This window comes from Phaseolus vulgaris, chromosome 1 (assembly GCF_000499845.2).
Source record: "Phaseolus vulgaris cultivar G19833 chromosome 1, P. vulgaris v2.0, whole genome shotgun sequence".
In the NCBI taxonomy this organism is placed as follows: Eukaryota; Viridiplantae; Streptophyta; class Magnoliopsida; order Fabales; family Fabaceae; genus Phaseolus; species Phaseolus vulgaris.
The window spans coordinates 6842392-6914480 of NC_023759.2; the positions used below are offsets into that span (position 1 = coordinate 6842392).

General features: G+C 28.7%; 6 protein-coding genes across 6 annotated transcripts; 3 read left to right on the plus strand and 3 right to left on the minus strand.

Annotated features, from left to right (window-relative positions):
• Nucleotides 1–11816: 11816 nt before the first annotated feature.
• LOC137815382 (uncharacterized) lies at nt 11817–12658 on the plus strand. Its single transcript, XM_068618523.1, has 4 exons — nt 11817–11918; nt 11996–12121; nt 12196–12433; nt 12561–12658. Exons 1-4 carry the CDS (start codon nt 11817–11819, stop codon nt 12656–12658), a joined length of 564 nt encoding a protein of 187 aa, XP_068474624.1.
• A 6158-nt stretch (nt 12659–18816) lies between these two features.
• LOC137813409 (uncharacterized) lies at nt 18817–21903 on the plus strand. Its single transcript, XM_068615634.1, has 2 exons — nt 18817–18937; nt 20446–21903. The coding sequence occupies exon 2, from the start codon at nt 20494–20496 to the stop codon at nt 21679–21681; it is 1188 nt and encodes a 395-aa protein (XP_068471735.1). The 5' UTR covers nt 18817–18937; nt 20446–20493; the 3' UTR covers nt 21682–21903.
• A 6477-nt stretch (nt 21904–28380) lies between these two features.
• On the minus strand, nt 28381–37878 carry LOC137813410 (pentatricopeptide repeat-containing protein At5g10690). Its single transcript, XM_068615635.1, has 12 exons — nt 37507–37878; nt 37236–37418; nt 35637–35769; nt 35277–35374; nt 34989–35150; nt 34830–34898; nt 34410–34545; nt 32008–32240; nt 31246–31323; nt 30824–30892; nt 30504–30680; nt 28381–28781 (listed from the first exon to the last, which is right to left on the minus strand). The coding sequence occupies exons 1-12, from the start codon at nt 37702–37704 to the stop codon at nt 28524–28526; spliced, it is 1794 nt and encodes a 597-aa protein (XP_068471736.1). The 5' UTR covers nt 37705–37878; the 3' UTR covers nt 28381–28523.
• Nucleotides 37879–39760: 1882 nt separating this feature from the next.
• Nucleotides 39761–40315, minus strand: LOC137815424 (uncharacterized). The gene has a single exon (XM_068618559.1). It carries the CDS (start codon nt 40086–40088, stop codon nt 39888–39890), a length of 201 nt encoding a protein of 66 aa, XP_068474660.1. The 5' UTR covers nt 40089–40315; the 3' UTR covers nt 39761–39887.
• Nucleotides 40316–50274: 9959 nt separating this feature from the next.
• LOC137815383 (uncharacterized) lies at nt 50275–53182 on the minus strand. The gene is made up of 4 exons (XM_068618525.1): nt 52378–53182; nt 51793–52094; nt 50517–51543; nt 50275–50459 (listed from the first exon to the last, which is right to left on the minus strand). The coding sequence occupies exons 1-4, from the start codon at nt 53180–53182 to the stop codon at nt 50275–50277; spliced, it is 2319 nt and encodes a 772-aa protein (XP_068474626.1).
• Nucleotides 53183–61619: 8437 nt separating this feature from the next.
• LOC137813412 (protein OXIDATIVE STRESS 3 LIKE 4-like) lies at nt 61620–62976 on the plus strand. Its single transcript, XM_068615638.1, has 2 exons — nt 61620–62187; nt 62385–62976. The coding sequence occupies exons 1-2, from the start codon at nt 61916–61918 to the stop codon at nt 62836–62838; spliced, it is 726 nt and encodes a 241-aa protein (XP_068471739.1). The 5' UTR covers nt 61620–61915; the 3' UTR covers nt 62839–62976.
• Nucleotides 62977–72089: the final 9113 nt, after the last annotated feature.

Here is a 72089-nt window from a genome sequence, read left to right on the forward strand (position 1 = left end):
GACCCAACAAGGTAGGCTCATTAAAATAATATAAATAGTGCACATTCCAAGAAGTAGGTACGTCATTTTTTACTGTACTCTGACACCTAAATACCGAACTCCCTTGACTGACTTGAGCGTCGGAGTACCCCCCCCCCCCCTATTCGGCATTCTTCAAAAGACCGTGTGATCGAGTAGCTGAGACCGAAGGAGTAGCGAGAAGCTTAGAAGAGGAGGTTGAAGCATAGAACGACCGTCTGATAGGAAGGAGGAAGACGAAGCTCATCAATAGTTCTCTAAGTCTCGTCTCCCTAACATGAACATATTAAAACATAACTCAACTTTCCTTCTTATGTTTTTCATTCTACAACATTGTTAGTTCATCCCGTATGCTTATTTCTACTAACATCGACAGTTTATATGAAATGAAATAATTATTTATGTAAATGATTTAGAGTTATTTGAGTTTTTTATTGTTTCTTCCTTAATTTCCACTAATATGTAAAGTTCGTATGAAATGAAATAATGAATGTGGACTTCCATTAAGAATCTCAGTAATCAAAAGACTTGTATACATGAAAAAATAATTTCATGAAATTTGCATAAAAAAGTATTCACTTGCTTAAGAGGTAACAAATCAATTTTTTAGAGATTAAATTGAGTATTTAGTTAATCCAATGGTGATTGAATCAACTATTGGATTTATGATTTACAAATTCAACAAAGAAAAAAACTAGTGTATTTTTCTTATTATTAATTATTGTACATATGAAGTTTAATTACATAATTGTGTTTTTATAGTTTTTTTATTATTTAGTCTATGTAAGTTTATTGGAGTACTACAATATTGTTTATCTCCTTTTTTAATGATAGAACTATATATTAAATTTTTGACAAAGTTATGCATTATTTCTTTTTCTTAAAATAAAATTTTGTATGTTAGCATATAATTAGATCCAAACTGAACCAACCTATTATTCATTATGGTGGTTTGGTTATTTCTTCCCAATTCCGATTTAAACTTATAAACACATATGGGTTATACGGTGGCAAAACACGTCAGTTCGTTACATTTTGGTCTAATCCGTTGTTAGTTTGTCAAAAGTTGTATGGAGCGGGCTGGCCCACTAAGGATGTGTGGGCTAGAAATAGTAACTCACATCATTATAAGGCGGAGTTGGCCAGTCACTTTTTAATTTTTTGTATTTTTTATATTTATTTACTTGGTTATAATAATTGATATCACTTTTTGAACAACAAATATACAAGAAAAAGCAATAAAATTAAATCAAATTTTAATATTCTAATGAAAGAAGGTTTAATACCTAATAAAATAAAGTAAATATCAACAATACTTAAATCAAATTATGTATAAAGAAATTAATGTAAAAAAAGTTTTATATAAAACATTGATCACCACCAATTTTTATTCCAAAAACACGAGATCCCTCTTTAAAAGTGTAAAAAATAAGGTCATCCTGTTTGTGGCCCACTGGGTTGGCGAGGTTGGCAATCGGGCTAACACGGGTTGGTTGGTTCAAAAAGTGAACCCGCCCCACTAAATGATGGTGGACTGGTGTGCCGGCCCACCAAACCCAACTTGTTTTGTCATCCCTAGTTAGTATTAGGTTACACCAAATTTTAATGGTTTGATTAAGTTTGATAGATTAAATAAGTTTATTTAAACAAATATTGTTTAAAAATTTAGATACTTTTCTGATTTTAAAAAGAATATAATATTACATTATTATTTATAGTTAAGTGAACTTGTTAGCTTATTTATATAAGTGACCTTTACCAATTGTTATACTATTAATACTATTCTAAAATTATTTTATGTTTCATTTTATATATATATATATATATATATATATATATATATATTACTAAAAATTATTAAATAAAAATCAATTGTAGAGAAAAAAAATTATTTGTTACTATATTGATTAAATTAGATATTATTTTATAGACTAAAAAATTATAAACTATTATTTTGGTATATAAAGTAGTTTCTAAATTAGTATCTAATTAGTTAATTGGTATCTAATTAGCTACCAAATTTTTAACTACTAATTTTAAAATATAATACAGTTAGTAGCTAATGAAATACTAATTTAGAAATTAATTTGTAAATTTTATTAATAATAGAAACTACTTTAGATACCAATAATATTTTTAATTTTTAAAATAATATCTAATTTAATTAATATAGAGACTAATTATTTTTTATTTAATAATTTTTTTTAGTGATATATATATATATATATATATATAAAAGTTGATGTAATATATACCTTTAAAATAATATAAAGTATAAGTTTTGGTCACCTTGTTATGTTATTTTGACATAAGTAATTATGATTGTATAAACTTATAGTTTAATGTTCGGATAAAAATAAATATTTTTTATATGAATATTTTTTTATTGATAATATAACAATTGGTAAAAAATATATCAATATAATTTGATCCTTTTTATATTCTTGTTTAATTTTAATAAATTTTAACATAAATAATGATAATAATATAAAATTATAATTCAAGATTGGATTTTTAAAATTCATTTTATATATAAAGTTATTAATTCTATAATTCAAAACAAAATCTTTTATCTTCTTAGATCATCTTATAAAGTTAAAACTAGCACACATTTTATTTATAATTTTAATTAAGTGAAAAAATAATTATTAGTTTATTATTAAAAGAAATAATAGTTTGAAAGTCTATCTTTATATATGGTTCAACAAATTAATCCTCTATATTATGGATATATTTCAACAAATTAATTATCTATCTTATGGATAAACTAAAAGTAATAGGTTAGTTTGTTAGATTTAAGTTCAACAGATTTTTTATATAATTTTGATTTTGTATTTAAACAATAAAGTGCTGAAATATAATTATTTATGAGTATCAATTCATATCAAATGCAAGTGTTTAATTTAGTCCAACAAACATAAGTTGTGTGGCTAAACATACATAATTTTTGTTTGTTGTATACTTCGTATAATAGACGCAAATATTGTTTATGCTCTTCAATTGATAAGTTTTTTATCAAACAAAGGCAACAAGTTGTGTGGTTAAACATACATAAGCATTGTTTGTTGTATACATTGTATAATAGATGCAAACATTGTTTGTGCTCTTCATTTTATTAGCTTTTGACCAAACATATGCAAAGAAGTATATTTAGTCTAATAAGCTTTTGTTTGGACAAACAATATGTATACTTTGTTTGAAAGACAAAAGCCTTAAGCATTTTATGGTACACGTAAAACTAATAAATACTTATTTTATGCTTGTAGAGAATGTACGTTGTAACACCCCTAGTTAGATAATTTAAAGGTTGTATCATATAGGTAATATATATGTATATATATTTGCATGCATACATACATATAATTATCAAAAGAATATTCCTCTTTGTAGGGATTTTTAAATATATACATATATCAAAACAAAACATCAAAAGAAAAGGCGAAAACTCCATCTACTTGTTGTGGAGTCTTATCACCTGCAACATTATATGTTCCCATGTAACATACAATTATCATAGATTTTAAAACAACCACAAACAAGAAAGTAAGACAAGTTAGAGATTAAAAAAACTTTCAGTATAACTTTAGATTCAATTAATAAAATCACAAATAAATGAATCATCACATTTCATCCATTCCACTATACTAAACATCCAAGTATCAACAAGTATCTCATGTTCAATATCTCTCAAGCTAGAAATCCACTAACATACATCCATAAACACTTGACTCTACATTTCGTTCATTGAATTCGAACCCAAAGATCTTCACCTATCATACTACCTTCAAGGTGTTATCTCTCTACACAACTATATGGACATATGAATTTAGTTAACTCGTATAATAAAGTAAATCCATATGACTTTCCTTACCATTAATCCTTCAAGCCACATATTAAGTTATATGAACCTCCTTCAAGTTTCACCACCTGATAATCTTTATGATTCCAATATACCAGTAGAGTTGAGATACTTCATTCTACATAAATCCCTAATTCAATGCACATATTAACAATCTCAACACAGTACACGATTTTTACTTTAGGCAAATTGAACTAAGTCATATGTATATAACCATTGCCTAAACATGGAAAATGCAAAGATTTTACAAATGCAGTTTAAGAACTACTAAAGACTACGTTTATAAAATCATACCATATTTTTAAATGTGCATGTAGATAAAGTGTGAGCTAAATAATAAAATCGTGACCTAAAAATTGCCACAAACATATAAATATGGCCTACAAGTAAAAAGACAACATTTTACAAATGTGTCTTATGAATCACTATAGACCACGTTTTTTAGGTTATGGATGTTTAAGCCACAATTTTGTGTCAATAACCTTAAAAAAGAATAAACCATATTTAAAAAGTGTGACCTAAAATAATAAAAATGTGGCTTTTAATGTTTTTGTATTTTAAACCATTTTTAATTAAAGTTACTTGTAATATAAGCAACAATTATTAAAATGTAGTTACTTTAGTCCATAATTTTTAAAATTGTAGACATTTTAAACCAATTTAATTCATCATTGGATAAAATTAAAATACTAAAAAAAAAATCTCCTTTCGGATTCTAAATGTACAATACATTTTTCTTTGTTTTTCATTATTCTATACATTCCCAAATTTAAATCACAAGTTTCCACTAGTTTACAAATTGAAATCCAAACCAAATTTTAGTGAAATATTTTTAAGAATAACTAATTTTTTACCGTTTTTATGTTTTGGTGTAAAACCTATTTCATTTTTTCTTATTCCTCTCTCTCTATAACAATAACTGGAGAGCTCAGGATCATTTTAACTTTTAATAAAAACATAAAAACAAAGGTTTATCGGCTTTGAAAATTATTTATTATTGAATTTTTGTTATATTTGAATAATTTTCTTTAGGTCTCTAGATTTTGAGTGATTATCTTGCTTGAGCTGAAACTTTTCTCGAGAGAAAGGAACTAAAGGTAAGGAAAGCTATTCTTGAATATCTTTTTGATGATGATTTTAAATAGGATTTGATGTAGCTATGATAATTTGGTAAAATAATTATTATGTTTCTGTTCGAGATTTTGATTTGAAAGTAGAATTGAAATATCAAATTGATTACTTGTTGAATTGAAGTTTTCTCTATTGATTGGCTTTCAAAGTAAATATATTCTTTGATAGTAGTTTTCAATGAGACATGATAGTGTTTTTGTAATAAGACTGTTATTTTGAGTTTAAGTTGGGTGCAATTTGGAGTTTTGAGAATAAATGATTAATTTGGAGTACTTTGAACTAAAAACTCTTGTTGAGATGTTCATGTAGTGGTTAGATTATACATGTTAAGGTATGAAGTTTCTTAAACTAAGTTTTGAATATGGTTTAGATGACTAAAGTTTGATTTTTCTTTTTGAAATTGATTTTCTGATATTTATACTCAAGCAAAAATAGAAAAACTTAACCTTTGCTCTCAGTACTATTTTCACTCAAACAAAATATTTTTTTTCTCAAGTAAAAATATTAAGAAATGAACTTTAAGCCTAACTCAACCCCATAAAACCGGCTCATGGGGTGAGGTTTGCACCCAATTATATACAATGAATTGTCCTCATCTCAAGTTGACGTGGGATCTCCAACAAAAAATAAAGTAGAAATTTAATCTTTACTCTTGACCCTATTTTTGTTCAAAAGAATAAATTTGCGCTTAAGCGAATGAATTTTCGCTGAAGAAAATAATTTTTTTCCCTCTTTTTCTTTTTTGTTTCTTTTAATTAATTTAACATGAATGTTAAATATAAATGTAAATAAAATACTTCACTGTATATTTAATTCATTGATAGTTTTGTTTAAAAGAATTATTTAGGTTGAAAAAGCTTTTTTTGAGAATGATACAAAATGTATGAATTTGGGGTCACACACAAGCACACACACATGCACACCCACACACACACACAACAAAATTTAAAAAAATAAAAGAAATAATATATTAAAAAGACTAAAACAAACATCACTACAAGAAAATCATGAAATAGAAACTAATTTTAGAGACAAAAAATAATTAGTTGTTATAGTGACTGAATTAGAGACCATTTTATAGACTAGAAAATTTTTTGGTTTCTAAATTAGTTTCTATTATTGTTAAATAGTTTCTAAATTGGTATCTAATTAGCTACCAAGGTTTTAACTACAAATTATGTAGATTTTAAATTTGGTAGCAAAAACTTTGGTAGCTAATTAGATACCAATTTAGAAATCATTTAGCAATAATAGAAACTAATTTAGAAACCAATTTTTTTTTAGTTTCTAAAATGGTCTCTAATTTAGTCACTATAGCAATTAATTATTTTTTTAAAAAAATTGATTTCTATTTCATGAATTCCTTATAGTGCATAAACAAAACCAAATTTTTTTATAACTCGAGAAAATTTAAAAGCATAATAAATAATTGTTTATTTTGGAGAGACTATAAGAGATATATAGAACTAAGAAAGAGACAAAATGGCCCGAAAAAGATAAAGGAGAGAGGCTATATTTTTTATTTAATGTAATCTAATAAGTTTAAAAAAATATTTGGTAGATAATTTATTATTCAAAATTTATTAAGTAGATATATTCTATCCTATCTTATAATAAATGTAAGTTGTATGGAGTGCAGATGAGATAAACGATGGATATAATGTTGTCACCTTCGAAAATTAGTAGACATACTTATCACAAAACACATTTTTTTTAAATTATATATACATTTACTACTTTATTATAAACATATATCATGTAATTTTTATTAAAAATATTAATTTAATTTATAAAGAAGTTAATTTTATCACGTGAACCATCATTTCTAAAGAAAGACAATATGTTTTTATTAAACTTATGGGAGTAATTAAGCTTAGGCACTTCTATACACTTCAGATCTACTACATAAACTTTAATATAATCAATTAATTATCAGGTAAAATATATTTTTAATTTAAAAAAAAAACAATTGAAGCTTGATTGTAGACATTGTAAGAAGATTGCCTTTTTAATTTTATATTACATTCAACTAAATAGAAAGCAATTTTAATTTTAATTTAATTTTAAAATTATTAAATAAAAACTAATTTTAAAGATAAAAATAATTAATTAAATTATATCCTATTTAAAAAAAAATTATTTGTATCTAAAATAATTTCTGTAATTAATAAATAATTTTAAATTAATATCTAATTAGTTATCAATTTTAAAATATAAAGTAGTTGATAGTTAAAATTTCTGTAATTAATTTAAAAATTAGTTTATAAATTTTACTTTTACTAAGAACGATTAATTATTTGTATACATTTTTCATTTTTGATGAAAGTTGTGAATTAAGTGCATGATAAGCAATGATCGAATGATTATTTAGTCTTCACAAATAAGGATTTGTATATAAAATCTCATGGCTTTTTATGACTAGTGTCAAATTTCTTTGAAATCATAAAAAAAAAAGTGATTGTTACCAATTAATTTTCTTAAGAAAGTTTCCCTAACGTCTAGAAGAAATTGGTTGAAAGTGCTTAAAGCCTATGTAGCAATTGTGTTAAGTTAAGTTAGTGTTTTATTGAAGTCCTAACATATGCTAATGACGTTTATGTACCCCACAATGAGTTTTTAGTCTAATTAATATGTATTTTGAAGTTTGAAAATGCATCAATCAATAGTATGATTACGTAAGATATGGAGGTTTAGAAATATAATTTTAAACGGATAAAGAAGGAATCTTTTAAATAGTTTGGAATAGTTTTTTTTTAATTGTATCATTTTATGTCTTTTATATTATTTTAAAAAAAATTAAATTAATAAGTCATTCCTTCTACTAATATTGTATATTTTTGTGATGAGCACATAAATGAAACTAGTTTTTTTTTATTAAATTTTATAAATATTTGAATAAAAATGATTTTGATTGTAATTTCTATATTAAAATTTACTTTAATTGTAAAATTTAAGATTTAATTCTCCTTTTTTTTATATAAATTAATAATGTTCTAAATAGGTTTAATTGAAATTTCTAAGAGTCAGTCAACAACAAAAAGGTATAAGGACCTAAAAAATCATTATAGAATAGAAATGGTATAATTAAAATGACATCTGAGTATTTTATTATTAAAGTGAAAAATATATATAAAGATGATCAACAAAAGACGAAGGTGCAAAAAGAAAATAGAACAATAGTATCATTAGGATCCAAATTTTGAAGTCCAATTGGAGCTCATAATTTTGGACCAAGAAGAGATATGAAAAAGACATAATTTTCTATCAACTTAAAGATTTTTCTAGATTTATTTTTATTTTTGAATTTCAAATTTGTCTTTTTTTTATTATTTTCATACTCTACTTGGAGGGTTCTAGATGTAACATTTACATTTCATTCTACACACTCATTTAAGTGTCATTTGGATTTTAGGGTAACTTTCAACTTTTGAATAAATGAAATATTGAGTTTGAGACACTTGTGATAGTGATAATCTACTTTGAATCTTATCTTGCGCTATTAGAAGTCAAGTCGATATTTTATATCGAGCTTATCTTGGAGATGAAGAACCTTCTTCAACCTCCAATGGTGCACCAAAGCCTTTTCTATCTCCTAAGTCTTTTCCACCTTTTCCTTTTTCAATTGTTGTCTTGTTTACTAGTTTTTATTATAGAATAAAAATTAGTTACTATATTTACTAAATTAGATATTACCTTAGGAACTAAAACAATTAATTGTTTCTAAATTAGTTTCTATTATTGATAAATAGTTTCTAAATTGATATTTAATTCGCTACCAAGGTTTTAACTACCAATTATTTATATTCAAAATTTGGTAGCAAAAACCTTGGTAGTTAATTAGATACCAATTTAAAAACTATTTATCAATAATAGAAACTAATTTAAACCAATAATTTTTTTAGTTTCTAAAATTGTATTTAGTTTAGTCAATATAACAACTAATTATTTTTAATCTTTAAAATTGGTTTCTATTTAATGATTTTTTTTAGTGATTAATTACTTTCTAATGCTTTTAATATATATATTAAAATAATTGTTATAGTTTATATATATAGAATGAGGGCGTTGTAGTTTATATATTTTTGTTAGTAGTTAATTATATTTCAAAAGTACCAATTTCTCAATTAATTAAATTTAAAAAAATATATATATATTTGATGAGATAGTAGGGAGACTAAAGCACTTGAAAGAGCTGATTGAGAGCAGGACATAAAGCTAATCTTTCCATTTGTGATCAAAATGGAAATAATTTGGTTACATTAATGCCAATCTTCTTCATATCATCACCAAATGGAAAAGTTTAAGCTATCAAATCAAATATATATAATGCTAATTGGGTCCACTTCATAATTCAACTAACACTTAATTTTGTTTATACATTTTTTAATTATCATGCCTTAATTACTTTAACATGTTTTGTAGACCCACCCGTGTGAGTTTATTTTATACAAATATTTGGATGTGTGTCCAAAATGTGTATTTTTTTTCAATGATTTTTTTAGAGTCAAGGATTAACCACTAAAATAGTGATACCTGTTTAACAACTTGTATTTTTAATTATGTTTCTTAAAAAATATACATTAACAACCAATTTGATGTGATTGTTTTTAAAAATATAATAAAAAATAAATTTATAAATAAATAATATAAAAATTATTAAAATAATAATATTAATAATTTTTAAGTGGATGTAAAAAAAAAAGTAGAGTTCATGTTTTTTTTATTTATAGTATACTTGTGATTAAATTCACATCATATATTCAAGGATTGAATATCAGTTATGTAACACCATGTTGGTATGTGATTTGTTTTTTCTTAAAAATTAATGAGAATTATATTAATTTGGTTTATACAATTATTTATGAAAGATTAAAAGTTTAAATGACATCTATATTTTTCTTATAATTTTGACTATTTAAAATTATCTAACATTTTATATTTACAGTTTTCATTTCTAGTAATGATAAAGAGTATATATATATGGAGGGACAGTGAGGTATATAATAATTTGTATATCAAAATAAATATATAATACAAATATATGGTGATAGTAAACATTTAATATATATATATATATATATCATTATAAAAAAATTATTAAATCAAAATTAATTTTATAGATGAAAAATAATTAATTATTTTATTAATTGAATTAGATATATTAAAAAATAAAAATATTATTAATATTTAAAATTAATTTTTATTATTGATAAATAATTTTTAAATTAATATTTAATTGATTATAAGAGATTTAATTATCAATTTTAAAATCTAAATAATTGTAACTAAAATTTTAATAGTTAATTAGATATTAATTTAAAAATTATTATTAATAATAAAAATTAATTTAAATATTAATAATTTCTTTTACTTTAAAATAATATTTAATTTAGTTAGTATAATAATAAATTATTTTTAATTTAAAAATTAATTTTTATTTAATAATTTTTAATATATATATATATATATATATATATATATATATATATATATATATATCAATAAGAGGTTGTATATTTGAATCTTAATACAATACAATTTTCAAGAAATCATTATATGTGATTTAGTTTGAATGATGGCAGTGTCAGTGTATTCGTTGGAAATTGGTCTCACCAAACAATTCTCTTTTCTTTATTCTTCTTGCTCTCACATGAAAAAATCTTCTCTCTTTTCTTTGAGTCAACATCTTCTCAGTAAATATTTGCATATATTTTAAATTAATTGTGTGTATAATAAACCCGACATCCACTTTACAATTATATTAAAAATAATAATGTGCATTTAAAGGATAAATTACATTCCACTTTTTTGAGATTTTATTAAAAAATATTTTGAACCAAGTCAAACCAATCGTGATCAAGTTTTAAAACTAAATTTTGAGTTTTTTTTTTCACTTAAATAGAGAGGGTACGCAAATAGAATATCGGTTGAATTTGTATTAAAAACACAAGGTTTAAAGTTTGTACGAAGTAAGTTTTTTAAGACTTAATGTTATTAAGAAAAATCGAATTATATATATATATATATTTATTATTATTATTAATTTATTTTATAAAACTTAATTCCTCTAATACTAATTAATTTAATATTGAAATAAAATTTGGACTAAGTTATTAATATACTTTAAATCCTTTTTTTAACTATATTTATGTATTTAAATTAATTTTATAAAATACAATATTTTCCCTTTCTTTTTCGGTGTGGGGCTGTGATTTCAATTGGCGACCAACTTGATTGAACCAATTTTTATAAGAGTTATAGGTTACATTTTTATTTCTCAACCTATTTGACCTTTTCATTTTACAAAATTTTTATAGTAATTTTTTATTGTTCAGCCTAAAGTTTGAGATTTAATAGTTTTATTTATATATTGAGATAAGACATGTTGCTTTCTTATGTTTTGCAATTTTAATCTATAACTAACTTCATTTATATATATTTTTTCCATTATTTTTTTAAGGATAAATTTTGCAAAGAAAACAATCTTCATAAAGGTTTATATCAACCATTTTTGTTTATCATAAGATTCATTATCACAATTATTTTACACGTCTTTCATCACCTATTCTTAATCTTACTCTTTAGAAATCTCTAATAACGATGTTCTTAACTATATGAGGTTAAATGCTTCCTTTATTTGCTTGGTTTCCAAGTCTAAAAACCCACAACTGCTTAGCGATTTCAAACCCATTTCTCTGGTTGGGTGCTTGTACAAGATTATATCAAAGTTGCTTTCTTTTAGGTTGAAAAAGTGTTAGGTAAGGTCATTGATTATAGACAATCAGCTTTTCTCGAAGGAAGGGGTTTAATGGATAGTGTTCTCGTTGCAAACGAGGTGCTTGAGGAGGCTAAAAGGACAAAGAAGATTAGCGTTATTTTTAAGGAAGACTACGAGAAGGCTTACATCTCTGTGAAGTGGGACTTGAATCTGCTTCTGTATTTGTTCTTGTTAATGGGAGCCCGACTAAGGAATTTTTTCCATTGAAGGGTTTGAGACAAGGTGACCCTCTCGTCCCCTTTTTATTTCTTATAGTGGCAAAAGGTCTATCAATAGTCTCTAGGAATGTTGTCGAGCTTGAAGCGGTAGAAAGTCTGGAGATCGGGTGTGAGAAGGTTAGAGTTAATATGCTTTAATATATCGTCTATTTTTTTGCCATGCGAATTCTAAAAGTGTGTTTGGCATTAAGGCAATGTTAAATTGTTTTGAGCTGACATCGGGTTTGAAAGTGAATTACCTGAAAAGCAAAATTGGTTGGGTGGGAGTAGATTCGTTCGTTATCCAGGATTTTGCGGTTATTCTTAAATTTGATGTAATGAAAGTTCCTTTCAAATACTTGGGGTTGCCTGGTGGGGAGTGTCATAGGAGGGAAACATTTTGGGATGGTGTGGTGGATGGAATCAAATCTAGATTGGGAAGATGGAAAGGTAGAAATTTATATATGGCTGGAAGGATTTGTCTTCTCAAGTTTGTTCTCTCATCTATTCTGTTGTTCTATATGTCAATGTTTTCGTTGCCTGGAGTTGTGAGGAAAAAGATTGTGTGTATTCATAGGAACTTCCTTTGAGGGTGGGGATCAGAAGGGAGGAAGATTGCTTGGGTTTCTTGGGAAAAAGTTTATGAGCCTCGGGAAGGTGGCAGGCTTGGAGTAGTTAATATTAAGGGTTTCAATTCGGCTTTTGAGTAAATGGGTTTGGCAGTTGGGATCTAATGAGGGTGGTCTGTGGAAGGAGGTTTTAGAGTCTAAATATAGAGGCTGGAGAAAGCTAAAAGAGGACATGTCAACTTACAATGCTTCCCTTTAGTGGAAAGATTTGAAGAAGATTTGGAAGTTGGAGATATGGGGTAGTAATTTCAAAGATTGCTTTACGTGAGAAGTTGGTAATGGGAAGAGCATCAAGTTCTGGGAGGACCGGTGGGTAGGTAACGATATCTTGAAGATTAAGTTTCCAAGGCTCTTTTCTCTTTGTATTGAGAAAGAAGTGTTGTTGAAACGTTGTGGGTTTCGGGAAAACAGTGTTTGGGAGTAGTCTTTGACGTGGAGAAGAAGTCTTTTTTATTAGGAGAAGGACCAGGTTAGAAAATTTCTCGAGGTAGTGCAAAACTCGTGCTCCATCTTGAAAAAAACTGATAAGTAGGTTTGGAAAGACAATAAAACTCAAGAGTTCTCTGTTAATTTGGCTTATGAGATTCTAATAGGTGTTTCTGAGGGGGGATTGGTCGAGGTTGTTTAAATTGTTTTGGAGGATTAAGGCTTTGTCTTCAACTCGTGTTACCCCTTGGAGGGTGCTGAAAAATAAGATTGTCACTAAGGTTAATTTACATAGATGTGAGATTGCGTCGGAAGCGTTCTCTGTTGCTTTTGCAGGGAAAAAGAGGAGTTATAGAAATAAGATTATATTTAAAGGTGGAGTGTTGGATTTCTCTAAGATCTTTTCTTAAGCTCAATTGAAGGTTTGGTCTTGGATTACATCTAAATCCCCTTCTGCTTATTTCTCTTATTAGTGTCTTGGTCCTCTAGTTTGTCTTTTTTCGCTTTAGCTTGTTTGCAATTGTGGTTTTTGACAAGATTGGTTGAGTGGTTGTTCGGAAGGTGTTGTGTTGTATGATTATCTTAATTTTTTGTATATGGGTTGAATCACTTTTTGATGAATTTTTTAAAAAGTACATAAAGAAAAGGAATTTTTTTTGGTAAGTTAAAACTAAATTATGTGTAACTAATGGTAGAGTTTCCCTAGTTTAATTTCTTCAAAATAGGTTTTTTAATTTATACATAAACTAATTTTAGTTTATGAAGTAAATTATTTAACTTTTTTTTTCATTATTTTATTCTTTTAAAAGTGGCTACGGGTAAATTCACCAAAACAGATATTTTACCTCTTAGTCTTGCACACTGTTTTACTAAACTTAAATGTAACATTTAATTTGATGAATTGTCGTAATTTCTAAGAAAGAATATATTTTGAGTTATTTTCAAAACGTTACCTTAAAATATAATGAAGAGATTAATTTAATTCGTAGATCAGTTTCTCAAAAACTTGTATGCATAAGAATATTTTCCATTTATTATGTTTTGGTATAAAATGGTTATACAACTTTAAAACTTTATTATTATTACTTTTGTAGTTCTTATTATTCTTATGGTCAATGGAGCAACTAAGTGCATCACACATTCAACCATATATAAATAAATTAAACAACATAATAATTAATGGACAAAGTGTCTATGCCCACTATGCTAGTGCTGTCCACAACATAGATTTTGGTCGGACCTTAATTACCACGTATTTACTTGAAATTATTTTTAAATAATTTCCTATTTCTCTCAAGAAATTCTTTTGAATTGTTAAAATATATATTTTCAAAAAGTAAATAAATAAATAAACTCTTAACTTATTTGCTAGTGGCTTAAAACTCCCTTTACAGAGCAGAATCATTGCTTCACTTGTCTGGATGTGGTTGGTGTGTATGATATTTAATTTTGATATTTTTTAAACATGATTTTAATTCGAATGATTATTCAACACTTAAAGTGATAATTAATATTATGAGATTTTAAACACATAGATAATATTTTTTTTCTCAAAATAATAACTAGTTTTTTCTTCTTCTCAATAGCATATGCTAACATTGTTTATTACACATATTGAGGGCACATAAGAATTAAAAACAAATATAATTCATTTTGATATTTCTAAGAAAGGTAGGGTACAACCAATATATAGTTAGAATAGTGAAATAGAACTATTCAACACATATTATGGGCACTTAAAGTGATAATTAATATTATAGTTTTTTTTTTTTACTTTTTTCTCTAAGTTGTTGAACACTACAAGAAAAATATGACATAAAAATCAATTTTAGAGACAAAAAAAATTAGTTGTTATAGTAACTAAATTAGAGACTAAATTAGTTTTTATTATTGTTAAATGGTTTCTAAATTGATATTTAATTTACTCACTATAGCAACTAATTATTTTTTGTCACTAAAAATTAGTTTCTATTTCATGATTGTCTTGTAGTGAGAATTATTTCTTATAATTTCTCCGAATAAATTCGAAACCAGTAAAGAGATGATAAATAAAGAGTAATTATAATTTATCCAAATTTCTCTTAAAGTAAGTCTCTTTAGTTCTAAAAATTTCTCCATCTTATTTTTTCTATCCTTTCTTGTGAGTGTCATGGGACTTTACTCGTTTAATTAGATGAGAAAATTAATAATTCAGCTCATTATTCATTCAATTTTGTGTTGGTGATATGCACGGTTTTTTTCCTAGGTTACTATAGAGTCTTTAGGTGGGTTGGAGATTCATTTATATCATAGGTTTGTTTTGCTTGGTGGACAAATAACTTTTAGGTAAGGGGAGTTTATAGATTAGTTGATTTTGGTAGTATGAATAATCACAAATTGGTGATGAATAACTAGATGAAGATGTGATATGAACAAATTAGTATAAAACACATTTGAAACTTAGTAAAATGAATTTTAAAGAGCTTAAGACTTGTTTAGGAGTATTGAATTTTAAAAGTGAATTTAACTAGACCATTGTAAAGTTGCTTTGGGTTATTTTTTTAACCGTTGAGTAGTCATGAATTCTTTGAGTTGTTATACATGCATATTGGAGTGCCAAGTTTTAGAGTAGCTTTATGTTATTCTTTAGTGTTGAACAACCATAAATTATTTGAGTTATTGTACATGCATATTGTAGTGCCAAATAAGTTTAAATTGAGGTTCAAGATTTTTTATAGAAGGGTTAGATTTGGTTACTTTGAGATGATAAGCATTGTGACTAATTATGAAAAAAAGTTCTGATTTTGTATAGTTCACTTAGAGGATGAGATTCATCTCAATAGATTCAATCTAGAGACTAAGAAATTGTTCCAAACATATTTCACTAAAAGCATGCTAAACCACTTAATAAATTAGGGAAATTATCTAAGAATAAGGTTGTTAATTCATAATCAGACGATCTCATGAAACTGCTATTGTTTTCAAATCTTATTTGACATTTCTAAATCATAAAACATATTATTTTTAAATAAGATTATTAGTAAAATGATTTTGGAAAGTTTTTATATGAACAATGTTTTACTATAAAGTCTTCAAAAAATAGAACATAGATATTTTCTATATCAAAGAGTTTTTCGAAATATGTTTAGTGAAATGATATCTAGGTTAAATTTTACAATGTTTTGATTTTATATTAACTTGAAAAGAATTTGAAAATACATTCACAGTATGTTTAGTGAAATGATATCTAGGTTAAATTTTGCAATGTTATGATTTTGTATTAACTTGAAAAGAAATTGAAAATACATTCACGGTGTAAAATATGAGAAAAGAAAGAAAGTCTCGATAGTTAGGAGATATTATAAAAATTTTGTTTAAGTGATACCCATGATTTATTTTGTACATTAAAATATTCACTAATACTTATTTTGTTCTCGGATTTTATCAAAAGGACTTCAAGACGTGAATAAAGATGAAAGACAAGATTTTCATTCTAAGTAGTGTCTAACGGGAACATGAGAGAGAAAATGAACTAAAATCCAATTGATTATATATGAAGTAGTGTAATAATATCTTGAACGAAGATATACAATGCATATATGAAAAAATCCAAGTCTATAATGTTCATATTGTTACATAGTGGACTTTAAGCCTAACTCAATCTCATAAAACCGGCTCTGATACCATGTTACAGAGTGGACTTTAAGCCTAACTCAATCCCATAAAACCGGCTCATAGGGTTGAGGTTTGCACCCACTTATATACAATGAAAGGCTCTAATCTCTAGTCGATGTGGGATCTCCAACACACCCCTCTCACGCTGAGACTACCAACTCGTGCGTGGGACAATATGGATGGTTCGATAGTGGCCCGATAGCGGGTGGCACGATAGGCCCAACACAAACACTCGCTAGGATAGGCTCGAAATGACTCTGATACCATATTACAGTAAATGAAGATGAATATTCCTTGTATGATGTGATGCTTTAATGTAGCGTACGTAATCGCACGTAATCGTAATGAAGAAAGAGAGGTTTTGATGAACCCTAATTGTAGAGAAAAATAAATATAAAAGAAACTTTTATTCACTTGTATATTAGAGAGTAAAATACTTGGTGTATATATAAGAAAAAGATTAAGACCTAGCTGAAACAGAAAAGTAAAGTTGGGTCAAACAAACAAAGCCCAATAATTTAAAATAGAAAATTAAATATATTAACAAATATCTAAAATGAATACATATATTAGAATTTTTCAGTTTAAAAGTAAACTCAACATTGAAAAAAAAGAAAAAGTTATTAGAAATCAAAAGTATTTTTCTTGAATTATGAGAGAAAGAACCAAGGAAATTAAATAAGAATGAAACTAAACTTAAAAACTAGGAAAAAGGAAATACTTTGAAAATAAAGTGCTACAAGTGTAACAAGTTTTCAAGGCTAAAGAAAAACAATAAATATAAACATAAAGAATTAACAAGCCTTTGATAATGGCGAGAAATAAAAAAGGAATTAATAATAAATAAATAATTATCAATAATTCATAAGGAAATTATATAAGCTACATAGGAAGCTGGTAAGCAAAGATTCTACACTTCTTTAACTTACTTTTTTATATAACTAAATTATACTAACTTTCATGAATCATTTGAAGACTTGTATTAACATTCTCATTAATGTACTTTTTCAAATAATCAAAACAAAATTAATTGATTCGTTCTTCAATTTTAAGACTCATTGAGAACACTTTTAAATTGGATCTCTATTCAGCCTTAAACATTGATCGATTTCAATCTTGAAACACAATTTTTTTTGTTAAGAAAAACCTTTTTAACTAATGTAAGAATCTTATTTTATTGAATTATTTAATTCACATACATGAAAACTACAAAACATAATTGGTTAAGCTGAAACAAAAAAAGGAATCATGAATATGATGATTTAGTATGAGAAATAATTATTACGAATAATCGAAAAGAATATGATATTATATTTTTTTAATTTTTTACTAATCGTTAGTCTATTTTAAGGAATTTTCAATACAAAAATATTAAAAAAGTCTTCTTATACGAATTTATTTTATTTTAAGTATATTATACATCATTCTTAGTAATCTATTACAAGTTCTTTTTATAATTTTTTATAATATTTTAGAACTTAATAAAGTAATTTGACTACATAATTAAATATTTTTTATTTTTAAAATACTTATATTCATGTACTTAAGTCTTAAATTTAATTTCACATTATATATTAACAACCTTGCACCATATTATAATTAAAAATATATATTTTGTTGGAAAATTTTGAAATTACATTGAAACAAACTGATATTTTTTTTTCAATTTGTAATTGTCAAATAAACATTTCCTTCCCTCATACAAATTACATATAAATTAAAAGAGTTCAAAATTATGCTAAAAAACAGGAAATATTCAGCATTTTAAAAGGACTGATTCATCTAAATTTAAAAAGTAAAATTATAAAAAGAAAATGTTTAAACAAAGGCAAAAAGTAATGTTAAAATTAAGAGAAATGGTTAAAGATATAATCCAATAATTTTTTTTAAAAAAAACTATATTTTTTCTCTCTTATTTTGTTTTGAATGTGAAGAACACAAGAGGAAAATGTCAACCATGCATCCCTAATGTCTAGCACATCCAACCTGGTTTGATAAAAATAAAAAAAAAAACCAAAATATTTGTTTTGATTCCATGGCCTGCAATACAGCTTTTTTGAGTTGTGCTTAATTTTAGCTTCCTTTATCATCTTATTATAAACCCTTTTTTAATTTTTCTCTTCCATTCAACCCTTTTTCTCCTTTTCTATTCTTCATCTTCTTTCTCATATTTTCTCCTTCCAAGCCAACTTTTCTTTGCTTTTTTGCCACAAATTCACTCTTCCATGAACTTTCTTCTATTAAGGTATGTTCTTTAAACGATTTCCCTTATGATCCCTTTTATATGCTTTTGCTTTTGCTTTTAATTTCACTTCTTTCAATTTTTATGTGTTTCATTATATATTTGTATCAAGTTTTCTTATCATTGTGTCACATGCTTTTCACTTTCAATCCATCTTTTTATGACAAAAGGGACATTGATTTTTGGTTTTTTAAAGAGTTTATTGGTGATGATCATAACCATTTGTCTAGTACTTTAGGTCATTTTAATGCTTCTTTTTTGTTCTATGTTTTCTTTTGGTATGTGTCTTTTTTCCTACAACTCATTCAAACAAAAAGTTTCTGATAAATTGGATGCTTTCTTACAATTATTGAGTTTATATGCTATTGTCCATTTTTATTTGGGGGAACTTTTTTTTTTTTTTTGTTATACATAGAGAAAGAAATAAAGTGAAATGAAACCAATGTAATGCACCTAAGTTTACCTTATTTCTCCAACGTGTCTTTAAATAAATATTGAGTGTCTTAAAAAATGAATATATTATTTTTAAGAAACTTTTCATTTTAGCCTTAAAATTATTAGCATTGTTCACTTTATTTTAAATTAGAAAAATTGTTGTTCACTTCAATCTCTTTTGATTAAGTAAAAGACTATAACTTTATTCTATGTTTGTGGTTTGTTATTGATTTCCAATCAAAATTAAAGTTATATTTCAGTAATTCATGTAATAAATATTTTCATTAAGGATTAAGAAGTTTATCTAGTGGTGTGTATGAACGACACATAATTAATTTTTGTCCCATAAAATTATGGTAATGCTTAATACTATGAAAAAATAATTTTATTATTATTTTATCTTTATCATGAAAATTTAATTGATAACTCTTTATCATAAAACTATCAAACACAAAATTATGCTAATGCTTAATACTATGAAAAAAAAATATTTATTATTTTATCTTTATCTTCAAAATTTATTTTTTTATGATAAAACTATCAAACACATTACTATATAAAATTCTAACTCTAATTCTAATTCGACAACAAAGCAACCTATAAGTTTAAGAAAACTATATGTAAAACTTAGCTTAAGTAAAATTAGGAATTAAATTAAGAACTTATAATTTGGGTAGCTTAAGTAAAATTAGGAATTAAATTAAGTACTTATAATTTGGGGAACTAACCTTTTGTTAGATAGAGATAAAATTTATTTTATTTGTTGATATGGTTATGTAGTGATATGTGTTGATGATAATTTGATAACTCTCCATATTAAATTTCAACTTGAATAGAAAATAATTTTTTACTGAAATATAATTTCGTAAGAAAGGATTAAACAATTTTAAAATAGTTGTAAACTGATATCTTATGTATGATGTCTTTCTGTGTATTGATTAAATAACATTTTATTTATTTATTTAAAAATAACTTTATAAAATAGTAAATCCATTATTATTTCTCCCCATAACTTAAAAGAGCTAAGAGATTAGTTAGCTAACCTTAAAAGCTTTTTTTTTTTTTACATTTTGTAGGTTCATTCAAGAGGTTTTTAGCTGAGAAACACCTAAATATATATATAGATGGCAACAAAAGCAAAGGAAAGTTCTGTTGTTGGAAGGGAGAAGAAGGCCACATCTTCAAATCCTCACATCACAACCACCAAAAGGACCACCAAACCCTCCACAACATCATCATCATCAACAACAACAACTAGCTCCATTAAGAAACCTAACACAACCACTTCAGACAAAAACATCCCCAACTATCTCAAACCCACTTTAACCTCAATCCATGAATCCCCCTCTTCTAAACACCCCAAAACTAACTCTCCCAACAACAACACTTCTGATATCAGAAGAAGATCTTTGGAAAAACCACTTTCTCCTTCCAACATCAGAAGACCTGTCCCACGTAGGACTTCCATTGCCCCACTTGCTAAAACCACTATCCCTTCCAAACCCATTTCAGATAAGACCTCAAAGCCCCCAAGTGATGCAAAAACTAGGCCCCCGCTCACAAAGAAAACCACCCCTTCTACTATTCCCTCTACCACCACTAGGAAGGTAGTAGCCAATAGGGTTCATGGTTCTGTTAAGCCAACAAGGACCACTCCTAAGCAAACTAAAAGGGCTTCAAGAGTTGAAACTGAGCAAGTTAAGGAAGTTACAAGCCAAGAAGTTGAAGTGATAAAGGTGGAGGACGAAGAACACAGTGTGCATGAGGTTCAACATGTGTCTGAAACCTCACCTGATGTTGAATATGAACGTGAGATTGAACATGTTATGGGGCTTGATGATTCTGAACCATCTCATTATCAAGTTGTTGATGATGAGAGGGTCATTTCCACAGTGTCAGAAGCAGAAGAAGAGAAGGCAAAAGATGAGGAACATGAAGTAGAGGAAGATATAGAAAGCAACAAAGATGGAGACAGCAATAAAACTGAAAGTGAAGGGGAAGTTGTTGGCAATGACAAAGATGAAGGTGGGGTGAGTGGAACGGAAGATCACAACAAAAGTGAGAACAACAGCAATGGAAAAGAGGCAGTGGAGGAAGAAAAGGAGGCAGTTGAAAATGGAGAAGAGGTGAAGGTTGAGACAACACCATTAAAGCAGAAGTTAGAAGAAAGGAAACATGGGAAGATGGAGGCTCAGATATCGAATGATGTGATTGGAGAAACTACAAACAAGCTCATGGAGGCAAGGAAGAACAAAGTGAGGGCAATGGCTGGAGCATTTCAAACTGTAATTGATCACCAAACCACAAAATGAATCATGTAATAATTATATGTATTTGATGGGAGAAACTTCTTTGTTTACACTTTGAATGCATGTATAGGGAACAAAGAAGAAGTAGAAAAAGAAACCAAAACCAGATCAGGAGTATTCTGATATGTGTACATGGCTTCCTCTTGCAAAAGTTGAAAGCAAGTGATGCCTTCAAGCTTTGTTAATTTTTATGAATATAGTTGATTTGTTTATTGGATTGCATCTTCATTACCATTTGTAATTAAAACCATTGTTAAATGCATATATTATTATGTCTTTGTTATTTGGGGATTGTGGTAGATATAGTTGGTTAGGTAACTATTTATGCACTACATTTCTATGTGAGATTGTGTATTTTTGAAACAAAGTAATTGTTGAAAGAAAATAGAAGAGAAAGAAACCCTCACATATTTAACATTTTTTTATTGAAGTTGTGCAATTTCATTTGAACATTATCCAAATGGATAAAATTAAAATATTTTTTTTCACGAATTAGAAATCTTGCTTCTAATGGGTCAAAATATCTCTCAATGTTAAAATCTTAGAAGCACATTTTTTTTGTAAAGAACATGGATCCAAGCATATTTCTCTTTTTTTAATTTTTTTAAATTTACTTTTTACATTTCTTTTTATAACACTTTAATTATTAATTTTTTAATAAAATTGTGTGTGTAAATACATTTTTAATGAACGAAATGGATGAATCAATTAAAAAGAATAAAAAAATCTTATTATCAAAATCAAGATTACAGGAGAAATTGTCCATACAAGTAATGGACTTTTTTACTACAAATTTTTATATATTTATATGTATATATTTTTTATATTTTTATTCAAAATTTTAGTCTACTTATTATTTTTTATTTTCTAAATTATTTTAAATTAACATTATTAATTCACGTAATCAATAACACTATTAAAAATATAAACTAAAAATATTTAAAATTAAAAACCGTAAGTAATTTTTTAATTTGTTGAAACAATAGTAAATAAATTTTTTAAATAAATAAAAAACCACTAAATTCATTAAAAAAATAGAGTTTTAACAAAATAGATTTTTAACAAAAAAAAATTAATGAAAACTTATTTACATGCATGATTCCATTAAAAAAATTAATAATCAAAGTGTTTTAAAAATAAAATGTAAAAAAAAAAAAAAAAAAAACGTGCTTGCACGTACCAAAAATTATGCTTTTAAGCACGATATCAATAAAAAAAATTAAAATATACCTTAAAATATAGTTTCAATATTAAAATTATTTCAATCCACACTTATACTTAAGAGTATGATTTCTTAGTTTTTGAAATATTTTTTTCAAAAATATAATTTACTCATACTACTTTTTAGATGTGTCCATATTAATATTCAAACAAAATTGCACTACTCTTCTAAAAAACTCTCCACTTCAACAACATATTAAATTAGTGTTCATATTAACAATGATGCATTATATTATAATTAGAAAAAAAAATTGCTAAAGTATAATCTCACATCAAGAGATCAAAGAATTTTTAAATTACATTATGCTACGACACACAGTTATAAATTAATGTCTTTTAGTTATCAAAAGTAATATTTTCCCTAATAAAACTCTCGTAATTTCACGCTTAAAGACAGTTGCAAACTATAAAGATGCACACACTTTTTAATACACAAAAAGCCCAATTAACACCTTTTAAAAATATATTTTTCTGGTTTTTTTCTTATTTGATATTAAATAATAAAATAATATATTATTAGTCACATAATTGTTTCAGCACTCTTACATGTATTATTCAATTTCAACTAACACAATTAGGGAGAATTAGGGATATGAAATACACTGGGTTTGATTCAGAATTTCAAATTTATTTAAGAAATTTGAATAGTTTTCTTTAAATTGTTTTACCTTTAAAGATTTTATCTAGATAAGAAAATGTAAATATTAATTATCATCAAATCAAATAAAAATATTTTAATAATTCAAAAATATTAATTAGTGATAACTATCACCGGTCAAGATTATTTTTTGAACAAAAATTGTTAATATTTTTTTTAATTAATGTCAATATTGATTAATTTTATTTTTTAGATAATGTGAATCATAATTATTTTTTTTGATATCAATAAGATTTTTTTTTTCAATATTGTTGGTTCATATATTTTTGGCAAACTTTTTTTTATGGGAATGAAGAGCCACCAAATTCAAAGTTGACGTAATCATTAAAATGGAGCATTCAATTACAAAAGTTCTTGAATAAGAAATATAAAACAGATATCTCAATGAATATGAAAATCTAAATAGATCAAAACCAAAGTCTTATGAAAAAAATAGTTTCAAAAATCTATGTGTTACACTAGTTTGTTTGGATATTAGAATAAAATTAACTTAGTATAAAATAGTTAACTTTATCTAGGAGTTTTACATATCCATTTAGAATGGATAGGATGTGGCTATTTATCGTATATAAGAAAACCAAAATCTCTAAGGATCTTTTCCAACCTCTATGGTTGTGTACATTTGATGAAGTAATCACCATCATATCTTCTCCCTTTTCCATTCATCATATGCACCTATTTTCCATGCTTGTGCATTCTACTTATTCTGTTTTCAAATGTGTTATTGTTAAGTTTTCATCCCTTCTCTTTCTATTCGTTAATATTGTCAATAGTATCTAAAAAACCATAAAGAAAACTCTTGGTCATTGATCATCAGTTTAGCCTTTGAGTCTTCAAAGTATTTTATTCCTTTATCAAGTCTAGAATCTTAGTTTTTTAAAACTATTGGAATCACTTAAAAAATCACCTACAATTCAAGATATTATCAAAGCAAGACAAGTAAGTTAATAAGATTAAAAATATATATTTAATCAATAATTTCAGTTAAGGTCCAATTAAAACCAATTGGGTAAATTCCAATTAAAGCAGTTGATTTATTGTCAATTACAATCTAAAGTTAAGATTAAGTGTTCTAAGTGTAAGTAAAAATGTGTTCATCAGTCATCTTGTCCACACCCCTGGACACACCCTTGTGTTTTTCCAAGAAAATCAAAATGTCTTCAAACTTGCCCAACTATAGGTCTCAGCCAAACCACATTTTCCTACTTAAATCACCTCCAAAATTCACCAAACCTAGATCAATACTTTCCTCTACCATTCTCCAACAAACCCCACCAATTGGTTATCAAAAAACACCAAAATAGATAATCAAGAATATCATCCACCTAAATCATAGCTTTTGCACCTTTACCTTATTATTTTCCAATAAACCCTCTAAGGATATAACCAAAACTCACCATATCTTTGTTTAAATCATTATTAAATTGCTTCATCTATCATTGGCGAGATTCTCGTTCATTTGCTTTATCATAATCTCGTTAGACACTAAGAATGAAAACTTTGTCTTTCATCTTTATTCGTGTCTTTATGTCCCTTTGATATTATCTGGGAATAATATTAGTATCAATGAACATAATAATCAACAATTTAATACACGGATATCATTGAAACAAAATCTTATAATATATGTAAATTATTAAGACTTTCTTTTCTCAAATTTTTCATCTTTAATGCACTTTCAAATTCTTTCCAAGTTAATATTAAATCAGAACATTGTAGCATAATTGCATTTAACCTATATATTATTTCACTAAACATATTTTGAAAAACCCTTTGATATAGAAAATATTCATGCTCTGTTTTTCGAATCTTTACAATAAAATACTACTCATACAAAAATTTTCCAATACAGTCTTAAATTTAATGATATTTGCAAAACTATATTTGAAAACATTTAAAACTAATATGAAAGATGTTTTTTGTTTACTAAACATTTAAGCATAAGGTAATGCAAACCCGATTTTGAATCCTTGTTCGGTTTGGAGTTTATAATTTTGAACTATTTTTATGGATGCAATGCAGAAGCTATATGGAGGTATAAGTCAAATTAGAAAGGTGAATTTGAGGTGTGGAAGTGGAGGTTTAGAAGAGGTGAGGCCAACTTCTAAAGATTCCTAGGTTAGACACACAAATTGGTGCTAACATAGAGTGAACTTGAGTCAAGTGAAACAACATTTTGACATAAATTTCTTACTCAATTCAAGTTAAAAGTTACAAGAGAGGTGCACTCCTATTTATAGGAGAGTTGGATATCTAAAATAAGAATTCTAACCTAAAAACTCTTCATTGGCAAGGTGACAAGTGGCATCACATGTTTCATGCTCATGATCCTCTCAAATGAGAGGTTGACAAATGTGACCTCTTAATTGGTGGGGATCCTCTCCATTGAGGAAGACCCATGTGGACGCTCATGTTTCTCATTGCACGCCCATGCTTCCCATGCTAACTGGTGAGTCACCTCGTAATATGACTCACTATTCTATTAGCCCAAATACAAGGCCCAAAAATCAAACCAAAGTCCAATACATGACCCAAATAAAATCTTAAACTTTATATAATTATTTAAACTAAAGTCTGACCCAAAAAGATAATGACTTGGTCTTGCTGAAACCAGCTGAGTTCTAGTCTTATTGTAGTTCTCTGACACATAATATTATTTCATGGTTTGGAGGTCTTCTCTAAAATACTTTGTACATTTCCTTATCCAAGAGTTGTCCACTTTATTGGGCCTACAAAAGATAGACAAAAGTCCAATTAGGACCATATGTGCTAATAAGTCATTAACAAAGCTCTAAGTTTTCATCCTCCTTATTATATAGGTCTTGTGGTTAGACGGGTTTCCATCATAAGGTATTTGAGATTTTTGGATTTCTCTTTATTACATTCTCAAATACGAAACTTTCCAAAATCATTTAACCAATAATCTTATTTGAAAATATTGTTTTCTATGATTTAGAAATATCAAATAAGATTTGGAAACATAAAAACAGTGTCATAAAACATTCTAAGAATGTAATGATTAAGTATGAACATTTCCCTAACGCAGTGATTCGTTTGACGAATAGAAGATACTTGTATTGTCTAATGGCTTGTAAGAAAATGGTTTGATATTTTTTTACCTTGTGTTATTCAAGGAGTTCGTCTGATGAGATCTTTTTGTGTGACCAAGAGCGCTAATATCGTTTGACGAGTCCATCATATGTGGGGTAGGCCCGTGAGACTGTTTGATGAGAACTATGAGATCATCTTATACGTTTTCTTCACATTTTATCTTCTTATGTGCACAATGTTCTCTATTCCCAATGTTCTCTTTCAATATTTTAGCCACTTAGAATATGTCTATAACATAGACATGAAGGTTGGATCATCTGATGACGGTTATACAGTTATATAACTATAAATTTTATACAACTATACTAAAAAATTGAAAGAATCTTTTGATAATTGGCCTTTATTTTTATGTGTTTCATTTTCAAATTTATATTGTGTTTTCAATTCCTAAACTCTCAAATTAAATTTATAAAGAAAAAAAATTATATATCAAATAATATACATAAATCCTTTGAGAATAAACCTAGATTGTGTTTTAAAGAAAATTTAGTTGCTTTGATATCAAAAACGAGAAAAAACAAGACACACAAGAAAAAATATATTAATGGTTATATTTTACACTTCTCATAAATGACAAATAGGCCTCCACCCTAACGAGGAACTAATGAAAAAAAAAACTTTCTTTAAAATTTTATCTTTGTTCCTATAAATCAAGTGGTTATTTAGCATTTGGAACTTATTTAACATTTGTTCCTATAAAATTATTTTATTCTTCCACGAGTAACACATCATTCTTCTTCCATTCATAAGTCTTCTTAACCTTTTCTTTATTTTTCTTCCATTCATAAGTGTTCTTAACCTTTTTCTTTATTTCAACCATCCATAACTAGTTCTATTCTTGTTTAAGTTGATATGTCGTTATTATTTTAATACGAAATTGTGATTGAAATCATCAACTCTAAGTTAATCATGAAAGTATGTCATAATATTAACACTCGAGTAGATTCAACTCTTATTAATAATCCATGTTTATATGCCATATACTTTCTATTCTTATGTGCATCCTATCATCACCAACAACCACATTGACATTTATACTAGCCTCCTTAATTCTCTTCCACTTCTCATAGTGGTTACGTAACCCTATTGTGCTACAGTTGAATGTTGTATCAACAAGAAAATACAAAACTGATTCCAAATGAAATATGCACAGCATACCTATAAATTAGATTAAGATGCAAATCAAATCTTTATAAATGAATGGAGTTATAAAAAAAGAAAGAGCTACCATTAGATTAATGTATGAAAAGAAACTCATCTTGAACACTAGTAAGCGAAATGACAATGCCGATAGTATATTATTTAATGACTGGTAAGTCTTAAAAATTTCCCCACACAGTAATATAATCTTTTAGATTGAATTCTTCTTTTGTACTTAAATCAAATTGTTAGGATGTACCAAATCCTAACAATCTGCCATTAAAACTACAGAGAAAGCTATAAGAGATCAAAATAAGAATAGCATTCTCTCATCGATAAATCTATACAATGTGAACCTTACATTAAATAACAACCTTAAATGAATAACAAACAATCCTAAAAGTATCATTGTCTAATATTTTAGGAAACTAAAATTAAAATGAATAGCATTATAAAATACTACTTTAATATTCTAATATTTTATCCCAATCCAGTAAAGTCCTTCACCCTAATGCCCTTTCCAAATGCATAATAGGCTGAGGTTACTGCTTACCTGAATCCGCTTTACCCACTTAAGAAACAACCCGTCACATAAATCATATATAGGAAACCATACAGGGAAAAACATTACGAGGCAATTTCAGTTCGTATGTACTTGTACTACTAGGAAAAACTTATTAAAATCAACATTTTGGTAAAGCTAAACATGTTATATTTACCTTTCACACCTTTCACAAAGGTCTGTCCATTTTACTCGAGATACCGGCTTGATAAACCTACTTAATTGTTCTGGTGTAAAAACTCCAACTGCTCTAGAGCTATATGGAGGAGTAGCATATGAGTTTGTGTAATTTACAATGATAACCATCGGGTATCGCTTCTCTAAAATTAAATCAACTACATGACCAACAGATGTTGAACTTGTAACACTGGGAGGAGGGCTTCTCATTATTGTTGAAAGTGGTGCATCCAACTGCATCGTAAATTCATCAAATATAATCAATATAAGCAGCAGACACAAACTCAGATGTAATGAACAGGTATGATTTAATTTGTATTGATGTCCATGTAGTGTGTTCATGTTACACATGTGCATATAGAAGCACATAAAAAGGGAACCAAAACGTAAAATGATACGAGTTGTGTAGTCAAGAGTGAATTTTGGGTAACAATAGATCAAAGCTGAAATGGATGAAATCATAACACTAACAATAATAATTATGGCCATATAAAATGATGAATACACAGTTAAGATGAACCGTAACATACACAATGTAGAAAAGAAATTATAACAAAATATCAAAGTTTACATCTTCCTAATAATATTATACCTGTTTTTTATTTTGTTTCATTATAGGGTTAAAATGTTGAATTACTATGATATTTCTAGGCATTTTTAATACTTTTTTTCTTCCAAATTTGAGTCAAAATTACAAGGTCTCTTTGAGTTTACTTAAACTCTCGATTTGACAACATTAAATGTTTCAACTCATCACAAGTATCCCTTATATTTATGGGAGGAAAATAGAGGTTAATAAAAACTAATTAATGTTTACATTTCCAAGCAAATTTGAAACTTCAAACTTCATTTTCCGAAGTTGAAAATGCAAGTCACCGGTCAAAATTAAAGTTCGCGACCTTGGAATGTTCTCCATTATTTCATCATTATTATTAAGATTGCATGATTTTGTGCCTCGTCAATTTAGGAACATCACTTCTGAATGGCAAAATAGACGTCGAAGGTGAGCTTGGTCAGAAAATGAATGGGCAAGGCCCAAAAGGGGTGGATCAGGTAAAAATTGAGTGAGATTGGCCACAAAAAATATTACATCTGTTTAAAAATAAACAAAATCAATAATAGGAAAGTAGTAGGAAAGAATGAAAAGAAGTCTATATAAAGGAAAGAAGAATAACTTAGGAAGAAGGTAAAAGAAGAGATAATGCAGTAAGGCACTTCCCGTAAATAATAACAAGAATAAAAGAATTGAATGTCACTTCAAATAATTTTCCTTTGCTACACCTTTGATAAAAAATTATAAGTGATAGTTCATACATATAAGCATATCCTATAAGGTTGTTATTATTCATCTGACTAGTTAAACAAAATCAGAAAATATATTATCAAAACGAAAACTATATATTTTTATTTTAAAAGTATCATTTATTTTCGTAAATTGTTAAATACTATTGATTTTAACTAATGTTCTGTTTTTGTGCGTGTAAATGTTTAACTTTATAGCTTTTAAGACTTTTTTAAACCGTTATAGTATTTTATTTGCAGCTACTAATATTTTAAAATGTAGTTTTTAACCCATTTCAAACTATTTTTATTTGCTGCAATTGTTGTTTTTAAAACTTGGTTTATAAACCATTTAAAACTGTTCCGTGTTGAGATGCGAAACATTAGTAGAAAAAGAGAAGCCTTAAAAAACAGAAGCCCGTTTTATAGGAATAGACACTGAACAGATACTAAAAGTGTCTACAAGTATCTGTATCCCGTGCGTGTCGAACACGAATACGTTAGCTCAAACGTCATGTCCGTGCATCAGTCTTTACACAAATTTATTAACTTCTCTCCATGTAAAATGACTACTTCGATTAAAGATTGTAGGATTTTGCACGTATATCTTAGTATAACACCGTTTAATGAAATAGTAATCTCGCAAATAAGATATTCCAAGCAAACTAAAAATACCTGGTTGCAGTCTTCACGGTGTAGCAGCCCTATACAACTACCCCACTCATCTACAACAGGAACAACTGCTTCATCAAAGAAACGCATAACCACCTTCCTTAGCTTTATGGTACCTTGTAGTGGCCGTGTTGCATCAAATCGTATCATATAGTTCTCAATTGGTTCATAAGGTGAAACCTAAACAAAGAGAATCCACAATTAGACAAAAATAAAAGTTCTTCGTGCATAAACACTACCAAAAATAAAATGCAGTGTAGATCGTGCGAAATTATGAACATACATGCAGAGATATAGATGTCAATGCAAAATATGATCAGTACCTGAGGAAGTAAGTAGGGACTGAACAAAGACTTTGAGAATCCCAACATGGCCTCAATACGATAAGCTACCTATATTACAAAAGCATGGCCACAAGGTTAAGAACCTGAATCACTAACAGCATTAACATTTAAGAAAAAAGTTTCATAGAAATTAATATCCTACTAAGAAATTGTTTTCTTCCTGATAACATTTGACCATTGTACTACATATGATCCATAGTAATATTAAACATATCAAAGAGACATGGTGATAGACCAAAAGCTTGCAATGAGCTACAACTTTGCTGAAGTAATATTATTTGCATCTAAAAAGGACATCACAGAAATATACTACGATGAGAAAACACAAGACATACAAATCAAGGTTAGGACTATTAATGTCTAATGGTGGGATCTATTCAAAAAGGCATTATATTACATACCATGCCCCCACGACTTGTCCAGGATAAGCCCTTCCATCTTGAAACAATCTCAGCAAGTGTTTTAATGGCAACATTAATCTGGCGAAGAAACACAGATGCAGATAACATAAAAAGTCTAAAAATTATTAACTTCCCAAAGCCAATCAAAATGTTGAAAACTAAAATAAAAGGTAAGTGAAAGAAATTTCTTTCTACAAAGAAAAGTGAAGCAACAAATGAAGACTAATGTTAGAAACCAACTTCAACAGCATGCAATCAAATGTTCAAGAATAAACCTATAAAAACTAACTTCACATACAAGAAAAACCAATGTGAGGTGTCAAAATATGCAAGAATTTAATTTCTTTGAGCACTTTAGAGTCTTTTGTTGATCATATATGAAAGGAAAAACTGAAGAATAGACTATATATCTTGCAAGGCAGAACAGTGGTGGGTACAATTGAGCATGAAAGGGATGAGCTTATCAAGAGAGGCTTACTTGGTGGAAATCAGAATGGAAAGCTAGATTCAAGCATCATGCTTATGGAAAACCGGAGTTCCAAACACACTAAACACTGTTTACTAGACATGACTTTATTAGCTGTCCACTTGCATCCATACAATGACTTGTACTACAAGTTGGATCGATCAAATCCACTTCCTTTTTAAAGGTTCTCTCTCAAGATCCTTTCACTTAATATATCAAAAAAAGCATAAATAACATCAAGGAGAGAAAAGCCTTTTCCACCTCAATGTCAACGGCAACTAGTAAAGGGGAAATACCTGGCCAGCATTCAGTGCTGCTTCCATTAGAAGGTGATCAGCCTCTTCTTGAGCTGCTAATAATATGGTTCCTGATGAATCTGGCCAAATCCGTTTATGTAAAACTTTAACTACATCATAATCTCCTAGAGAAGCGAAGGCCCGCATCATGGAAAGATAGAGGTGAGGCTTTGGCCTCAACTCTGGATTCAAACCAGCCTGTTTCAATATTTCTCCAAAAATACAAAGAGCACCTAAATGCCAAAAGATGATTTAATTAGATGACGAACAAAATGCAAATTTATCAATTATTTAATAAAAAAAAAGAACTGGTGATAGATTCAACCAGTGTAGGAGAAAGAAAGAATGAAGACATCGAACAAAATTGACCCAAAAACTATTATTAAGAGCAAAAGCTATGACAGTCAAGAAGTTCGAGTACAGGGGGTGATATCCAAGAGAACCCCAAATCCTCCCAATAGAACTGTCTCTTCCCTAACTACTAGTTCAGCCCACCTATTTATAATATCTCAATTACATTTAGAATTAGTTACCCCTTATACTTATTATCTTGCCTTAAACATAGCTTCTTAACCACTGGACACATTATAAATGGGCACAAGCAGAGTATCATTTTGTTTGAATGAAGGAAAGAAATAAGAGAAATATGGTGAGAATATGTATTATTTGGATGGATAGAAATCAGAAATTTCTTTGTGCTTGGCTTGGATAAGCGGAAGAGTAAATAGAAAGAAACAGAGGATAAGGAAACAGTTTTGCCCTTATGTAGGGAAGAATGGGAGAATGGCTGATAAAAATGCAAAGAGTAGAAAGGGGAACACAAAAATTAAAACTGCAATGTATTATTTTACCCAAAAATCAAGAAATTGGGAAAAATTGACCCAAAAACTGTTATTAAGAACAAAAGCTATGACAGTCAAGAAATCCGAGTACATGGGTTGATATTCGAGAGAACCACAAACCCTCCTAATAGAACTGTATCCAAACTTTGTTTAGATGAGTGGAAGAGTGAATAGAAAGAAACATAGGATACGCATAATGTTTTGTCCTTATGTAGGGAAGAATGGGAGAAATGGATGATAAAAATGTAGTGTTGTAAGGGGAACACAAAAGGAAAGAAATGAGAAATCTCTACACGGAGGAGAATAAAATGTGTTGCATACACTTTTGGCCACCTTTGTTGCATCACAAGTGACTACCCCTCCAAATGGGTACTCATTCCTACACTTAATGGAGTTTTCTTAATCGAGTAGTTCTCTTTCTCCTTAGTTTCAGTTTTCTCAAAACTGGCTACTCCTTATGATATGCCACCTCAACCCCCAATCTAAGAGCATCTGAGAACATCTCAAACATGTCTCGTATGTCAAGCTCTTTTCTAGACCTCATCTGGGAGACAGTTGAACGCTGGCAATGACTTTAGGTGGAAGTCATGAACTATAAGAAGATCAAGATTTCCTCTAGAAATGAATGTGACCTCAGCTTTGTAGCTGGAAATAAATCAAACTCAAACAAAGAACTCCAACTCACTTCACTTGAGCAAGGGCAATGAACGTTTGGTTGAAACTCTAATAATAACGACAGTGCATAGTTGGAAACCTCCTGTCTAACAAACTCAACTGCTTTCTTCATAGCCCATTCCAAATCCTTAGAGGAATAGGCCAGGTCCCTACAAAACTCCAAATTCCTCCCAGCTTTTACTCACTACCTCACCACACTTTCCAAGAAGACACTCATATCCCCCAGAACTCAAACTCAACTAGGCACACCTCACCCACTTACCCTGACACGAACCCTTTACACAACCCCCAACCAGCTCAACCACCCACTTTAAAACCCACTAAATAACTCCCTAACCCCACCCCAATCCCACATGGTCTTCTCTTAACACCCCAACATAACGCAATCTTTGAGGAAAAAGATTCTTGTGATCTGATGGGTACGAGCCTAACGCCATAAAGCCCAATAGTCAGGCCCAAATGCGAACAACAACCCGGTTGGCTCAAAGGGCTCCAAACCTAGGCGTTTATCTCTTTCATTATGTCTCTTCTTTTTTAGTCTATGCCAATTTGTAATGAAAGAATTCTAGAAGCTTCTTAGCATATGGTCTTTAGACAACTGTATTGTGACTAGGAGCCCATGATCTCATTCCACTCTATTTATGTTTTCTTATGAAATGAAATGAGCAAAGAAGAATTTTATCACTTAGCCTAGCTTCAATTCACAAGACAAGGAGAATCAATTAATTAAATGGGCATAATTTCAATTACTAGGACACTTTAGGATTAGGAATATCTTACTCTGCTTGTAAATAGTAAAGGAACTATCATAAACATTTATTTGTTTACTCATTCCTGAAAACTATTACTATGCCACTAAAGAAACTATAACTGATGAAAGCATACCCTTAACTGAGCCACATGTTAGAAAAGCATCAACTATTGCAGTGTAAGCAGTTCTATCGATGTATAATTCCCAACGAGATTTCATTTCCAGAACTATTTTCAGAACTGAAGCAAGATCCTTTGCCTTCCCAAAACCCTGCATTAAAGAGAGAGAGAGATGCCGTAGAGCCCTCCCACACCCAGATCAGCAATAGGATTTATGATAGGCCAAACTAAAACAAATACTTTATGCGTATCAGCTATATGACTACTTATAAGTGAACATTAATATCAATTAAAATAAGATACCTGGAAGTAACTAAAACAACTACAGACACTACCCATGAAAAACTTCTTCAGAATAAAGCAAAACTTGAACTGATCAACTTACAGTTGTATATTTATAACAAATAGCAAGTGATCAAATTAGAGAAATCTCACCTTAAGCAATGTCGTATATGTAACAATATCTGGAAACATATCATCATTGACAAATTTCTGCGCTTTGCCCTGTAAATATCAAAGATTGAAAATTCAGAACATTTTCATATTTCTCTACCAAAGGAAGATTGAAATTAAATTTCAAATCATCACAATTACCTTCATTTCCTCAAAAAATTGCATTGCAGTATCCAACTTTTCACTCTCAACACATGCTAAAATTAGTGTGTTATATGTGAGCCGGTCCGGCATTATACCTTGACGTAGAATTTCATTCAGCATGTTTATTGCAGTGTGTGGATAGCCTGAGTTTATGTAGCCCTAAATTTTGGAAAAAGGAAACATTCAAGATTAAATTCCATTATGACTACTACTTGCAATCCCCACCAAATATGCTATTCATAATGATGCTTTTTTTTCTTTCAATATTACATATTAGATCATAACCTTAATTAGTATGTTGTATACTGAGACTGAAAATTTGCCATCTTCTCGAAACACAAAACCATAACGGGCAAGGAGACCATGTGCACGACGCAAGTCTCCTGCACTATAGCATTGCAAGTAAAACATCACCAGTCAACATAGTTTTAAAAATATCTTGATAGTCTCAAGCCAAAACCAAACAAACAGCACTCAAAAATTGAAAAACAACAAATTTCAATCAAGGGTGCCATCTTATATAGTTAGCTATTACATACAGTTGCACAAGTATGATGCAATACTGTAATGAAAACTAAAAACACCAAAAGCAAAATTTCATGCACAAAAATATCACAACATCTCAAACCAGACTGTCTGACTAACCTGCTTTGATTAAGGCATTTAGCAGACCATATATCAATGGAGCTGACAAGTTTGGACTTCCCATAGCAGTGCCATTTTCCACAGTTTCAAGCATTTCAAAAGCCTCATCGACTCTTCGTGCCTCACCTAACCCCTTTTTGTTGCATTTAAATTGAAACTCCAATCAAGCTCAGAAAGAACAGATAATAATTAAAGAGCATGCAACATTGAATTGTTAAATTGAAAAACAGAGACTATCAGTGAGACTATAAGGATACATTTGGACGGGTTCAGAGGGAAATGAAAGAGGCAACAAACTTTTCATTTTCAAAATGAATTATAAAATAATTATAAAACTAAGGTATAAATGAAAGAACCCTTTTATTAAAAGATTAAAAAATATCCTCACAGAGAGAATATTTAATTAAGGGCTTGAACCATGTGTCCATGAACATGTGATGAGAATGCAGTAAATAGACTGTATTACACCAAAATGAACCAAACCAGATTGCATCTGTGATTTCAGAATGCTAAGCCTTTTTATCTATGTTTCTCTCTCAGAGTGATTGCACCCACTGTCGATTGTACTCCAAACGTCAAGGTTCAACCTCTGCATACCCACTTAGACAAACACACATTTTGCATTTTTGTCATTTATTTGGCTCTCTTGGAGAAAAGTACTTTAGTTGGCTTTAGGTACTAATAGAGTTTGTTATGATTTGGTCTCAATTTATATGACCCTTAACTTGTTATTTACCAGAAAAGATTTCAAGGATAAACTTTATTTTTTCATCTCTGAAATTCTAAACTATTGTAGAGTGACTCATCTCTGGCCTTAGCTTTGGATTTGTCTCATTGAAGTATACAAACAGTTTACCGTACCAATATATCACATAAACGTGAAGGACTAGGCAGAATCTATTACTCACTAACTCTTTTGAGTGAAAATCTGAGGTCAGGGTCCTTAAAGGCTATTTTTTTGTTGCATAAGATTACTGGAATTCTGGGTTAAAACGTGTAATGAGCATAGGTCACACAAAGCCTGTCTCCTAAAAATTATTTTAGATGTGATTCAGAGTTTGGGAGAAATCAACTAAACTTTTCCCTAATATCAAGTTTTGTTGAAAGGTTCGCTTCATGCCCTTTAGAAATGTTTTGAAACTTTTCTCTAAATTTGGACTCATTATTTATTTATTATATTCAATTTTGTCCCTTAATTCTTTAAGATCAATGTCCGTTTGTACCTTCGGTCTAAATTGTCTCGGCCAGTGATGATGTCACTGAAAAAACTATAACCGCAGCGATTTCAATGACAGTTTAAAGAAACAAATTGGATCAATCTAAAAAATACGAGATAAAATTTAACCATTTATTAATAATGAGACGAAATTGAACACAAATAGAAAATCTCAACCAAATACTTGAGATACCTTTATTTCATCTAATGTTGAACACAACATATTTACCCGGTATATCATTCAAATACTTGACCATTTATAGTTTTCTACAACCAGAATACTTAAGTATAACTAACAGCGTCCTAACCATAAACAAATATAGCAATGCAAATTTCGCAAAGAAAGAAGGAAACGTCAAAAAATATGAAAACTAATATAATACCTTCAAAAGTGTGGCATAGGTGACAGTATCCACACCACAACCATCGCCCTTTTTCATCTCTACGAATATCCTAATCGCTGAATCGATATCACCGCAACGGACACAAGCCTCCATCACCGCGTTCATCACAATCGTATTCAGCTTCCCGAACTGCCTTTTCGCAACCTCGATCTCATCCAAAATCTGAACCAAAGCATTTCACAAAAGCAAATTAAATAAAATTTAAAAAAAAAAAAAAAAACAATCCGCATTATTCCTTTTGGGAATTAACCTGCCGAAGCTGTTTCCGTCGGGTGAGTTGAACAATGCGCGAAGTGAGATGCCGGAGATTGGCGTCGCTCGGAGTTGCGGTGGTTACTAAACGACGGCGTGCCGGAGCGGAAGAGGAACGGACACGCGAGGAATGGAGTTTGTTGGAGTGGAGTGTGGCGGTGAAGGGAGAGAAAATGTTAATGTGAAATTGAAGCATTTTGGAGGGTTATTGTTATGGTTAGGCTAAGGCTTTGCCATGAAATTGGAATGTGGAAACGGAACAAACAACTCTCTAATCTGTAATCTGCAATAGTGAACTCAGGGAGTAGCTTTGGAAGGGCGTGTGGTCGACATTATGTTGGGTCCACTGGGATTTTCGGCTTTCTAATCCTGTAGGTATTTTCTTCCTTCACCCCATAATCTCTAACCGTAACCTATAAATTTTAAAATAACCATTTTGTCCTTTGTAAAATTGACTTCCGATTTAGATATGACAATGCGGGGTAGGCCATGTGAGCTGATGCATAGCTTGCTACCAAAACACACGTGATAGACTCATTAATCTAGCACACTGACCCGCTTATGCCTGTCCCGCATAACTCACCGTCTGCATGGGTCAATAGCGAGGCGGACGGGTTGACCCGCGTAAAAAATTATTATTATTTTTAAAAAAAATCATATCTCACTCATTCATTATTGTTGTAGTGCAACTTTTATTTTATTTAAAAAAATTGAATTTAATGTACTAAAAAATGAAATCATCTAAAAGAATTAATATTAAGAATCACACTGGATCTAATTTTAATACTATGATACATTTACATAGAGAAAAAAATATATGTAAAAAAAATAATTATTTTTAATCAAACTTTCTAACAATCCTTATACTTAAATTTATATTTTTATTTTAATAGAATGAATTTAAATATTAAATATTGATAAAATTTTATTTTCTAGAAATAAAAATTTAAAATTAATAAAATTTTAATTTATTTTTTAAAATATTTATCTTATGTGAGACGAATTAATGAAATGAGCCCGTATTTCTTACGGGTTAATTTTAACTTACTTGTTCTAGAAATTTTTCAAAAAACGTTTTCTAAAATACATTATAAAACTATGAAACAAATTATTCAGAACATATATGCCTTCGTAAACAAGTTTTTAAGCTTTCTAAAGTGTAAATGATAACTTTTGTAACGAGTTTTCTAGAACAATTATTTTTCTCTTTTACTTTCTCTTTTTCAGAAATGCGCGATGGAAAACTGAGGTGTAACGGCCAGCGTAACCGACAGCGATGGCGACAATCACAGTAACAATGATGGTGACGATATAGAGATGCAGTTAGTAATTATGAAGATGTTACCATGTTATAGGCCATACTTAATGTGGCCCAATGAATAGAGACAATATTATGGGTAGGTCCTTCTAGTAAAAGCAAACATGATCCAGATTTCGATAAGATTACATCTATCCCAATATATTTTTTAGTAACTGCTTCTTTCATTTTTATAAATTATTATTGTATGTTTACTTCATAATATATAAATGGTTAATTTTGATAAATTTATAATTTATACTGGAATTTCTTATTATAACTGTATTATAACTGTTTTCTATTATTTAATTCTAAATTTTTTATTTTATTCATATTATTATTTTATTTATTATTTTATTTTGATTATTTTTGCAATTTTAACGGTTAACAAACACAATTTTTTAGTTTTAAAAATTTATATTTTTAATATAATTGTGTAAATAATAAAATTATTTATTTAAATTTTAATATTAAACATAAATATATAAATTTTAAAAAAAAACTGTGAATACACAGCGTACACTATCAACAAAGTTAAAGTCTCAGGTTTTACAAATTCTTAATTTAAAATTCTGATTGAAAAATCTATAATTGAAAAAAATCATTTCAGATTTACCAATCCGTATAGAAATTTGGCTTTCGAATTCAGCAATCCAGAAATCAATAATTTATACAAATTTTACTTTCGAAATACCTCTTCATTCCGAATGAAACATGATTCATTTGAATCCGTAATACACTCCAGATCACAAATTCAAATAAGAGTGAAGGTCACTTACAAAATTATGGGATGCTGGAAGAAAAATGTAAGGATGAAAAAAAAAAAAAAAAAAAACTGCCAACCAAATTTTAGCCTCACTTGAAGGCCTAACAAGTCCCAAGAATCCCTTTTCATTGAAAAAAAAATAACATATATGATATGGGCATTGTAAAGGAATGATGAGAAGAAAATGGAGAAGAAGAACACCTCATTTGGCCAAACATATAAAAAAAAGGTATGAAAATGGCTTTCTTTCTCCCTAGTAGTAGTAACTATAACACGTGTGTTTAGAGAAACTTTTACAAAATGATTGAATCACTTATTACAACACTTCTAATCTTCTTGTGCACATGGTACAACAGTATTTTGTTTTGGTCTTAAAACATAAGGGTAGAAAACAGAACCTCCACTGGCTCTCTATGTCAATGGCCTCAACCATCCCTCCACAATAAGGGCATGCCCCTGGTGCCCTATTCCTCCCCAACACCTTTTCTTCCTTGTCGCATACAAAAACCAAACACATCACACTTGCGCGAAGTACTAAGAACAATCCAAGGTAGTGTTTGCTTTGAGGGTTTTTAGAGTGAGAATATGTTTTGTGTGTTTTAGATTGTGGAGTTTTGCTTATATAGAATGGGGCAAAAGAGAATAAGTGAAGGGTGTTGGTGTGTGTAGAAGAATGGAGAATGTTCTATAATGACAAAGAAAGGATCAGAAAATCGCTTGTGGTAAGCGCGTTTTCCAGAAAGTTCTTTTTCAGCTTAAACTCAAAGTTAAGCTTTTGAGTCGTGTTCGTGGTGCCGCGTTTACCTTTTTTCCTATGACGTTAACCAATTAGAAAATTTTGAATTTTTCTGCCAACGAGATTTCACCTCCAACGCGTTTAAGAAATATACAAATAATTACTTTACAGATAAATCATATACAAATTAATTTATATATGAATTAATTAACTAAATTATCTTATAATTTTTCTAAATTTTAATTTATAATTTTTTTTTCTATATTGATCCTTTTCAAGAATTTATTTAAATATGAATTTAAATAAATATATGTAGGAATCGTGTGATTACAAATTACAGTTTATAATGAATTAGTTAATTTTAATAATTTGTTGGAAATTTTAATTAATTAAAAGTTAAAAAATGTAGTCTCAACAACACTATATTTCAAACCTGTTTTATTGAGGCAAAACATAACTGATTTATTTTGTTCTTCGCATAAGATTTATTTTGATAATTGTGTCAGCGGATGAAAAAAAGTAAATGGTTTAATTATTTTTTTTATTAGATACCGTGATAATGTAAATTTGATTTCTTGTGTTTGCGTAAATTAGTTCTCTAGATTTAATTATATTATTTTAGTCTCTATCAATTTCCATTAAAAACATATTGTTTTTATCGCACAGTTATTATAAGATTTTCAAGCATATTAAGAGGAAGACATAAATATGTTGGAGATTCTACATCGACTAGATATTAGAGTCTTTCATTGTATATAAGTGGGTGCAAACCTCAACTTCTTCAGCCGATTTTATGGGGTTGAGTTAGGCTTAAAGTGCACTTCGTAATATGGTATCAGAGCTCTTTCGAGCCTATCCTAGCGAGTGTTTGTGTTGGGCCTATCGTGCCACCTGTTATCGGACCACCCATAATATATAGTCTCATGCACTAGATCCCACATCGACTAGATATTAGAGCCTTTCATTGTATTGAGTTAGGCTTAAAGTCCACTTCGTAATAAAATATACTTTTATTTTAGTAAATATATACATTTTTATTTTTATAAAAATTTGATTGTAAATCTGGTCTTTCCATTTCGTTAAAGTTAAAGTAATTTTGATTCATCACTAATGTGTCATTTTATTATTAATTTTGAATAATTTCATTTTGATTAATTGTTTTAAAATTATTTTTTCATAAACAATTAGATGATATATTAACAATAATAAAAATTAAGGTACGATGGTACTAGTCATAATGCATTGATCCCATCATAACTCTATAGTTAAGTATGATTAGACGATAATAGTACTAAGATGCAGAAAGTCATCGTGTTGCATCTCTTAAAAAAAACAATGACAAAAATTGTTTAATTTTAAAAAACAAAAAAATCATACTCTTTTTAATAAATATTTAACTTTTTTTAACAGCTAAATATACCACTTATATTACGATGGATAAAGAAATTAATCTTAAACAGAATAAAAATAAAAAGGATTAAATATTCAATACAAAAAAATCTGATACCCAATGGAATGTTGAAATATAAAAGCACGAAAAAAATTAAATTTTATTAACATAACATTGCATATTAGGTAGCCCTATTGTTTGATATACATATCAAATTGACATAATTCTATGCTTAGTATGTAATTATTGTAAAATTGAAGAAAACAAAAGTATACTCAGTGGTTAGAAAGAGTATGCACATATCAACAATATATAATATAAAAAAATATTAAGAAAATATGTTAAATTACATAAATATAATACTTAAAAAACTTTGATGCCTAAAGAATAAAGATGTAATTAAGCTAAAGCAAAAAGAAGGGTTAATGCTTATATGAGTATTGACTACTACTTCATAGGGGAAGGAGAGTAAAATATATAGGGTTTGAAGATTAAGGGGCAACATGCTAAAGAGGGTTGAAATGAGTGGGTATTATTGGTTGAGGGAGAGTTGCAATGTGAAATGAATTCTTGTGGAGTATTGTTGACCCATAAATGTTAACCAAAATTCATTTGCTTTGCATGCCAACCACTTTATTAATGCAGAATAAAGTACATGCATTCACGCATCTCAACCTTTGAAAGGATAACAATTAAGTGACAATGATGTGTTTAATAGCCCACGTGCAAGGCTAGGTGAATTTTGTTTGGCTGGAAGGAAAATAGGATGGAATAATTTAATTTGACTTGTTTCACAAGAAAAAAAAATAAACTTAAAAATAAATCTATAAATTTTTTTTTTACTTTATTTCTATTTTTCTTTTTATTTCCAACAAATATATTTATTTTTACCTTTTTTTTCTTCTTAAGGTATGTTTGAATGGAAAGATCCAGAAAATTACCTTAGACATTATTTTATTTTAAATGACACCTAGAAATTCATTTTTCCTTTCCTCTCTCTTCTCTCTAAGATTCTAACCTTATCACTCACCAGATTGACTATCGGAGTTAGCCATTAGACTCCTGACAGCGAGATCTACAAGACTATCCGATCAGAATATCTGATAGAGTAAGTTCATTTTTTACTCTTCTCTTTGAGTTAAATTTTGAACTTGTAGATCTGTCTCGATCTAAGTTTACACATGTGACCTTTTTTGCTTTAGGATTAATCTTTGTTAGCTCGGAGTTTTAGTGGTATAGTTAGATTTTTTTATCAGGACTCTATGGTGCATGTTAAGCTACTCTTGAAGCTTTTGGTAGGCTTGGGACTCTTAGTGAGCATTTGCTCAAATAAAGATAAGGGAAGCTAGTTAAATTTCAATAGAACCCTAGGCTAGAAGATCTGAATGTAGAGGTGACATGGTCACTAGTTCAAAAAAAATTTGTTTGTAGAATTTCCTTGTTTTGAGTCGATTGGAAATTGATTTAAATTGAAATGGGTTTATAGAATTTCTTGTTTTAAGTTGATTAGAAATTTATTGAAATTGAAATGTGAAATGGTAGATATTGTAGATGTTGTTGAATGTAATTGAATGGTTTGTTTAATCAAGTTAAATGAAATGTTGGGTTAGAATTTAAACAGGTTTATGCAGAATTTTTTGCATATCTTGCTCAAGCGAGTAAATTCTCGCTCAAGCCAGACTGTGATGAAATTATGGGTGCTCTCGGCTTGATTCTCGCTTAAGAGAGAGAATTTTCGCTTGAGCGAAACCCATTCTCGCTCAAGCTAGAATCTTTGTAAAAAAAAAAACTTAAGTTTTTTTTTTATTTTTGCTTTGAAAGCCTAATGTATTATTGCTTATTGTTTTTAAGTGAAAATTCTAAATCTTATTTAAAAATATAATTAAAGGAACTTAGTTTTGTGTTTCAGTGAATTTTGAGATATATTTAGATTGTTTTGAAATGTCTAAACTATGATGTGATTGAATAGTGCATTGATGTGTTACATGAGATGTGGAATAATGTGAAAGTGTGATCAAGACATAGTATTTTCAGGAAAGGAAAAACCGTGTTGAGATTGCTATTAGGGTGTATTGATCTGTGAGTATCCTATGAATGAGACGATCCTGACTCTACTGATATGATGGAATCACAAGTTTTTAAGTCGGTGAGAATCGAAGGAGGTCCATTTGGATGAGTCTGAGGTTTGAAAGAACTGATCAGAGTAGATCAAATGGATTTACCCTGTCATATGAGATGATGAGACATTGAGATGAGTATGTGCATGACTGTGTGGATTTCACAACGAGTAGTATGACAGGTGCAGGTCTCTGGATGCTAATTTCAATACACGAGTCTTCCGAAAGTAGAGTGAAGTGTTTATGTGTTGTGAGTCAGTAGAAGTCTGACATGTAAAAGATGAATTATGAATTTTAATACAAACTTGATGATTTGAGAAATTGTATGAGATTTGATGAAATATGTTCATTGAGAAATTGTATGAGATTTGATGAAATATGTTCATTAATTTGAGATTGAAATTTATAGAATTTTTTACATAGCTAGCTTACCATATTCTTTGTTTGTGTTTTCTTTCTTTAATTTGTGATGATTGTGTAATTACACGGAGCAGATGAGGTTGCAGGTAATAGAGCTTATCAGTGAGCAATCAGAGGAGGAGATGCTTTTAATTTTGAGTGTTTTGTTTTGTTTTAAAGGTTTTGATGTATATATTAAAGTCCCTATGAAGATGGATATTTTTTTGAGATAGTTGTATATATTCATATGTTAAGTAGATAGTGTTTGTTTTACTTTTATTTTATTATATATGGGTAAAAATTAGGGATGTTACAATGCTCACATTGTTATTCTATTGGATAAACATTATAATCTTCCCACTTCTTAATCTCATAAGAAAAGTATAACAATCTAAAAAACACAATTTTTTTTGTATACAAAATGTAACCCATATAACTTAACACACTTAAAATTAACTAAATTACATATTTTATACAACTTTTTAAATAAAACAAGTCTCACTAAAAGTGCCTATTTGTTGTTGATATAAATTCATAGTAGAAATTTAAACAAGTCAATTTAAAAATTTGGACTAGCAACCTAAAAAAGTTAAAAGTTAATTACATTAAACATAATTTTGAATCTTAAACATTATTAAATGCATAACGCAATATGAGTCTACTTAAAAGATTTCTATGATTACTTTAAAGATAGCATTCGTGCTTTAAATTATAAAACAACATAAGCTTGATTCATTATATTCAAGGAAATAAAAATTGAACAAGTATTACATAAAATAATTTTATAAGAAAATATGTGGAAAATAATTTTTGACATTATTTCTAGTAAAAGGTTTTTAAAGAAAACATGGTTGAACGAAGATAAAAAAAAATTACTTTTTGAAGTATTATAAATTATGAATAAATGTGAAACATTTAAAATTAAATAAAAGAAGTAAGGATTTTTTTTTTATCAGCAATAAATAATAAATTAAATATTGACCAATTCAAGAGTGATCCGCCCTTGAAAAAAGTAAGGATGATTCATGAGTTTTAAATGGGCAAAGAAAAATAAAGATAAAATATGAATTAGCAAGGATAGAAAATAAATATGACCAAGAAATAAAATCAATTTGTGAGAGAGAATGTAAGTTTTTTTTACTGTGATATCCTTATTTATCACATTTAAATACTATAACATGCATGAAATATCAAATTAAATTTATATATATATATTTATTAGTTGTACAATATTTCAAAATATTTTCCTTTCCATAGGGAATTTAAAATACACATATCAAACAAAAAATGACAAAAAATAAAAACACTTCATCGGTTTATTGTGGAGCTCTATTACCTACAACATCATATGTTTTTGTGCAAATACACGATCATCACAAATAAATAAAAACAAACACAACACAAACAATAGGGTAAGCTAGCAATTTTTAAAACTTCAATATAAATAAAACTTTAATTTTAAAAAATCAATTCACAAACATATAACTCATTATATATATATATATATTATATTTTAAAGACACTACACATTCAAGTGTCTACAATCTCATTTCACGTAATTCATGCCAAAAATTCACTGACAACAACACATAGACACTCAACTCTACTTTCGGAAGACTTGTGCATTGACTTATACTCATAAATATGCACATTTCATACTACCCCATTGTGAAATCCACATATATGTGTACATTTATCTCAATATCGAATCACTTCATATGACATGGTTAATTCATATAACAGATCAAGTCAGTTATCTTTCAAATAGTTGACTCGTTCATATGAACCTCCTCTGATTCTCACCACCTGAATAATTTTATCTATGTAATTCCATTATATCAGTAGAGTCAGGATACCTCCTTTCAGACAAATCCCTAGTCAATGCACATCCTAACAATCTTAACACGATATTTTTCTTCCTGAAAATATTATTTCTCGATCACATCTAATACTACATCATGTGTGCAATATCTAATTAAATATTTACATATATACATCTCTTAGTTATACAATATTTCAAAATATATCCTTTTTCATAGGGATATTAAAATATATACATACAATCAAATAAAATATCAAAAGCAATAAAACACTCATCTGCTCAGAGTAGAAATCCATCACTTGAAATATCTTATGCTCCCGTGTAATACACAATCATCATAGATAAAGAAAATAGACACAACACAAACACTACAAAAAATCGTGTATAAAGTGACGGTTTTAATATGGCAGTTATTAATAACCGCCACAAGTTTCCATATAATATGACGTCTTAGTAACCACCACAATTATCCTTCAGAATGTGTCATTTTGAACTACCACAATTATCCTTCAGAATAAAGAGCGCGTGTTTTCCTTCCCTCCATACACCATTCCTCATTATTCCCTTTTTTTTTTTTTTGAAAACTTGCTTTGATTCTTGGAAATTGAATACACTATTAACTCTTCACATTTTTCATAAACACTTTTCCCTCTCTGTTAAACAATCCGCCTCTCTCTCTAATGAAACCCTACCACTCTTCCCCTTCTCTCTCTGCAAAACACTCATGAAAACCTCTCTTCACTACACGCTCATGAAACCCTACGTCTCTTCACTACAAACTCACGAAACCCTACCTCTCTTCACTCTTGCGTTCACTCTCACGTCAATTTCTGCGAACCCTACCTCTCTTCACTCTCGCGTTCACGCACCACTCTCTGCCACTGTTTGCCATTGTCTGCCACTGTCCACCACTGTCCACCATCGTCGCCCCCTCCGCCATCTTTTGTTTAGGTTTGAAATCTACTGCTGGATTGTTCCTAATTTGTGAAATCTATTGTGGTTCTTAATTTGTGAAATCTATTGTGTATGACTATGCTGATTGGTTATTGTCTTTGCCCGTGCTGGTTGGTAACTTGCCATGTGTTAACAACTAATCCTTCACTTGCCAAAATTCTAATGATTAAAGTAAATCGTTACAAAAGCGAATTTTACGGAGGTACCGGATTCTGATTTTCAGTCTTCTTGTTTTTTATTCTATCTCTTTCTATTTGCTCTCTAAATTTTCCTTCATTCTTTTTCCACTTTTCACTATGGTAAGACTCTACTTCATGCAATGGCTTCCCCTTTCACAAGAGGCTCCACTGAAAACGAAAAGAATAATTGTTTTAGAAATAGGCTATAAAATTGAAATTTCTTATTCTCATACATTGGCATTTGATATTTAGAAAATTAAAGTAACTTTTATGCACAGACCACACCCATAAGTTTCTTAAAATTATTTTAAATTAACAAGGTAAGGAAGGAGGAGGTATGCATTTCTAACAAGCAACGGTGGTTTGTGAATAATAGGAAGTGTATAAGTAATTGGTGTGCTCTTATTCTTCTCTTTATATCCTTTAAATAGGATCTTCAATATGATCAATGCTTCAATATTTTCTTTCTTTGATTATGCCTTTTTCAATTCCTTGAAACATGGTTGACTAGAAGGTCTAACAAAGGAAAGCTTGGATTTGCTTGAAACTCTTTCTTTCATGTGAAAAGAATATAATTCCAACATATACAATAAAGATAATTATTCACTTGTAGTGCGTTTCTTTTGTTTCCTTTGTGATATATCATATGAACATTTAAAGCATATTTTGTTTCTACAAAAACATTTTGATTGTCTAACTCGTATAATATGTACTTATGATGTCTTTCATTTTATTTTATCTATAAAACATTTTTGTGATTATGACTTGTATAACTCATAATTGATTTTATAGTTAGTCAACTCATTCTTCAGCTCATTCTGTAACATCCCTAGACAGTCTAATGCACCACAGTTAGCATAGGCTCACATAACATAAGCATGTACATTCCTAAGCATAATGCTTAGTATTTTTTTATCATAAAAAATTATCTTAAAGAAGTATGTGAGTATTATACTATCGAGGTCTCAACAAAATGTTGATAATATAAAACAAATTGAACTTCTTAATACAAAAAAACAAACACTTCTCAATCGAAAAACTAAACAACTTACCCCTTACACTTTTTGTTCAATAATCAAATTGTATCTAGCTTTTCTTTCATCCTCATCTCCCACACAACAAAAATTTTGGAAGTAAGAAAATCAAAGGTAGGTAAAAGACATTTGTGGACTACAAAATGAGTGATTTTGAATTTTGATTGTTCCATCTCATTTTTCATAAAAAATATTTGCACAAGAGATAAATGAGAACTAGTGTAAAAGTTACTTTTAATGTCAATTATTTGAGGCAAAATATGTCATTTTCAAATCCAACATAAACGCGATTGATGTAAAAAAATGGTCTTTTTACGTCGATTTAGGAAAGAATCAATGTATACACTATCTTTTTCACATCATCAATTTTAAGCGTCCTAAACAATGTCTTTACCATTTCAAATCATTATTCTTTAAACGCTGTCAGACAAAAAATGATAGTTTAACCATTAGAGAAATTTCACACTCAACTAAGAGGCGGTGGTAATGTAGTCAAAAGGGATAAGTCATCTCTCAATGATGAGGAACATGGACGACAAGGCACTCGAGTTACAATATACTTAAGAGATTGCACATACTCATTTACCACAACAAGATTCTCCTTCAACGATGTGAAACAAGAACGACAAATGCAAATGATGCACGATACATACAGGTGTATGGTGATTGTTGCATCATATTACTCTTGTAGCATAAAGAAAAATATGAAAAAAAAATGAGTAAATAAATAGAGAAAAAATAAACAATAACACTTCAAAGGAGTTTCAAAACACTTTTTTGACGTTAATTGTATTTGAATGAACGTAAAAAAAAACTTTTACGTAAAAAATGACATCACTTTAGAACTTTTATACGTATGTTCAAATATAACAGATATTAAAAAGTTTGTTTAATATATTTTTTAAGTCTTTTTAGCCATGCAGAAAGGATGACGATAACGATTCTTTTTTATCAATGCAAACACTATAAAAATGGAAAGAAAACAAAAAAAACTAATAGACAGTTGTAAACTTAATAGACAATGTTAATATGGTAAAAATTCCTAATAGTTTGTGTTCTGTGCCGAAAAATCATGAAGCATATTTTTACCATGTAAACGAATTTAAGATTGTATAACTACTAGCTGTCTCTCGGGATGGTCATGCACTATTGGATTTTTTATAATAGAATCTAGATGCAATTCAAATTTAAATAAATAGATTGGATTTAAAATTTATATTTATTTTAATTACATTAAATTTATTTAGATTTTTAAAAAAAATTATTTAAATGACTAAATTTAGATTAAATCCAGTTTGTCAATTAGATTAAATCTATTTTGATTTGGACACAGATTAACATGATTAGACCTGGCTTAAATCGATTCGACCTGGACACGGATCGACTTAGTTAGATCTATATCCGGGCCCACTCAGATAGTCTTGGACCCGGGCCAAATCGAGTCGACCTGGGTCTGGACCGACTCGACTTGACATGGCCCCGGACTGACTCGACTCTACATGGGCCTGAACTGACTCGGTTGAACATCAACCCAGACTGACTCGGCTCGACATCAGTTCAGACCGACTCGACACGACATCAACCAGGACTGACTCGGCTTGACATCAGTTCGGGTTGACTTGGCTCAACATCGACTCGTACCAACTTGACTCGACATCGGCCAGGGCCGACTCGGATCAACATGGGTCTGGTCAACTCATGATATGAATCCAAATAGACATGACAATAAAATTGGGAATTTAGGGTTACGGAACGGAATAAATTCAAAAACAGTAATAATAGAAACCTGGATAAAGGAAGGCGCCACAAACAAAGTTTGATAAGCCTAAGGATGATCCCACAAGAATTGGTGGATTCTTGATAAGATCGCAAGATACAGGGAAAAACCCTAGTAGAGAAACACTCTAAAAAATTGTCAAAATATTCGTCCCCTATTCTGAGTTTCAACAGTGTATAAATTACAAAGGTCTTTTCTTGTTTGTAAGAAAATAAGACGATACTACAATCCTTATATTTCAAGAATGATCATTTGTCCCAGTGGTTAGGTTGATACTCTGTACTTGGTCCTGAGTTCAAATCCTAACTCTTGTTGTGCGTGGCCATTGGGCTTGGATGTCCGCATCATTCCCTCCCTCTTGAGAAAGACCCTGGAGAATGTCCGCATCATTCCCTCCCTCTTGAGAAAGACCTTGGAGGATGTCCGCATCATTCCCTCCCTCTTGAAAAAGACTTGAAGTTAAATCCAAAGCTTCATCACCTGCAAAAAAAGGAGACAAATCAGACACATTAAAAGTGCTACTCATATTGTACTTACTTGAAAGATCAATCTTGTAGGCATTGTCATTAATCATTTCTAACACTTGAAAAGGTCCATCCTGTCTAGATTGGAGCTTGGATTTTCTTTGTCTAGTTAACATTTCTTTCCTCATGTGTACCCAGACCCCATCTCCAGGATCAAAGATTACTTTCTTTCTTCCTTTGTTAACTTGTTTAGAATAACCTTCACCTTTTTCTTCAACTTGTGCTTCAACCTTTTTATGTTGCTTTCTCACATAGTCAACCTTAGCATGTGTATCTTTATGCTTTAAAACAGAAATGTTAGGCATAGTTAACAAATCTATTGGAGTTAAAGGATTTAATCCATACAAAATTTCAAATGGATCACAATTCGATGTGTTGTCAACAACCATATTGTAAGCAAACTCAACATGATGTAAACATAATTCTTGGATAGCCGTCACCTTGTCATAATCTACATGAACTCCCTTGGCACTTACCACAAAACACAATAATGCAATTTGTTCAGTACAAAATGTGCATTTCTCAAGATTAGCATACAACTTTTCTGTTCTAAGAACATTTAAAACAACACACAAATGTTCCTCATGTAATTCCAAACTAGTGTTATAGATCAAGATGTCATCAAAATACACCACAAAAAAATTGCCCAAAAATTCTCTCAAAACATAGTTCATTAATCTCATAAAAGTGCTTGAGGCATTTGTTAGCCCAAATAGCAACACACGCCAGTCATACAATCCATATTTTGTTGTAAAGACAGTTTTCCATTCATTCTCATTCCTAATCCTAATTTGATGGCAACCACTTCTTAAGTCAATTTTTGAAAATATACAACCACCATACAATTCATCCATTAAATCATCTAACCTGGGAATATGGTGTTTATACTTAATGGTAATGTTATTGAGTGCTTTGCAATCTGTGCACATCCTCCAATAACCATCATATTTAGGCACCAAAATTACTAGAACAACACATGGGCTCATGATCTCTTGTACCCATCCTTTGTTCATCAATTCTTCAACTTGAGTTTGGATTTCCTGCAAAATAGAATCAACACTAGGAAGAAAATTAATTTGGTTAGAATGGTCAGCAACCAAAGTGTTGTCTTTGCAATAAGGTAAATAAAGAGGTTTGCTAGAAAGTAACAACTTCTTCACTTCATTCACTTTCAGTAATCCACTCATTTTTCTCTCATGTGTTTCTCTCTTTTTAAGTGTGTCACCCTGCTCTGTTTAGGTGTTTCACTCATCTCTCTTTTCTCTCAATTTGATTTGATCCTCACACACCTCTATAGGAGATAAGGGTTTGAGAGTTATCTTCTTATTATTCTGCATGAAAGAGATTTTATTGGTGAAACCATCATGAATAGCCTTGGTGTCAAACTGCCACGGCCTCCCTAACAAAATGTGAGTTGCCTCCATTGGAACCACATCACACAAGACATTGTCATTATATTGTCCTATGGATAGGTTCACCTCCACTTGCTTACTCACTATCATCTCTCCATCTTCACTAAGCCATTGAAGCTTGTATGGCCTTGGGTGCAGTTTTGTCTCCAAATTCAATTTGGTAACTAGTCTTGAGCTAGCTACATTGGTGCAACTTCCTCCATCAATTATGAGTGAACATATTTTCCCTTGAATGGAACATCTAGTATGGAAAATATTTTCCCTTTGGGTTTGGTCCAAAGCTTGCATTTTGCTTCCTAAAATCCTCCAATGTATCCAACTCCACCTCTACCTCTTCCTTCTCTTCTTCACTTGAAGGTTCACTGACTATTTGAGTCTTTGATAAACTAATCATATTCTTTTTTGTTGGACATTCTGAAGCATAATGTCATTTTCCCAAGCATTTGAAACATTTTACCTCACTTGTTTTCCTTTTAGGTGGTGAATTATTATATCTATTAGATGACTTCCCACTAGAAGACATGGTTGAACTTGAGGGAACTCCTTTATCCTTCATCACCTTATCCTTCCAATTGGAATTATTATTATTGTTAGAACTCCTCATGATTCCCTTCCTCTTGAGTTGTTGTTCTACTTGGCTAGCCTTGTGCAACAACTCTTTCATGTCAACATACTCTTGTAGCTCCACAACATCCCTAATATCATGATTCAATCCGTTAAAAAATCTTGCCATGATTGTTCCGTTTTCTTCATTCTTTCCAGCTCTAATCATGGTCACCTCCATCTCTTTAAAATACTCATCCACACTTCTATTCCCTTGAGTCATTCTTTGAAGTTTGAGTTGCAAATCCCTATTGTAGCTTGCTGGAACATATCTCTTCCTCATAATCCTTTTCATTTCTGTCCAAGATTCTACCATGGGTTTTTCATATAAAGTTTTGTCCCTTTGGTATTTATTCCACCAAGTTAAAGCATAAGCTGAAAATTCAGCTACTGCCAAGTAAGCATCAGGATCACTTTTCCCATTGAATGTGGGAATATTTAATTTTATTCCATCAATTCTCAGAGTTCTTTGTTCTCCATCATTTTCTCTTCTCCTCCTCCTATCTCCTCCTCTATTTTCTGGATTTACTTGTTGTGCTTGCTCCATTTGATCCAACCTCTCATGGAGTCCATCACTTTGTTGTTTCATTATCCTTTCCAAGTGTTGTGTTAAGGCTTGCATCTGTAGTTGAGACAGTCCACTATCTGACGGTTCCCCTGCCATGCTCAAGTAAACATATTACAAATAACAATAAGTTTGGGCCTCACACCACTTTCTCACGTGTTTACACTCAACACTCGTGTTTCACACAATAAGGCTTTTTTTCTAATGATCACACTGCCTTTTACCACTCTTTCTCTACTTAAGGTTCTTACAAGAATCAAACAATCAATAATCCAGAATCACTTTCAAAAGTAGCAATCAGAATCAATTAAAAATAATAGTAAAGAACAAAATAGTGAAGAACAATTTCACTATCAACAAACAAGCAAGACAATTAAAAAACAGCAAGCAAAAACAATATATAGAGAAAATAAAATATGTAGACAGGACACTTTTAGAACTTTTAACAAACACCAAGTATGCATTAAATAAGAACTATTTTTTTTCTGTTTTCCTCTTGTTCTTTTTTTTTCTATTTCTATTTTCCTCTTCTTCTTCCTTTTTTTTTCTTTTCTTTTTTTCTATTTTTTTTTCTGTTTCTGCTTTTTTTTTAAAAAAAATAAAAAATGAACAGTACCGTAAACAGTGTCGTGAACAGTAATGTGAACAATAATGAGGGGGAAAAAAAATTCAGGATGCACAATTATATTATGACTCAAACCTTTGCTCTGAATACCAACTGATATGAATCCAAATAGACATGACAATAAAATTGGGAATTTAGGGTTACGGAACGGAATAAATTCAAAAACAGTAACAATAGAAACCTGGATAAAGGAAGGCGCCACAAACAAAGTTTGATAAGCCTAAGGATGATCGCCACAAGAATTGGTGGATTCTTGATAAGATCGCAAGATACAAGGAAAAACCCTAGCAGAGAAACACTCTAAAAAATTGTCAAAATATTCGTCCCCTATTCTGAGTTTCAACAGTGTATAAATTACAAAGGTCTTTTCTTGTTTGTAAGAAAATAAGACGATACTACAATCCTTATATTTCAAGAATGATCATTTGTCCAGTGGTTAGGTTGATACTTTGTACTCCTGGAGGATGTCCGCATCAACTCGTCTCGACATGGGTCTGGTCCGACTCGGCCAGACATCAACCTGGGCCGACTCGACTCGATATGGGACAGGACCAACTTGGCTTGACATGGGCCCGGGCTCACTCGGCTCGACATGGGCCTAAGCCCACTCGACTCGATTTGGGTCAGGGTTGACTTTGGCCTGCGCCGACTCTGCTCGACTTTTGTCTAGGTCAATTCAACTCGAGTTTGGTCGGGACCGAATCGGCTCAATTTTGGCCCGGGCCAACTCAGTTCAACATGGACTCAAACTGACGTTGCTCGACTTGGACCCAGATTAACTCGCCTCAACCTAAGTCGCAGCCAAGTCAAAATCCAACCCAAAATTCATTTTGGATAATCTAAAAATATATACAAACCAAATCTAATTAAATGGATTGCATTTAATATCCAAATATATATATTTAAATTTAAGATAAATCCATTTAAATGAATTAAAAATAATATAAATTTAAATAATTATAAATTAAATTTTGTAATTTGAATTTTTTTCCAATCCTTAATTCTCTCATAAGGAATTGTGTCGCCATGTGAATAAACATTGAATTTTGTTAGGTAGATGAAGCTTTCAATGTTGCTGGAAATAAAATAAAAAAATCATAATCTATTTATTTCCTTTGAGAGAAAGAAAAATTTGAACTAAATAATTTTTATTAATTGGATTGAATTGACTATTTTAAAATCAGAATCAAAACAATGGTTCAATTATATGTAAATATAATTTTTTTAAAAACGCACGATTTTGCACAAATACTCTAGGATTCCATTATTAAAAAAGTAAATAACATTTTTATTATTTTTAACTTAGATAAATTAATTGATAATGCTTAATAATTTTTATAATTATGCATATAATAAATAAATAAAATAAATTATTGATTTAGTTTAAGTTCATTAAATTTATCAATATATAAAGGAATTACACTATCTTATAATTGTATTATAGGGGTTAAATTTTGTATTCGAATGTTTTACTATTATCAAATAAAAATAAACTCTTTATTTGGTAATAATATAAATTGTATAATATAGAAACTCTACATTCAACAAAAAGTAGGGATGGCAAAGTGGGGCGGGCCATGCGGCTGGCCCGCGGCCCGCAGGTAAAAAACGCGGGACGGGCTAACCTTTTCAACCCGCTAACCCGCATTAGCCCGTCCCGCATTAACCCGCGGGCCAGCTACGGGGCGGGGCGGGCTGGCCCGCTAACCTGCAAGAAAAAAAAAATGTCATTGTTTTAATGTGTGCAGATGACGGGAAAGATTATAATTATGAAAAAATGGATGAAAGTTCTTCTAAGGCGACATCCAATGTTATTGAAATGGAAGAATGTCAATAATGTTTATGTTTAATGTTTTTTAATTAATGTTTTATGTTTTGGAATTATGTATGTTTAATGTTTTGGAAGTAGAAGAATAGTGATATTTGATATTTATCTTAATGTTTAATTTTTTGATGTTTGACTATGTTTGAAAAGGAAGAATTTTTTTTTTGGATTTGATAGTAAAAAATATATAGGTTTAATTTGACAATTTTTTAAGAACAAAATATAAAAAAAAATATTTAATTTTAAAAAAAAACGCAGGACGGGTTGGGAATTCTAACCCGCAATAACTTTGCGGGGCGGGCCAACCCGCCCCACATTTTTGCGGGCCAAGTGTGGGGCGGGCTTACCCGCTTTGCCACCCTTAACAAAAAGTAATATGTTAATCTCTTTACTCAAAATGTAATAACATAACATGTTCAATAATTTAAAACTCGATATTACTCTTACATCTATCAATTATAATTCTGTTCTCACATTTTCAAAAACTATTCTTGGAAAAGTAATCATTTTTTGAACTTAATAGAAACATGGACACTTAATACCATTGGAATGTAATAGTGTCTAAGTTACCACTAATAAATTATAGATAGATACTATGCTTAAATAATAATTAATTACTATATTGACTAAATTAAATATTATTATAAAAATTATTTTTTTTATATATAAAGTAATTTGTATTTTTATAAATAGTATCTAAATATTTATTTAATTAACTACCAACTAATTATTAAATTATTTTAGTTACCAAAATTTTAGTTATAAACTAAAATTGGTATCTATTCAATAATCTTATGATTGTTATAAGAATTTTTTTACATAGAAATTACTTTTAAAGACAAAAAATAATTTGTTACCATATTAACTAAATTAAATATTATTTTAAATACTAAAAAAATTATTAGTATCTAAATTAATTTATATTATTAATAAATATTTTTTAAATTGGTATCTAATTAGGTATATTTTAACTATCAATTATTTAGATTTTAGAGTTGATAGAAAAAAATTTAATAATTAATTATATATTAATTTAAAAATTATTTATTAATAATAAAAAATAATTTAAATACTAATAATTTTTTTAATTTTTAAAATAGTATTTAAGAGAAATGTGTTTGGTGTTTGTGAAGAAAAGGGTTTATCTAGAAAGGTGGGTGTTGTTGTAAACACTTATGCTCCATGTTCATTAATGGAAAAGTAAGACTGGGACAAAAAATTCTCATTTGTTAAGGGGAAAGCATGTGGTGCCTTCTCAGATATTTTAATGCTTTTTGTCTTAAGTGAGGAGAGGAGAAGAGAAGGGAATAGTTTTGGCAGTTTATTCATTATTGTAAGGTTTTAGACATTCCATTGGTTCAGATATGATACTTTAATCATGACCATAATTTTATTTTATTTTTTTTGTAAAGAAATTGATTTCATTGTGACAAATTCCAGCACAATGGGTGGGTAAGAGATATACAATTTTTCTTTTTTATGCTTGTTATTTGTTCTTGCAAAGCAGCGAACACACTTAAATACGAAAAGAAATTATTAAATATTAAATAAAAATTAATTTTAAAGATAAAAATAATAATTATTTAATATATTATTTAATAATGATCACGTGTGTTAAGTGTGGGACAAAATAAGTTGGCTTATATATCTTACAAATCTAAAAAATTATTTTTGCACTTTCATAATTTTTTTTCATAATTTTTTTTATGTAGTCTCATATTTTATAATATGGAATACAATTTTGTATTTTAGATTGTGCAATCTAAAACAATTCAAAACATAAAATTTTAACTTTCAGATTCTCTAATCCAATAAATTTCTAAATTTTATGTTTTGAAAAAAACATTCAATAAAAAATGTTAAAGGATAATTTGAGTATTTTTTGAAGTAAGGATGCAAGAAGAAAGATCAGGAGGTACAATAAGAAATTCTCCTCAATCCCTAATTTATAATACATTTGTCAAATTTAATAACATTTTTTAATATTTAATAAATTCTTTTTTTTTTGAAACACATAAATGGTTTAGGTTTCAATATTCATCCAATGTAATGATAAGCCCTGGATTTTTTTATAATAAATATAGTAATATATATATATATATATTATTTTATACTATTTTTCAAATTAAAATAATAATCATGTATCTACATGTATTACTTAAAAAGTGTATATATTAAATAAAATATTTTATTAGTCAATTTATTAGTACAATTTAAATCAAATTTTATTAAAAATCAGAATATTATAAAGATTTTTTTTACTCATATTATATTAAGCATCTCATCAAAATAATATTATAAAACAATTTATCTAATTCATTTAACTAAAAATAAAATAAAATAAATAAATAAAAAAAAATATTATTCAAAATTTATATTTAAAATTATATTTTTTATTAATTTAAAAAATATCTTTTATGTAAAGTGCTCACAAATTTATGAATGAACTCTTATACATAACAAACTAATATACGCAACAAATTAAGAGAGAAGGATAATAATATCATTGTTGAAATGGTTTATAAAATTGTTTCTAAAATTACAATGGTATTTATAAACTTCCATAATTGTTTCTAAAATTATAATTTAAGAATGAATTTCGTCCGTCAAATTATATATTGATGGATGAAATTGGTGTTCAAAATTGAAAAAAAGAAGTGACTAAATGATGCCAAAATCGGTTAATTATGATTATGTTTAGTTTATACTTTATTAATTGGTCTCATGTATCTAATGTTATTAATTACAAAGACTAAATTGATGCCTTAAATACCTAAGTAACTGTCAATCAAAATTAAATAAGGTTTGGAGGTTCATTTTGTAGATGAAAACAATATGAGTGGATACACTATTAAAAGTGACCAATCAGGTTCTTTCATAAAAATTGGTCACAAAAAATTGAGGGATGTATCCAAAAATCGACTAAATTAATAAAATTTTATATGAAAATAAATGTAATACTCCAAAAAATACATCTAACTATTATAATACAAGTTCTACATATTTACTTATAAGTTTAGATTTTTTTTTTCAAAACATTCATAATACAAGATTAAGACTTATAGAAATACAAATATTTAAATTTCATAACTCAAAACAAAACTTTAAAGTCTTCCAAGCTCTCCAGCACCGTCATGATCATCCTGTTCGTGTACGATTATCGCAGTTTACAACATAATAAAAAAAGTAAGGGTAAGCTAATGAAAAGAAATTTCATAACATACATGCAAAAAGAATCAATCAAACTAATCATTTATAAACATTTCTTTAAATGTTATCATATAAAATTTCAATACCAATTTCATCATTCATATAGACCACGTGGATTTATTTTCAGTCACAATCATTGGATTGAATTTCATTTCAATCCCAACGTCTTCCGGAAGACTCATTAAGTATGCCCCTACCAGAAACTAACACCTGATCCAACGATTACCAGCGAATCCAATAGAAAGGACCAGGGTAAGTTCAAACATCCAATACCGAGTGTCTACAGCGAGATCCGATGTGTATGAACTCCCTCTCAGCTTCTCACCACTTGATATCTCATACAGATTTCATCATTCTTGTGTAATACATATCATTCAATCACATAACATTTAAAAATTCATACCATTCAAGAACTTTTTCAACATCAAACAAATATTTGACTTTCAAACCATCAAAATATAATATTTCTACAAGTTTAAATAATATATAAAAACAAACAAAACTATGTAAACACACAACATCAACATCCCTGCAAGAAAAATTGAATATTGGGACCATGTTCCCTCCACATCCAGATCTTCTAGTCTAGGATGCTATTAAAAAATAAAGTTAGTTTCTCTTACCTGTAATTTCTTATCTCGAGGAAATTTCTGTTTAGGTAGGAGAACCACTCTAAAATCTAGGGACTAAAACAAGTTACCCAAACATTACCAAATTTTAGTATGTGGTAAAACAAGTTGAGAGAAACATTTTTCTTAACTATCCCATCAAGATGGATAACTAAATGATAGAGAAAAACAAAAAATAAAGGATCTTTAAGGTAAAAATGAATTTGCTTTATTTAAAAATCTGATCGGGTAGAAATATATCCTGACTCTCTTCAGTTACAACATGACGTGATCATATTTTGAAATAAATGAGTCATGGAAAAGAAATTAAATAAAGTATAGAGAGGGAGAGAAATGGAGAGAAAAGAAAAAAAAATGTTGGGGTTTACAATAAACTTTACTTAAAATTTAGAATTGTTGATGAATCATTTTTATTGAAAGATTTGAATGATCACTTTTTTTTTAATTATACTTATTTTTAATTTAAATATGAGATTTATTCGAGTAAAAAAGTTATTAAACTAAAAAATATTGTAGTATTCAATAACGCTTTAGAGAACAAGTTCAAAAACAATTAATGAAGAAAAAAAAACCTACTCTTGAATTTATATCACTCGGAAGTTAAAACTTAAACATTAATTATTTAATAATAACAATAATAATATAACATTTAATATTAAGAGGATTGGTTTTTGTAATTGACTTCTCATGTACATACTTTATTTAAGTCTTTTAATATGCTTATCCTTATCTTTCTTAATCAATTTCTTTAGTTTTCATAATTTACAATAAAATATCTATCTTCTTATCTATATCTATCTATAAAATAAAGGGATTTTTCTCTTTAATTATTTTAAATTTTACTTTTCTGTTTTATTTTTATATTAATATTTAATTTTATTATTATATTATGAATATTATGAATTTTTACGGACAGTTACTGTGTTTTAACTTAAATTTTTTAATTTTTAAGATTTTATCACTTTTTTTCTCACTTTATTTATCTTCTTCCTGAAATCTCTTGAGTAAAAATTCAAAATATTTTTTACTTCATGATTTTAAAAACTAATAAAAATAATTTATTTATATAACTATATTTTATTAGAAACTTACTTTTTTATGTTTTGGTAATTGTTATTCATTATAATAATTATTATTATATCAAATTTTTAATTAAATTAATTATAATAAAAAATGTGAACATACAACACTGTCGCGCTTCCAATCAAATAATAATGATAATATTACTATATGTAAAATATTAACATTTTATTATATGCACCTCTCAGTATATTAATAACTTTATTTATTTTTCTTATATTTTACCCCTTTTAGAATAACTGTAGGAGCGGATTCTCTCACTCCTAACATTTTTTTTCATTACTTCTGATTTCTATATTTTGTAGGATCTCATTTATTTTTTATAAACATATTTTTAAAAAAATCATTCTAAATCTAAATTTCCTAACTACTATCTTAAATTTAAAAAAGATAAAAATGGATCTATTATATTTGTATAAAAATTATATTAAATTTAAAATAAATATGTCAAATACTAAAAAGCATTAAATGAATTATCTAAATTTAAACTTAAATAAAAACATAAAATGATAAAACTAGAAATATATTTTCATTAAGAAATAGTATTTTGATAACTGTAACACACATCAGACACACGATACATTATAAATCTTAAATCCATTTTAATAAAAAGTGTACTTTTTTCTTATAATTTAATTATTACATCAGTTTACAATTATAAAGTGATACAATATAACGTATTTTTTTTATAATTTAATTTAATATTAGTTGTCAATCTCTATGTTACACTGACACGGATACGACAAAGACACCGATACAAATATATGTAAAATCTCTAAAATGTAGGATACGGAAACACATATCTATATATTATATAATTATAAATTATATAAATTGACAATAAAGATTTATGTGTACAAGTATGTTTTATATTATTTTTTGGAGTGAAAAAATGTTTTTCATGACTGGTTCACAATTATTTGTTTCTTAGTTTTATAATCATAATAACAATTTATATAATAAAATTTAAATTTTGAGAAAATTAATGTATTTTTTGTTTTTAAAATTGTGTCAAAAATCTAACAAATACTTTTTGAATCGAACACTTCACATATAAGTGTCTAACATGAATATTGACACTGACACGTTATTTAAGAGGAGTGTTTGAGACTAGGAAGGTATGAACCTTCTTTTATTAATCATATTAATAAAATAATAAATTTCTGATAACTGCTCGGCCCTGTCTCAATGAATGTGTCAAACAAACCAGTATCTTTTGTACCATTCCCCCTCCTTCTCTTATCTCCTTTCTCTCTCTCTCTGTCTTCTTCTTCTTTTTCTCTCTCTCACACACACACAATATATATATTCTTGAATTCTCTTCTTCATTGCTTTTATTTCATCTCTGAAATTCCTCAGTCTAAACCTCCCAACCCAAAAACAAAAAACCTCATACTTTCTCCAACTCTTCTCCTTTTTCCTCTGTTTTTTTTTTTCTTTTTTCATTTCTACGGTTTGCAAAAATGGACGTTCTGGTGGGTCCCACTTTCACCATCGACGTCCCCTCCTCTCCGCCACCGCTGTACGTCTCGGAATCCGCCGGAAATCCATACGGTCTCTTCTCCGGGCACTCCTCGGAGAGCTCGTCCTCCATCGGAACCCCGGACGACACCGACGATGAAAACGACGTTGTTTCGTCAAAAAGAAACCAAAACAAATCAGAACAAGAAGAAGTTCAGAACACGTTGAAGGGTTTGGCCTCTCTCGATTCCCTTGAAGACTCTCTTCCCATTAAGTTTGTCTCTCAATTCAACCTTTATTTCCTCTCTCTCTGTAAAAAAAATATGAACTTTTTTGTTGTTCTTCATTCCACACACTCAAAGTATCGTGTTTCTGTTCAATTGCAATTGCAATTGCAACAAGTTGCAAGTTTTAATTTGTTTGGGTGTTTATCCAATTTGGTTCTGACCTGGGCATGTGACAATTTTTAAGGAGGGGATTATCGAACCATTTCATGGGAAAATCGAAGTCGTTCACGGATCTGTCGCAAGTGAACACAGTGAAGGAACTGCAGAAGCAAGATAACCCTTTCAACAAGCGAAGAAGGGTTCAAATAGCATCAAAGTGGTCCAGAAGATCCTCCTTCTACACTTGCTCTAACCCAAAATCGATGCCCCTTTTACCTCTTCTTGAAGATGAAGATTTCTACCAAGAGAATCCCAAAAAACTCTCACTCTCTTCTTCTTCTTCTTCTTCATCATCATCATCAGAGGAAAAAAAACACCAAGATCAAGTTATGGTGACAGCACATCAAACAGAACCCATGTCCTATGTTGATCACATGAGGGTTAGATTTGGGAGCTTCAAGTCTAGGAGTCTCTCGGATCTGAAAGAACATGCTGAGGATGAGGAAGAAGAAGATGAAGATGATGATGATGATGATTAGTGGTTTTTGGATTAGGATTAATAATATGTTTTCTGTGTAAATATAGTTATAATTTAGCTTAATGATTTTGGTATTAACAAAATATGTTTTGGCCCTCGTATACATAATAATCTATTTCAACTTGGATTATTATTGGAAGATCCTGTACTTGATTATAACTTGATTATAACGTGTGGTGTTTAAATTGCAAAAGATAATTACGTGTAAAGATTAAAATATGATGTTTCTGTTTGATGGCTATTTTTAATTCTATGGTGTCAAGACAATAACCAATGATCTCACAAACTCTAATAAAACAATGTGTATATGTTAAATGTGTTTTTTTTCCTGATATTTAGTTAAAATTTGATTTTAATTCTCATCTTAAACAATTTATCTGTTTATTAATTGTATTTTTGGATGGCTGAATGATTCTTATTGACACACAATCTTAAGTTAAGTTTATGTCTGATGAGTTTTCTTAGTATGTATAATTATTTCACATTTTTTTAAATACATCTATATGTATCCTTTAAATATTAATATATTTATATTATAATATTTTAAAATGTACAAAAGAAGATAAAAATTAAAAAAATAAAATAAAAAATTGAATTGACTAGAGGAATAATTTTTGCAAATATTAATCATAACATAATAAGAAATAAAAATGAGAATGAGAACATGTATGTATACTCAAAAGAGAACTAATAAGGAAAAAGAGAAATTATTGAACTCATAAAAAAAGTTATTAAATTGATAACTTATTAAACTTATAAAAAAATTATTAAATTGATAATTATTATTTGTTTAAAGATAAGATTGAAAATAAAAATATTAAATTGATATATTAAATTAATTGTTATTTTTTCAGATAAAAAATTAGAAAAAATTATGTACACAAAAAGCTAGTTACATAATAACCTTATTATATATATATATATACCAAATTGTTAACGAGAATAACTATTGTGTTTATTTAAAAATAAATTATTTAATATGAATACTAAAATTAATATATGACTAAATTTGAGGGATGAAAAATATATTCAGCTTTTTTAATAATTATTTTTTAATTTAAATATACTTTTAGTTCTAAAAATTAGTAGAATTTTTGTCTCAGTACTTATAATTTTTCATTCTTATAGAATTTAAAATTATTTTGTATTCATCTAAAATATGTGAATTTTAGTTTTATTCTTTACAAAATATTTCTCTTAAATTTTTACATCATTAAACTTTGTTACTTTTCAAAATCATAAATTATAAAGAAATTTTATTACACGGATAATAAGACACTCCGAAAATACATCTAACTATTAGAATACATACTTGGAGTTTTTAAAAATATTTATATTATAAGATTATGAGTTAAATAAATACAAATATTAATAATATAAGGTCCAAAACTACATCCTAAAACCCTTTAGACCCTCCGACATATGTATGAACATCTACTCGTGTACGTATTTCAAACACAACAAAAAAAACAATGACAAGTTAATGAAAAAAAAATTCATAACATATTTAATTCATGCAAAAAGAACCAATTAAACTAATTATTTATAAACATTTGTTTAAATGTTGTCTTATAAAATTTCAATATTAATTTCATCATTCATATAAACTACACGTTGATCTAGTTTCAATCACAATCATTAGATTTCATTTCAATCTCATCGTTTTTTGGAAGACTCATTAAGTATGTCTTACTAAAGAGTAACACCTGATCAAAATATTAATTACCAGCGAATCCAATAAAAAAGTTTAAGATAAGTTCAAACATCCAATATCGAGTCTATAGCAGGACGACCCCGTGTGTATGAACTCCCTCTCAGTTTCTCACCACCTGATATCTTAGACTATATGAGGATATTTATTTTTCATTTCACTTTTTTTAAAATAACATTTAAAACATTATTTTCAAATGATGACATCTATAATACAAATATAGTTTTCTATAAAACATTCTTTTTACATCTATAAGAAAAAAATGATGACAATATAATTTTCTTTAATTAAAAGTCTTTTTTATTAAAATACAAATATTATGTTACTTTTCTTATATTGCTTACCTTGATAAATAATTAAATTTTCAAATAAAAAATATCATTATTACTATTTGATTTCCAAAACATCTGAATATATATTAAAGAAAGTATAATATTTCACAATTCTTAAGGATTATGATTTTGGGAGATCTACAAACACTTTTTTATTTAAACAAAAAGTTATGTATTTATTTTTTAGTAGGTTGATAATTTAAAATTTTACATTTATTCCTAAATAGTTATTAAATAAAAATCAATAAATTAGATATTATTTTAAAAATTAAAAAAATTATTGTATTTAAAGTAATTTATATTATTAATAAAAATTATAAATTAGTTTATAAATTGATATTTAGGAACCAATAATTTAGTTACCAACTTTAAAATTTAAAATATTTTTTTATCTCTAAAACTAATTTTTTAAAATGTATTACTTACTCGTAACTATTATTTCTTAGGATTGTAATATGTTAACACCACTATAAAAAAACATACACTTCACAAACCAATAAATAATATTTTAATTATATTTAATTTATTTTTAATTTTAAATATTATAATATTATTATAATGTGATGTTAAGTGTATGTTTTGAGTGTGGTATGAAAGAAATCTTTTTCTGTTTCTTAAAACTTTTTTTGTTATCCTTAAACAAAGTTAATAGTATTAACTGTGGCAAAAGATAAAGTCTTACCTTTTTATTCATGGGTTAGGAATTAGAGGTTGAAGAAGAAATTTTGTTAAAGGAAAAGGATGTGATGTTGTTGTGTGGAATTAAAGTAGTGAAATTTTGATATAATGACATGAGAGGACATGACTACCCTATAATAGATGTGGATTTTAGATTTTCATAGATTTTTCCTCATCTTAAAATTGTGGTATGCAAGGTTTCCAATTACCATGGAATTGTGGTAAGTAGCTCCAATATATTCCCATAGGATCTTTATCTTCACAACTCATATACTTTATTCTGATAAACATGTTTTTGGTAGGGATTATTTTTACATTTTCATCACTTTTAATTTTTTAGAATATAATTAATTATTTTTAAGGATTTTTTTTCCTTTTTAATCATATTTTTCTTATCCATAAAATTTAAATGTAAAGTTTTTATAACCAAATGTCATTAACTTGTTGAAGCTTTATAAACATGTAATATAGTGAGAAATTACAAATTTAAAAAGACATTATATTCGCAATGAAAAGTCATTCAGTGTGTATCTGTATTTACTTAAAAAAGAAAGACGTTTACGTAAATTTATCTATCCATTTAAAAGTTCAAGATATTTATTTTTTTAATATATTTTATATAGTTCTTATAAATAAAAAATGGTAATGCAGAGTTAGAAAGTTAAACACGATATTAATTTAAATAATAACGAACTTTTTTATGATTTAACGTAAATAAATTAAAATTTAATAAATATGTATTTATTTACACATGATGGAATTTTTTTATATAATACTATATAATTCAAACTTTATAATAAACCTTTTGGATATGATTAGTGCAGATGTTTCAATTTAGAAATAATTTTGTAAACTTTTATTATTAATAAAATTTACTTTAAATATTAATAATTTGTAATTTATAAAATAATATTTAATTTAATCATATGAATAATTTTTTTTTATTTTTAAAATTAGTTATTATTAAATAATTTTCTTGTACTGTAAAATAAAATAGTTATAATTAGATATTAACATAAAATTTCACCATAAAAAAATTATAGTATGCAAATAGGATTAATGTTGAATTAGTGGATTTGAAATAGTGATAAAAAAATGGATAAATATATATTAGTTTAGATTTATTTAAGGTTGAAATGTTGATGAACTCAATGATAATAAGAAGAACTCAGTTTGAAGTATTTGAAGTGTGGGAGAAGTGTTGTAATTCGCATCTCGTTTGTTTTGTAGCTAAGAATAAAACAACTTTCTTCCTTCCTATTCACTAGGAGGATCACATGCCTCATGCTCACTTTTCTAATTACAACTCAAAAAATTGTGTAAAAAAATTACAAAATATTTCTCTCATTTTCACTATATACTCTCCTATATCAAGTGCAAGAATCTAATGATTTTAAGTGTCGTAGACTAGAGTTTTTTTTTTCAAATAGATATTTTATTATTATTATTTTTTAAATATTGATATGTGGACAATTCTATACCATATTATAGTTAGAAAGAGAAATATTTTGTACCGAATGATGTGAAACTTATATGTATATAAAATAATTATATTTTATTTACATGAATAAAAGTGATATTCTACCGACTCCTTAAAACACTTGGTTTAAATAAACATTATCATCATTATCATTTAAAGTTATACAGACAGGTCAATCATTAACGTTTCATTTTTAACTTATGCATTAAGAAAAAGCATGAAAGAAATACGATCGACCTATAGATTGATAGGGAAAGAAGGTGGAGGTCACGCCCCAACCTCGGAAGATAAACAGAAAAGGCCACATCCCGGCCGAGAGAAACAAAAAGTTAAAGTCTAAAAACCTAATGGTCTTCGTCTTCAGCATCCTCGACAGGAGCCTGCCAAGCGGCGTTCTTCAAGGTCTGCACCTCTCCACAAGGCACCATCCGACCTTCGAAGACGTCCATATTGATGTCGAAGTCACCAAACGGTGGTGGTCCATTGTAGAGTAGATGAGCTTGGCGGACGGCCTGATCAAAGCTCTGGCCCAACATCACTAACGTGTCGTTGATGGTCTTGTCTAGATTGGCCTCTACCGCAGCCTTCTTGTCCCGCAACTCTGAGCTCTCGGCCTCCAGCACTAAGATCCTATTCTTAGCCTCCTCTAAGGCCTTTCTCGGATACCGATGAACGTATTATGGGAGTTGAGCCTTGGAAAATGACCGATACCATATGCATGGGTCAGTCTCCCTCAGAGGGATCCATTAACTTCTTGTATTCTTGTGTCTTTTCAAAAAACTTGTACACAACTAATAACTTTCGTGTAGAGAGCCTACGGGGGAGCTTATGAAAAAGAGAGTAAATTTCTTGCTCCTCGGCACTCGGAGCAGAACTGGTTCACTTTTTGAACTTGGTAGGATTCCTAGTCCAAAACATAGAAAAACTAGACCAACCGAATTCATAAAAAAAGAACCTCGTCCCCTCGGGTTCAACGAAAACTTTGAAGAATCTACCTTTGAAGTTTTTGTACGAGGTAGTGAAGGGGTTGAAAAGAGTATGACCCAACTAACTGATAAGCGAATGCCAGATAACTGGTTCAACTGGGTGAGAAGTATAATAGCTAAGAAACAAAGAAGGGGTCGGAGAAAGACGGAATACGTCGCATATCAAACGGAAGGTCTGAAGGGAAGCCCAAATATTTAGGTGAAGCTAAGAGGGAGCCACGTTAAGCGTCTGAAGAATGCCCATCGTGAAATCATCAAAGAGAATGACAACATGTAGGTTGGAAAAGACCCAAGAATACAAGAAGTTAAAGGGCCCCTCTGAGGGAGATTGACCAATGCATATGGTATCAGTCATTTTCCAAGGCTCAACCCCAATAATACGTTCATCGGTATCCGACTTCAATATCGGGTACTTCCCCAAAAAAGCGGAAATAGAAGCCCCATCCAAAAAGGTAGAAGTAAACCCAACCACCTTGGGGTCTACCCAGTGAAGCTCTAAGACAAGAGATGATTGCTCGGGGGAATCCGACCGGTCGGCAGCACCTTCTGGATAGTCCTCCCAGACAACATTCTTCAAAGGGGGCAATTTTTGAACTGCCCCAATCGATAAGGGCTTGGTCATGGAGGAATCGGGAGAATAAGAAGATGAAGACGAAGGTGAAGAAGAAGAGGAGGAAGACATGACTAACCTTTGGAATGTAGGGTAAGCAACGCGCTAGAACGAGTGGGGGTTCGGATGTCCAGTAAGCAAGAGCAGTGTCTCGACACTGTAGGGGACCACTATTTATAACCCTTGGGGGGCTCGGGAGACGAAGCGTCACATTCATCTCAACCGTTAGATCTTTCTCGATCTAACGATCCTCGTTAAATGGTGCCCAAAAAACCCGAAATTAATGCACGTAACATCATGCATTCAAGCGCCGCCCATTGTCACATCAGATCTCGGGAAACCTAATCGTCACATCGGTCTCGGTTAAAGACTCTTTCGATTAACCATCCTCGAGCCTGGGGGCTAGTGTACTGGTAGAGTTCACACGATCGAGACCATATCTCGGACTCGGTCATTACACCGACCAACACCACAAATCCAATTACGCTTAAGCAGAGTTAGTGAGGCTAATAAACAATCAAGAGCTAGGTAATACACTTCTAAATATGATCCAAGCTCTCTAATCTGGCTCAATAAGAAAGACCCACCAAAATAATATAAATAGCACAGATTCCAAGAACCATGTATGTCATTACACAATACTCAGAATACCGAGTGTCGAATACTAAATTTGATTTGAGCGTCGGAGTGCCTTCTGCAGATACCATCTGAGTTGGGACTACGTGAAGGTCGATGAGTGAAACGAGTAGAAGGAAAGAAGGAGATTGCTTGGAGAGAAACGTAAGTGCAAACCGACCGACCGATCAAGAAAGTAGAAGAGTAGTTTCAATCGTTCTCTAGGCCCCCAACTCCTTTCAAGAACAAATCTCTTTAAATTAACTTTCGCGTATAAATTCCGATTACTTTTTAAACATTGTATCATGCTTCTGTTTGATTCACTTTTAGGTGTAATGTATCAAATATTGGTATATTGTTAAGAATTATTTTTATTCATTCAGACTTTCAAATTTTTCAAATTGAGTAAATTTATTTTTAGGTTAATTTTTTATTTATTTTATTCTTCTTCTCTTTATGATTTGAACATCAATATTGGTTAAACTCATTAAAATTTGGTGTTGATTGAATATCTTATTCTAAATCTGTAGATTTTGAGTGGTTCTCCTCTGAGTTGAAACTTTCTTTAGAGTAAGGAATTATAGGTAAAAGAAACTATTTACATCTTTGATAGAACCTTAAGATTAGAAGTTAATCTAGTTATTGAATTATGCATGATAAAGTATAGAATTTATTAAACCGAGTTTTGATTATGGTCTTAAGTTTATGAGTTTGAATGATTAATATTGAATTGAAAGGAATGAATGATGATGTTTGAACAAATCATGGTTTGGATTGATCATTTTAAATTCTTTTGAAGTTGTATTATTAGAATATCTTTTATAATATATTTGAAAACGAATTTAATTCTGCTACTGAGATTAATTTTTTAATATTTTTGCTCAAGCAGACCAATTTTCACTTAAACAAAAATAGCCATACAACTCAACATTACTTTAGCCCTACCTATTTTTGCTCATGGTAGAAAATTTTGCTAAAGCAAAAACAACATTTAAAATCAACTCTCTATCAAATCTTCGCTCAAGCTAAAATATTTTCACTCAAGCAAGCTCATTCTCACTCAAGCTAAAAAAAATATTTCTTTTCTTCTTTCTTTCTTTTATTTTCTTCTTGTCTCTGCAATGAATTAGATTGTATATGAATGTTTATTTTAAATGTGAAATGAATATTAAGTTATATATTTGATTGATTTTGTATTTTTGTTTAAATTATGTACATTATATGAAAATGATTATTGTGATTGATAAGAATTGTATGAGTTTGGTGTCATATATATGACATGATATGTGAACGATTGTTTAATTTATGTATTAAATATTGACGTCTATGTTGTAAGAGAAATCTTACTCATTATTTAAGTCACATAAACTAATATATCAGGTGATAAGTGGAGTTCTTACACATTGTGATCTTATGTAGATAGACAGTTTGGGATGTAATGAACTTACCCTAATTTATTCTCTTAAGTGTTTTTTGTAAATTTAGATATTCTGTATTGAATCAAATGTTAGTCTCTAGTAAAAGATATGTAATGAGTATTTCAAAATATGTAAATTGATATTTCAGTTGTTGAATATCTTTAATGCATGAATCCATGTTGTTTATATTATTATTATAGATTAGTAGTGTTAGTATATGATTAAGTTTATATTTAAGAATTGTATAAACTTGAACAATTCTAAAAAGTTTATAGTATAGTGGATAATTATTTTTTCGAGTGTTACAACAATTAATATAATTGAGTTTTTCATATACCACTTCTAATTATACTGGAACATTTTGGCACAAGTTAATTTATTGATTTTTACAAGATTAACTTAAAAAATATCTATAACCAACCTTTTTAATGAAAAAAACTATTTAATACAACATTAAATTAATTTAACATAAGAAACTCAACTAAGAAAAAAAAAGAACTTTCAGAAAAAAAATGGTTTAATATAAGTTAATTTTGATTTTTTTATATTTTAATTTATGCATAAAGTTATTTTAATTGGTAAAAAAAATATTTCGTTTTTCTTCTTATTCTTCTACAAAAGGAAGTTATCCAAATATGTGTTAAACTAAAACTATCTTGTTTTTGTTAAATCTCAATCTCAATCTCAATGCGTAAAATGTTCTAACATATAAAATTATACGCATAAAATGCCTTTTTTAATAACTTTTATGAGATAAATAAAAGGAAAGAGTGAAATTATTTTTTCATAAGTTAAAATCAAATAACTAATTCAAAAATTACTATGTAGAAATTCTTTTGTATAAATCTTTAAAAATTTTATTTTTAATTTATGAATGAAGCTAATTATAGATTATAGATAAGTTTCATTTTTTTTATTTATATTTTCTTTATATATATATATGTGTGTGTAAGAAAAGAGGCAATTCACACTTTATATTTTCTTATTCATTAAATAAAAATATATAGTAAAGAGTGATTTGTAACTAGTAATATACAGTTACTTCTAATGTAAACAATTTAGATTCATTTTTTAGTTTTTAATAATTTTACTTAAGAATAAAATAGGAATATACTAATAGTTTATATTTATTTTTTAAAATTTTAAAATATTATTAAAGATAAAATGGAATGATGATGTGTATGCTAAAATGAGGAATCTCATTATATATTCTACTTAGGAAAGAAGCATTTTGTATCTCCAAGTGTTTTAAGAAAAAAATATTAATAATAATTTAAAAAAAAAATTAGTGGAATGATGACACCGTTGAAGGGTATGTGGAATTACTTTTACTATTTGGATAATTTATTAATATTTTTCCTCTTCTTCTTTTTTTCTTAAATTTTAAAATATTATTAATGATAACATAGAAATATAAATGTA

What these genes read in the sequence shown, in the direction of transcription:
- LOC137815382 (XM_068618523.1), top strand. Translation starts at nt 11,817, where the DNA reads ATGGATAGTGTTCTCGTTGCAAACGAGGTGCTTGAGGAGGCTAAAAGG. An exon ending in ACGAGAAGGCTTACATCTCT is followed by an intron (nt 11,919 to 11,995) that starts GTGAAGTGGGAC and finishes TTTCCATTGAAG; the next exon opens with GGTTTGAGACAAGGTGACCC. An exon ending in TAGATTGGGAAGATGGAAAG is followed by an intron (nt 12,434 to 12,560) that starts GTAGAAATTTAT and finishes GTGTATTCATAG; the next exon opens with GAACTTCCTTTGAGGGTGGG.
- LOC137813412 (XM_068615638.1), top strand. Translation starts at nt 61,916, where the DNA reads ATGGACGTTCTGGTGGGTCCCACTTTCACCATCGACGTCCCCTCCTCT. An exon ending in GAAGACTCTCTTCCCATTAA is followed by an intron (nt 62,188 to 62,384) that starts GTTTGTCTCTCA and finishes ACAATTTTTAAG; the next exon opens with GAGGGGATTATCGAACCATT.
- LOC137815383 (XM_068618525.1), bottom strand. Translation starts at nt 53,182, where the DNA reads ATGGCAGGGGAACCGTCAGATAGTGGACTGTCTCAACTACAGATGCAA. An exon ending in ACCACCTAAAAGGAAAACAA is followed by an intron (nt 52,095 to 52,377) that starts GTGAGGTAAAAT and finishes GCACCAATGTAG; the next exon opens with CTAGCTCAAGACTAGTTACC. An exon ending in CTACAAGATTGATCTTTCAA is followed by an intron (nt 50,460 to 50,516) that starts GTAAGTACAATA and finishes CTTTTTTTGCAG; the next exon opens with GTGATGAAGCTTTGGATTTA.
- LOC137815424 (XM_068618559.1), bottom strand. Translation starts at nt 40,088, where the DNA reads ATGTGTTTGGTTTTTGTATGCGACAAGGAAGAAAAGGTGTTGGGGAGG.
- LOC137813410 (XM_068615635.1), bottom strand. Translation starts at nt 37,704, where the DNA reads ATGCTTCAATTTCACATTAACATTTTCTCTCCCTTCACCGCCACACTC. An exon ending in CCTATGCCACACTTTTGAAG is followed by an intron (nt 35,770 to 37,235) that starts GTATTATATTAG and finishes TGCAACAAAAAG; the next exon opens with GGGTTAGGTGAGGCACGAAG. An exon ending in GTCCCTACTTACTTCCTCAG is followed by an intron (nt 30,681 to 30,823) that starts GTACTGATCATA and finishes CTCTTTGTTTAG; the next exon opens with GTTTCACCTTATGAACCAAT.
- LOC137813409 (XM_068615634.1), top strand. Translation starts at nt 20,494, where the DNA reads ATGGCAACAAAAGCAAAGGAAAGTTCTGTTGTTGGAAGGGAGAAGAAG.